The sequence below is a fragment of the Petromyzon marinus genome, chromosome 46 (genome assembly GCF_048934315.1).
Source record: "Petromyzon marinus isolate PM22_M1 ecotype Great Lakes invasive population chromosome 46, UKy_Petmar_22M1.pri1.0, whole genome shotgun sequence".
In the NCBI taxonomy this organism is placed as follows: Eukaryota; Metazoa; Chordata; class Hyperoartia; order Petromyzontiformes; family Petromyzontidae; genus Petromyzon; species Petromyzon marinus.
Window position 1 is genome coordinate 7376688 of NC_133712.1, and position 72089 is coordinate 7448776.

Consider the following 72089-nt stretch of genomic DNA (forward strand, 5'->3'; position numbering starts at 1 on the left):
AGAGGCCGATCTTGACACCGCTGGTACCAGTCATCGGAAAGTCCACTCAGCTCCACGTCCTCCTGTACCACATCACTCCATCGCTTATCTAGCCCGTGCTGCGCCTGTTTAGCCGCATCGATCCGGCCGAACAAAAGCTGTTTGGGCATGCGGTGGATGGGCATGCGGGCTAAATGACCCAGCCAACGCAGCCTTGCATGCCGGAGGAGCTCACCAATGGGACTTTGTCCAGATCTTTCGACTTCGGTTTAACAGCAGAGGTCTCACTCCGAATCAGTCGAGCGGCATTATCTTTTCATCGGTTGCGTAATGCTGTGTGGAAGCTACCTGGTCTGTCGCTCCGCACGAAGCTTCGGGTCTTCTCGGCCACAGTCATTCCCTCCCTTCTCTACGCTTGCGAAACGTGGACCCACCCCTAATAGAACATCGTCCCCAACACACGCACAGACAGATAGGCTTACTCTTTGGTTCTTTCAGTAAAGTCACGTAGGTATAAAATAGAATACACACAGGCATGTGGAAAGGATCCATACCCTTAAGTTATTTCGGTAAAGTCACGTAGGTATAAAATAAAATACACACAGGCATGTGGAGAGGAATTGGTCAAATTAAGGGGGGTGGGGGGGATTGGGGTGGGTTGGAGGTGAGGGGGGGTGAGGGGGGGGCTAGCCTGCTGATGACCCCGCCCCCTACGGAGCCCTGACAACGCGATTGGCCAGTCACCGCGGAGGGGCGTGGCTTACAGGCAGCGTTGCTTAACAGCTGATGGCGATGTTTGGAGGAGGAGGAGCAGGAGGTGGGTTGTGGTGGTTGTGGTGGTGTCTGAAGAGTTGGACCAGTCCAGTTTGCGCACCACCGCAACCGACGCTGGCTTCACGCGCGTGATCGTTTTACCGCCCCTGTTGGAGGAATCGGTAGGGGGGGTGGGGGATTGCAGGGGTTTCTCCTGTGTCTGAGTGCACGTGCATGCGTGCGTCTGCGTGTGTCACACTGCGTGGACTACTATTACTGCTGTTAGGGTGAAGAGAGACAGAGGGTGTTGTTACGTCCGTCTGCGACACGTGTAAGTGATCAGTATTGCTGCTGCTGCTTCTGTTGTGACGCGGCGTGTGGCGTGTAACATTCGCAGCGCGATTGATTAAACAGCGGAATATTAAACTGACTAACAGAAGGACGGAACAGACGGGTCGAAAGACTGACATACATGCAGACGGACAGGCAGACAGACAATCGGAAAGGAAGACGACAGCCCGAAGACACATACAGGCAGACGGGAGGAATAAATTAAAAACTAACGGAGGTACGGACCGACTTGGCGAACGTACGGGGCCGTGTACACATGACGGACCAGAAGCCCATCGCCATCTCATCCGCTTGCTCCAGTGTGGACGACGGTTCGAGCTTGGACCTTACTGTGAAGGTAGGAGACAGTGATCTTGCGAGACTTCACAGTCACGCACACGCGTCTGTGTACGCTACGTGTCTGTGTGTAGGAAGATAAAGGCAATCGGTCGTGGTGTGAGCCGCACCGCCACCTCTGACGCCTTTTCAGGCCTTCAGAGGTGTTCACTGACAGCGCTTGTCGCAATAGCGTACGAAGGCTATACGGGGGTTATTTTTCTTTGTATAATGCGTACGTATGTGTGCCGTTTTACGTGTGTATACTCTGGGTATGTGTTCCACGCCGTGTGTGTGCGACGACTACGTGTGTATGCGTACTATGTGTGTGTATGTACACTTTTGGGAGCGGTGGCGCAGTGGTGAGGGCGCCACGCTACGAACCCATAGACCCGAGTTGCGATCCATGCGCTCTCCGGCCTTCACAGATGCTCGCTAACACCACTTGCCACGAAAGTCTGGTAAGGCTAATTCTTTGTGTGTGTCTTTGTTTGTGTGTCTTTGTGTGTCTTTGTGTGTGTGTCTTTGTGTGTGTGTGTTGTAGCGTTGAGCGCACTGCGGTACAACACCTGGCAACCCAAGTTCGATTCCCGCTCACGGCCAACATCAATCACGAATATCTGAACTGTTCCTCGGCGTCCCCTTGGTCGACTCAGCCTCAAATGAGTACCTGGTGCGATGGGTAAATATCAGCACTGGGGAGACAAAGGTGGTCGGGTGTGGTGCGAGTCACCACCATCCGCTTTGTGAGCCGTGCTACTCGCTCACAGCACCTTGCCCCAACAGTCTGTTAAAACCTAAACGGTGGTGAATCTTTGAATTTCCGTGTGTTTGTGCGTCTGTTTGTGCATGTCAAATATTGTGTTTTAATGTGTGTATTAGCATTCTTCACGTACGTATGTCTGCGTTTAACCTATGTACGTGGGTGTGTACATATTATGTGTGTACGTGAGGGTAAGTGGCGAACGACGGCTGCGTATTTGTATGTTTGTGTAATAGGTGTTTGCGAACAACACTTGCCCCAAAAAAGTCTTTACGTGATGTCAGACTTTAATCCGTAGAAGGCGACTTGTTATTTACTCGATAACACTTGCGTTGCCTTAAAAGTAAAACATAAAATCGGCGACGTTTCAGACAACGGACCTTCTTCATATGACGTGAATTGAGAGATCGGTGGATGAGAATAGTTGGAGTCCGAATGTTAGAACCGTTATTTATCAATGTGTGCGTGGTGGTGCAGTGGTTAGCGCATTGCGCTAGGAACCCAGCCACCACGAGTTTGATTGCCATTCAATATTAGCACACATCTACACGTGTGTGTGTGTACGTGCGTGTCATCCGATAGCGGATAGCATCAGTGACGAATATAAGAAGCGGTCCCGAGCCCCTTATAGATTGGCTGTGCGTTAGATGACTACAGTATACCTGTACCTTGTAAACATCAGCATTTGGGGAGACAAAGGTGGCCTGACCACACCACCTCCTCGTGTGCCGACATCGGGCTTCATACGTTTTGGGGATTTTCTTTGTCCCGTCGTTATGTTTGTATGTAAATTATTTATGTGAATGTGTGTGTGCTAAATAAATATATCAGAATTTTTATCTGCCATGGAGGAATCCGATGAGCTATGAAGCTCTTTTTCAAAGATGCCCGGTAGGGGCGGGTCAACAAGTCGCAACAACAACAACAACAAACATTACAAAGGACAGCAGCGCAAGGTGGAGAGAAGGAAAGTCCTTGACAAGGTGTGTGTGTGTGTGTTGCTTTGAATCTGCGTGTATGCGTAGGCCATGTGTCTGTGTCTATTCATATCTGTATGTGTGTACTGCTATGCATATGTCTACGAGGCGAGGTATCTGGTGTGTATTTGTAGGTATTATCCGTAAACAAAAATGTTAAACACAGTTGCTGAGCACAGACGCAAAGACCCGAAACGTCTCGCGGCCAGGAACAATCAGCACTATCAAAATTGTAACGGATGAGCGTAACGCGTTTTGTTCAACCGAGAAATGTGATATGTGAAGGGAGTCCATGGGATGTTGTGCGTTTATGTTTCTATGCACATCTGTTTGCACAGTCACATAGTCACTTTAAGATGTTTTCTTGTTCGTGTTTTTGTTTCTTTGTTTGTTGTGGTTGCACCCGATTCAAGAGCCGAATGGCTCACAGGGCTATACCAACATAAATAAACTGAAACTGGGGAGTGGTAGTGTAGCAGTTAGCGCGCTGCGCTACGATCCCCGGCGACCCGATTATTTGAACCGGTTCTGGGCCTCTCCATGGTCGACTCAGCCTCAAATGAGTGCCTGGTGTGGTGTGTAAATATCGTTCACAGCACTTGCCCCTACAATCTGTTATGTCCACTCGGGATATCTTTGTATATTCATACGTATCCGAGTATATGTGTGAATGTGTATGTATATGTGTGTATTTGAATGTCTTTGCTTTTTAATGTATGTTTGTATGTCGATGTGTGTCACAGTGGTGAGCGCATCGCGCTACAAACCAGGCGACCTGGTCACAATTCCCGACTACGGCTAACATCAGTAGCGAGTGATAATCATAGACTTCCCCTAGGTCGACTCAGCCTTAAGCGAGTACCCGGCGTAGTGTTTGCACATCAGCACCAGGGAGATAAAGGCGGCCGGGCACTCGTGTGCCGATCCGGCCTTAATATATTCTCGCTAAAAGCACTTGCCCCTACAGCCTGTTGAGCCTCCACGGGTTATCTTTATCTCTGTGAGTGTACGTCTGTATTTATGTTTAAGTGTTCTCCATCCGTGTGTGCGTCTACACGTGTATGTATAAGTGTAATATGTGTGTGTGTGTGTATGTGGATCGGCGTCACGTATAAACGGATCTATTATCACTCACTCAGTGGACCAAGTAATTCGCCTCTCGTAGAGTGTAACGCCAAAGCCGATAGAAAGCCGGGCAAAATCGCTTGACTCGCCTGTTACAGGTGACAGACACTCAACCCTGACTGCTGCTTGCTGTCTCCTGTGTAGAGATTGTAACGCGATGCTGCGTGGACAGTGAACGTCTCTCAAATTCTGTTTGCGAAATATTTTTTTGGCGAATTCCGAAAAGTTCGGGGAAAAAAATGGTTTTCGGAACTGTCTTTAAGCATAAACGCTGCTATCTAAATCATTAGAATTTGCATTCCTCGATAGCTTTCATAATAATGTGTATATAATAATGCATATCTGTGGTGTGCATGATGTGTTTGTGTTATGTGCGCGTGTATTATGTGTGCCTCGTTCGGACCAGCATGGTGAAGTATGCTCCAATAACCGTCATCCAGCAGTGGGTTCACGAAAAGAGCCGTACATGTACACGTATATTGTGAGTTTTTACATCTGTTTTCTTTTGTATCCGTGTGTATATGTTCGTATGTACGTGCGTGTGTGTACTGGCCACCCACCCCTTCGTGTGTGCCGTGCCGGCCTTCAAAGGTGTTCGCCAACAGCACGTGTCGCCCGAACAGTCTGTGCCAGGCAGTACGGTGGAGATCTTTGTTGTGTGTCAGAGAATTGCGCGGTACGAACCCCGGCGACCCGAGTTTGATTCCCACTCACGGCCACCAACACCCAGTGACGATTATTGAATCGCTCCTGGGCCTCCCCTAAGTCGACTCAGATTCAAATGAGTACCTGGTGCGATGGGTAAACATTGCCACTGGGAAGACAAAGGCGGCCGGGCGTGATACTGGCCACCCACCTTATCGTGTGTTGCGCCAGCCTTCATAGGTGTTCGCTAACAGCACTTGCCCCAAAAGTGTGTCACGGCTAGACGGGGGATCTCTGTCTTTGTCAGCGCGGTGCGCTTCGAGCCCGGCGTACGACGGCTAACATCGGTGGCGAGTAATTTACCTCTGTAGCGGACCTGCGCGTGCCCTACGTTGTTTCAGCCTTAAAGGGCGCACCTACCTGTACATGATGTATATAATACACTACGTGCGCGCGGCCAAAACGTACGCATCTTTATATTTATTTTTCAACGTAAAAAAAAATATTTGTAAACGTTTATTTGTGCGTTTAATTAAACGCCGGTAAGTTTATTCGCATGCACGTGCTTTAATAACAACAACAGCAACAATAGTGTATAATACAATAGTAGTTATTCAGCAGCGGCCCTGTTCAATCCACTGCTGGATGAAGCCAGCCCTACTCCCAAAGCCACTCCGCAGGTGTAACGAGCCACCCCGGGGCCCGAGCTGATCTCTATCGCTCCATCTCCCCGGTGGACGTGCCTCGCTATCACGGACGCCTTTCAATCCTTGGCTGCCGTTCCATCGGCCCCCTCCTCGCCGTCACCGCGTCTGTCGCCCGCTGTGCGACACTCGGATGTTTCCCTAACATTCTAAGACGATTATGAAATAGTCTAGCGTAAACACAAAAGTATAACCGTGTACGAGTATCGTGTTAAACTTGCTAAACTGAAGATGCATCGTGTTTTAGCTAACGTGCATAGTCTGTCGTACGTTGGTTTATTTACGCGATGATAACCTGCATCATTCTCCGAGTGAACTTCGACAAACGCCAATGCCGAGTCGTTTGTATGCGCTGCATGTTGAACTTCTTTCGCACCGTACGTAGCCAACCGTGCTAATAAAACGTACCGGAGGAAGGACAACAATGTGTGTAGCAATATATCAATCTTGATTTGAAGCTTTCGTGATTGCAGGAATCCATACTCTTTGGTTCTTTCATTAAAGTCACGTAGGTAGAAAAATAAAATTAAACAAAAAATAATACATCACATATATTATTTTTAACATTTTATTTTAAATATAAAAAAATAATATATGTGATATATTATTTTGTGATATATTATTTTTGTTTTAATTTAATTTTTCTACCTACGTGACTTTACCGAAAGAACCAAAGAGTACAATATAGCAATGTGTATGCATTTACATTTTACAAATATTATATACAGTATATATCAATTATTACAAGTACAATTATGATCACATTCAATGAAAGTTTAATTTATATAGCGTATAAATGTGTCAAACAGCACGCGTATTTAACTTGCCGAGAGAACGAGGTATAGGCACGGTTGTGTCTTAGTTTGATGGCCCTCTCCCGCACCTCCGATTAGTACGGTTGGCTACGTACGGTGCGAAAGAAATTCAACAGTATCGCTACGTCGCTTGTTTACCCAGCAGCAGAGCCTCGTGACTGTCTTTCAGGAGGGTCCTGCCATGTTTTCGTAGTAGAGGAGGGGGGGGGGGGGGCAATTGTTGCTGCTGCTCTGTAGATTCCAATTTAGTTTTTTCTTCAAATTTAAACATGACGCCGGCCCACGATGGCTTACTCCTCCCGGGAATCTTTAACGTCCATTCACTGTGAGTGAAGCAGACGGCGCGTAGCTAATTTTTTTTTACCGAATAACACATCAGCAGTATTAAATATCTACATTAAATTTATTATATATCTATTTAAAAATGTATATATATTTGTTTTTACCAGGTAAGGCCCACTGAGCTACGCAGCACTTTTTCAGAAACGACCTGGCCATCACAAATAATCGCTCAGCGTCGTGGCTTATCACCGTGTGGAAATTTATAGTGGCTGCCAGATACTCTAAACGCGTGATGTTGATTCTAAATGTGGAGGGAAAAACCGGAGGACGCGGAGCGAACTCACGACATCCTGTATACCCGGTGAGGTAGTTAACAGCTCAGGCCGGCCACCGCAAATCGAACCGCGAACCTCTGCAACGAGTGGCGGGCACTCCGCTAACCCCTATCCGCGACGCCACCATCACCACATCACCCGGTCATGTATTTATATCCTCTGCTGACGAGATACATGTTGTCGAAACAGGTCCAGAGTTTTGCAAGTCTTGAATAAATGGTGCTGAAATTGTGTTCTCCCGAAAGGCCGTGCGACTATATATTGTGTAGAGAGACGGTTATGTGGAGACACTATTATTATTATGTACTTTGTTATATATATATTCCCCACAACGACGCCAATTATGATTTTGAGTCATACATTAATATGAAGACCCACAAGCTTTCTATAGACACACCCATAGACTTCGCATACAGTGCAATGTGAATTCGACAGACACTACATGGGACCGCATCTCAAGCCACTGCATGGACACAGTGGAGGTGTTTGTAGAGAGGGCAAGAGAGAGGCAGTCGGTCATCGGCAGAGAAGCAGAGCCTGACTTTAATAAAAGCAGGAGTCTCTATTTGTGTCTGTGGGTCTCTATGCGAGTTACTGGTCTTTATGTGAGTCTGTGGGTCTCTGTGCGAGTTACTGGTCTTTATGTGAGTCTATGGGTCTCTATGCGAGTTACTGGTCTTTATGTGAGTCTATGGGTCTCTGCAATCGGCGACGTTACGGGCAATGGCCCTTCGCAGCACATAGATGACACAGGGAGGTAATTAGTAATGTCATGTAGCGTTCACGACCCATTGAAAAATGCCTATTATATATTTACTTGAAGGCAGTGTTATTGACGAATGTGTTTAGTATTTGTCATTGTGTACATGCCCTGCATCGCACGCATGCATTATTACATTGTATCGTGTTCTTCTGTTTATAAGACGCCCCGGATTATAAGACGCACCCCCACACTCGTGCCCGGTGTCAATTCAGTCACGCACACAGACACCTACCGTATTATAAGACGCACCCTCCCAAACACTTAGGGTCGACAACGCACGGGGAAAGTGCGTCTTATAATCCGGAGAATAGGTCTATGTCCATTTAACGTTTTTTCAAATCGAGTTACATTTATGCTGAATATGAATTGTTTTAATGACAAAGATGGCCCGAGCAGCCTTAACGGACTGTTGGGGCAAGTGCTGTTAAAGCGAGTAGCAGCTGTGAAGGCCGAGAGTGTTACACGCTCAGAGACTCGAACAATAGGCAATCGCTATTACACGAATTTCACGAATGATGATGGGATTACACTGCAGTGTACGGATTATATACTACCACTTGTGAGTGTCGATATTAGATATTACAATTCCTCTTTATTTGGGTGTCAGAGTAAATGTTGTCTCCGTGTGTGTGTATCGCACCCGGCGACCCGAGTTCGATTTCCGGTTCACGGTCAACAACAACAGTAACGATTATCAGAACCAGTCATGGGTCTCCTCTAGGTCGACTCGGCCTCAAATGAGTACCTGGTACGGTGTGGAAACGTCGCCACTCGGGAGACAAAGCCGACCAGGCGTGGTGCTGGCCACCCACCCCCACGTGCCATTCCGGCCTTCATAGGTGTTGCTCGCGAACAGCACTTGCCCCAACAGTCTATTAAGGTTATACGGGGGATCGTTGTATGTATACGTGTCTGTATGTATGTGTATGTATGAGTATATAATGTATATGTTTGTGAAAGTATAAATGGGTGTATTCGGTGTTTGTGTAAAATAATGTATTGATCGGAATATTGGTATATGTTGCTATTGGTACGTGTCTGTAAACAGTATGTGTTGTGTCTGTATGTATACGTAAATAATATACGTGTTTGAATGGTTGTATGTACGTGTGTCTTGATGTGTGTATGTGTATATACTTTGTAATTGTACTGTGCACGTCTCTGTATTTGCCTGTTAACGTGTATATGTGTGTATACTTACCTGTGTGTGTTCGCTACCAGCACTTGCTCCAAAAGTCCGTTAGGTTACACAGGAGATATTTGTCTGAACCGGTGCTGGGCCTCCCCTAAGTCAATTCAGCCTGAAATGAGCAACTGGTGCGATGTGTAAACATCAGCACTGGGAAGACAAAGGCGGCCGAGCGTGTAGTTCTGACCACACCACTCTCGACTACGCCGTCTCAGCATTGGTAAGTCGTAGCTAACAGCACTTGCCTGAACAGTCCTCTGTAGACTATACTGGAGATGTTTGTCTGTGTGTATGTTGTACGTATAATTACGTATATGTGGTTTTATGTATCTCTATATGCGTCACTACGTATCTATTGTAAATCGCATATACATTAAATGTATATAAGGAACTGTTTGTATGTATATTATAGAAAATAATCGCATAGTAATTGTAATTATGTTCTGGCTTTCACAGGTGTGATCGCACTCACAGCACGAACACCGATACGACTCCCAGCGGGAATCTCTCCTGGCTGTTCACTGTCTTTATCGTCACACTCCGCGCATGGCCAATTACTTGCTTGACTGAGAGACGGGAGTCTGTGTGTGCGCGTCTTGGGGAAGTGTTCACAGCCAACATGAGAGCACACGAAGGGACTAAATATGGTCATTTAATTTCTCGATAAGGCCGCAGGGTTGTTATTGACGAATGTGCCGAGTGAGTTTGTGTGTTTGTCGTTAATTGTGCGCCACTGACAGCAGTATAATCAACGCCGTGAAGCTGAGATCAGCAAATTGTCGAACTTTACTCCACCCGTTCCCTATGATTGAAACCAATACACAAATTCATGGTCGTAATCTTCGTATATATTTAACACACACATATACAGTACACTCTATTTATGATATATCATATTTTATTATATTTGATTATATATGTTGTTATATTGAAGCATGTTTTTGGATTTCTTTTCAAACCAATTTTATTACAAGCGTTGGAGTTGGCCAAGCATTGGGCCACGTGTGACCTTTTTATTTATTGGTCAGGGGTCGCACGCGACTCATTTGAGGACTACAGAGTTATAAAAGAATGCCTCTTCTTGTTCTTCTCGTTGCCGACCCTTTGGTCTATTCCTTTCCAGAATTGATATGATTATGGATTAGACGTCAATCATTCAGTCAAGAGCGTCCGTATGTAACATATATCTGTGTAAACTATCACAGCGATGATGATGCACGGACATGACAATCCATTGCTGGAAGAATATCTCTCCATGCACGCGGTGCCGACCATGGGGATGCTTTGACCATACTTTACCACACTGATGCTAGCCGCCACTGAGGTTAGTCGTGCTCGGGTGTCCGTGGACGTTGAACCCGGAGCTCCTGGTTCGTAGCGCATTGCGCAAACTACTTGCGCCACCGTTCGCTCCATATGTGTACTTGTGTGTGTATACAGGATGTGTACATGTGTACATTTGTATGTCATGAGCGGTGGTGCAATGGTTAGCGCGACGCATGTTCGATTCCTGCTCACGATCAATAACAGTGGCAAATATTTAACCGGTCCTGGGTCTCCCCTAGGTCGACTCAACCTCAAATAAGTACCTGGTGCGTTGTGCAAACATCGCCACTAGGGAGACAAAGGCGGTCGGGCGTGGTTCTGGTCACTCACCCGCGAACAGCACTTGACCCAAATCTTTGTCATGTTGCGAGGGGGAGCGGTGGCGGCTTGCTTAGCGCGCGGACTGTGCTACGAATCCCAATGCGCTGAGTTCAATTATTGGCCACGGCTAACATCAGTGGCGAGTGATATCTGTGTCGGCCCTGAGCACCCCCCCCCCACCCGCTCAACTTCAAACGGACGTAAAACCAGAGTGGTGAAGTATGGTCAAACACCTCCTGTGACCGACGCGCCGTGGTTTTTGACAAAGAGGTGTAGAGTGCCACGTTTTATCTTCAAGTGTCTTTGTTTTCAAACAATACGCATACTCGCGTGACCCAAATACACAAGTAATACGTACACGTATAAGCACTAACCCCCCACCCTCCCCGGTAAACACGTCACAATGGGGAAAGGTTTGGCTCGACGTTGGCATGAAGATGACGATGTTGATGATTCGCGTGTGAATGAATTGAGTGTCTTGCTTCACAGAGGCGCGTGTGTGTAATTGCCGCGAGCTCTTTGCGCGTGTGTTTACACCACTCAGCCACTCGACGTATAGTGAGTGGTGTGTAATCAATATACACCGACCACAATTACAGACGGCGCGATAACTTCATAAAGGGATGGGGAACGCAATAGAGTCAGCACCTTCGTCAATATCACGTGTGTAGCCTCTAAAGGAAAAAAACAACTACACGAACATCCCGATTTACGGCTCCTCCTTTTAACGTCGTTTCGCAAATACGTCGTCACTTTATTATGAACACCACTGCCTGATTTGCGTTGCCCTCAACCCCACGCTTACGTCGCTGGCAGTATCGTCGTCCGTCGTTTCTCGTTATCCGTCGCCTCTCTCAACCTTCGCCTCCAACACCGTACCCTGTGCATCGCTTTGATTTACGTCTTCTCGATTTACGTCGTCGTCGCTACTCTCAGGAACGCACTCCCTCGACGTAAAGTGGGGAATTATTGTACTCGTATATAATAGGAGACGTTTCGGGCAATTAACCTTTTTCTCAGCACCTTGGGCGGTAGAGTGTCTATGAAGATGGGACATTGCCTGTCCACAGTATTATTGTTATTGACGAATGTGTTGAGTTTGTTGTTGATGTGAACTGTGCTTGTGCACCACTGCCAACGCAGCAGCAGCAGCATCAGTAGTCTACTGGTAAAGGATCTTCAATGCCTCTGTTAACACGTGCGCCAGTGTTAGACGAACAAAGACAAAGATCCCCCATGTACCCTTAAACAGACCGTTGGGGCAAGTGCTGTTAGCGAGCGCCTATAAAGGCCGAAACGGTACGTGAGGAGGTGGGTGGCTGGCACCACGCCCGGCCGCCTTTGTCTCCCTAAGTGGCGATGATTACACACCGTAGCAAGTACTACTTTTACGCTGAGTCGACCTAGGGGAGGCCCAAGACCGCTTCAGAATAATCGTCACTGGTGTTGGCCGTGAGTGGGAAATCGAACTCAGTGTGGCTGTGGTGGGCTTCATCCAGCAGTGGAGAGAGAGCATGGCTGTACGCATTGCGTACGGTGCGAAAGAAGTTCAACATACTCTATGGTTCTTTCAGCAATCTTTGGAAGAACGTAATTAACCAGGTAGGGTGATGAAGGCCGCTTGTGTTGTGGCCGAAACGTCGTGATTTTTGTTGTTTTATTTTTTACCTACGTGACTTTATCGAATAGAACCAAAGAGTATGGATCCTTGCAGTCACGAAAGCTTTAAATCTAGAAAGGTAGGGTGTTGACTGTTATGTTATCCGACTCTCTGTGTTGTATTGCATTATATTTCTAAGTTTGTTTTCTCATTCATTCTTACCTGATGACGGTTGCTTGTGTTCCAATCGAAACGTCGTATTCTATTATTATTTAATTTATTTTCCTTCTACGTGACTTTACTGAAAGAATCATAGAGTAATTCCTGCAGTCACGAAAGCTTCAAATCAAGTTCAACATACATACACACTTACCCCGGGAAAGCCCAACATTTGTAGAGAGAATAAATAGGCAGTTCCTTTAACATTAAACTAATTATTTTAGTGAATTCCTTTAGCGAGCGTTTTTGGCTTCTTGTGGGAGAAAGCCGGAGAAACCGAGAGGAAAACCCACAGGGTAATACGAGGGGGGTAGCACACGCCATATAAATGTGGAATTTCCAACACTGGCTCAGGGGTTGCTAACAGAGACGAGTGACGCCTCCCGTGGATTTCCAACGGGGGAGAGACGCTTATGAGGTGCCCAGCATGCATAAGGCAGTGTGGAGCTTTGAATGTCGATTATCCCCTCGTGTGCGTGGGGGGGGGGGGGTCCCTCCTGCCACTCGCGGACTAACTTCGCATGCGAGGGGTTCAGGCCCAGACATCCAAATGTAACGGGACCTTCTTGCGCAAGTAGAGCGCACAAATGTTGTCACCACATCTACGCCTCTATATAAGGAACGAAACAGGTGGACTTCTCCACAAATCTGGCTGTCGCCTGATGAAGCTAGTTGTAATTGCTGGTGAAACGTCGTACTCAGATTGTAAATGTTGTGGCTTGGCTCTCCAACACACCGGTGTGCTGTACTAGTGACGAATTGGCCACGTTCTGTTTACGTGACAACCCTTACTAATTGGCTGTGTCGGGTGGTGGCGGGTTTAACGACACATTAATATATTTACGCGATCTAACCCCAAAAATCTCTATTATGGATAAATAAAGGGAGTTATTATTCATTTCATACGTAATTTCCGTCGAGCAGCAAACGTAACAATGTTACTGTGTAACCAAAGACGAATATTGTTTTGTGTCCTTGGCATTAATATGTATGAGAGATGCGTGTAATGTGTCTAAAGTGGGGGGCGGTGGTGCAGTGGTTAGCGCACTGCGCTATGAACCCGATTCCCAGCCACGCCTAACCATCAGTATGCGAGTGAAAATGCCTGAACCGATCCCGAGCACTGCCCCCACCCCGTTTTCACCAACCTGCACTGACCAGCGTGGTGAAGTATGGTCAAACAACCTCCCAATGATCGGCACGGCGTCGGTAATCCTTCATCTATGAGTGGATTGACAAAGGGCTGTAAATCCGTGTTGTTATTTGTGAGCGGTATTAAGTAGATAGGAAATCTCAATGGACTCTCTCGCCTGGTTAAATACAGTCCATCAATCCATCTGTCAGTATCAACTCTGCACGCTGTGTAGATTACAGGCAGAGCATATTTTAATAAATCTACAGTTAGTATATTTAGATTTTTAAACATCACGGTTGCTAAGCCACAGAGCCCAAAGGTCAAAAACGCCCAGCGGTCCGTAACAAACAGCACTGTTAAAGTTGTCGTAACTACTGTAAATGACACAACATACGTTTGTTGAATTGAGAAAGGTTCACGAACTTGGGAAGAGAGACGGATATGTGTGGGGGAACTCCAAAGTGGAGCAGTGCGAGCCAGAGAGGTGACCTTCAGTGTGGTGAGTGGATGGGTGTGTGGATAAGTGAGTCCGTGGGTGAGTGGATGAGTGTGCTGTTGTGACCTGCAGAACGGTTAGTGATTGAGTGGGTGCAGTGAGTGAGTGGGTGAGTCGGGGAGCGAGTGGGTGAGTTGTGACCTGCAGTGCGGTGAGTGAGTGGGTGAGCGAGTGGGTGAGTTGTGACCTGCAGTGCGGTTAGTGAGTGACAGTGTGGATACAGTAATAAAATGAGTGAGTGAGCGAGCGAGAGAGGGAATGCGTTGCAGTGTGGCGATGGTGGTGATGGTCTTGGTGCTAGGTTCCACACGATGTGGACGAGACTACGTCTGGTAGACCCGAGTCCTCAACAAGGGAGGAGGAATCAACGAGCAAAGTTCACGGGGAAGAGTTACGATGATCATCGTATGCACGAATTGACGTGAACATTTGTCAATGTAATTTGTGATAGTAAAAAATAGAGGCGCAGGCCCTGCAATTGCTGGCTCGCGCAACCACTGCCAGACGGGGCCTCCACGACAGGGGGCTCTAAGAGATCATGTGTAGAGGGTATTTGGCCTTCTCTTCCACGCTGGCCAGGCGATTTTGGAAGATGTGGGCATACCCAGACTTTACTCCACCATGCGCGACCTGCTGCTGAGCGACTGATTTGTGGTGTATCCAGAAGTGGGAGGGGGGTTAAAAAAGCTGCTGCGTCGAGGAATCGAATTAAACCGGTGACCTGCATAGTGAAACGCCCGTGTGTTGACCATTAACACAACGCTACCATCCCGTACATGTATAGTACGTATCCGTATACTTAAAGAAAATCGTACTCTTAAACGGTATGGGACTTTGCCCGCTTCCTATCGGCTTGAGCGTCACACTCCGCGGGAGGCGAATTACTCGGTTAACTGATGACGTTTCTCGCGTGTTGCTGAGCGCCTCATGGCTCAACTTAGAGCAGCAATGCATTTGCCCCAAAGGGCCGTTGACCGAAACGTCGCCTGTAATATATATTGGATACGTGTTGCTTTCTTTTAAGGCCGCAGTGTTATTGACAGAGGGCCTAAAGTTCCCCATTGTAAATGTTGCGCGACCCAAATTGGGAAGAAATTTTTGTTTTCAGATTTTTCTGCGACGGAGAATCCTTGACTATGTTTGTGACAAAGTCCATCTTTTTATCCCTCCTAGAACATGATAAAATGTGCACCTTTTCGTGTACAAGAGACATAAGTGTGTCTATGTACATGTATGGTATCGTGTTTGTAGATCTGTTTATACGTGTGAATTCGTTTTTTGTACGTGCGTATAAGTGTGTGTGTGTATGCACGGGGGCATGTGTGTGTGCATATCTTTGTATGTGTGTGGGGACCGGTATCGCAGCGGTTACTGCGTTGCGACCAGGGTTGCTCACGGTTAACACCGGTAACGATTATCTGAACTGGTCCTGGGCCTCCCCTAGGTTGACTCAGCCTCACATGAGTACCTGGTGCGGTGTGTAAAGACATCGCAACTGGGGAGACAAAGGCGATCGGGCGTGGTGCTGGCCACTCACCTCCTCGTGTACCGTCCCGACCTTCATAGGTGCTACTCGCTAACAGCACTTTCCCCAATAGTCTGTTAAGGCTATACGGCGGATCTTTGTCTATGGTTTTTGTTTGTGTGGGGAGCGGTGGCACAGTGGTGAGTGCGCTACGCTACAAACTCGGCGACGCGGGTTCGATTTCCGTTCATGGCCAACACCAGTGAAGATTATCTGAACCGGTCCTCTTACCCTAGGTTGACTCAGCCTCAAATGAGTATCTTTTGCGGTGTGTAAACATCGCAACTAGGGAGACAAAGGCGTGGTGTTGGCCGCTCACCCCCTCGTGTGCCGGCCTTCATAGGTGCTCGCTAACAGTACTTGCCCCAACAGTCCGTTAAGGCTATAGGGGGGATCTTTGTCTTTGTATGTGTGTGAGTCAGCGGTTGCGCAGTGGTTAGCACACTTCGCTAGGAACTCAGCGACTCGAGGTCCATTCCCTCGCTCATAGCCAACATCGGCGACAAATATCTAAACTGGTGCTGGGCGTCCCCTAGGAGTACCGAGTCCCTAAACATCAATAGTGGGGAGACAAAGGCGGTCGGGCGTAGTATTGGCCACCCACTCCTTAGTGTGCCGTGCCGGCCTTCATAGGTGCTACTCGCTAACAGCACTTGCCGCAACGGTCTGTTAAGGCTATACCGGAGATCTTTGTCTATTGTGTGATGTGGACAATGTGTAGGTACGTTTATATATACTGTACTGTATATAAGTATATGTGTCTGTACTATCTATGTATGTGGTGTGCGAGTCATATGGTGAGCATGAGCTATTTTAGTTATTTGTACAGATTCCTTGAATTGGAACGACTAAATTATCACAATAAACAACATCGATCGTGATCATCAGTGCATTCATTTATATCCACTCTGCAGTAAAAGTGTCTCTTAAATTATCTGCGCATTACCAAGAGCAACAAACGCCCTACTGCTTTCGCAGGATTATATCACGCATGTTTCCCCGTGTTATGTTAAATAACACAATAGATGGCGTGCGTATTACAATCCGGTGTGTGTGTGTGTGATCCTCATTGACACCGGGCACAGGTTACTTTCCGGAGCGTCTTATCATCCAGAGAATGCGGTAATACAGCTGTCGCCTTGCCGAGTTTTAAGTACCGGATTCCGCGTAGACAATTTTGTTAATATGTGGTTCAGGTATTTGTAAAATTATCAATATTTAATACGGTGATGATGGTCATCGTCACGAGCTATGGTCTATCCACTGGTGGATGACGGCCTCCCCATGCAGTCAGCGGCCCTACAAAGCCCATCGTCCATTTGGTTGACGTGCATTCAGATGATATCGTGAGCCCCATCAAAGATATAGCCTCTAGCAGACTATCGAGGGAAGTGCTGTTAGCGAGCACCCATGCAGGTTGGCACTGCACACGAGGTGGGTTATGTGACCACCACTACACCCAGCGGCCTTTGTCTCCCCAGTGCCGATGTTTACAATTGCCAATTTATTTAAGACTGAGTCGACCGAGCACAGAGACCTGGGTCCAGTTCTAACAAATATTGCTCGCCACGGATGTTAGCCGTGAACGAGAAGAAGACGATATAAAGGTGCAGCCGGAAGTGTAAGTGCATTCAAGGTGGTTGGGGGAGGATGGGACTGATGGTGGTGGTGATGCTAGTGGTGGTGATTATGAGGCTTAAGAACGGTAATTATAAGGTCGCGTGTCAACTTTACCACAACGACAGGATCTATCAGCAGGAAGGAAGTGATGGCCACACCAACTCCTCGTGGGTCGTGCTTGCTAATAGCAATTAGGGACAACATCATGCCGGGTCACCTTTGTCTCCCTCGTGGTGATGTTTACATACCGCACTCGGTACTCATTTGAGGCTGAGTCGACCTAGGGGGGAGGATCCAATGACCTATTTCGGATAATCATCACTGGCGTTGGTTGGCCGTGAGCAGGAATCGAACTCGGATAACAGTTGGTTTCGTAGCGCAGTACGCTAATCACTGCGCCACCGCTCTCCCCACACAACCACCACCACCGCCGCCGCCTGCCCGACCACAACTATCACTCTCCTCCATCTCTCTTGCGCGGGGCGATGGGCGAGGCGATGGAGGAGGAGGTGGAGGAGGAGGAGGCGGCGGCGGCAGCCATCCTGGCTGCCTCTGATCACTCGCTCAGATTAGAACCCGCGGGGCTTGGTGAACAGGACCTCGTGGCTGTGTAAACACGAGAGAACGAAACGCGGCCAAAAATAGTGAATAAGACACCCCGCGGTGGCCAGGTCGCTCCTGGGGGGGATGGGATGTTCATAATGGCTGTGTCGGAGACTGCCTGAGATCCTGGGTTCGGACCCCATGCAGTAGGTCTGTGTTCCTGGTGATGCTCGTTGTAATCACAAGCAAAAGGTTGTACTCGAATTGTAAATGTTGTGGGTTTACTCTCCCACGTAAAAAGGGGGAGACTAGTGACTAATTGGCATGTTTTCTTTACGCGATAAACCTTACTCATTGACTATGTCGGGTGGCGGCGGGTTTAACGACACATTTATATTTACGCGATCTAACCCTCCAAAAAACGACTATGGCTCATCGTATTGACTTCGTTAGAGGCACGTTGAGATGACACTGCCGAGATCCAATGTGGGATATATTTTGTCCAGTAATACCCTTGGTTAACGTTGGGGATGCGTTCCTGAAAGGTGCAATGACGAATATCGAACGACGTCGATCGAGGCGATCAGCAGGGTACGGTGGTGGAGGCGAAGGCTGAGAGGTGACGGAAAACGAGAAAGGATGGACGACGCTCTCAGCGACGTACGTGTGGGGTTGAGGCGACGCAAATCAGGCAGCGGTCTTAATAAAGTGATGACGTGTTTGCGAAACGACGTAAAAAGGGAGAGACGTAAATCGAGGTATTACTGTAGATACGCCCACAGGGGACAGCTGCCACCGCGGGTGCCCTAGCCTCGACCACATTGCAATCATTGCCCACAACTGCCAGGACAAAAATGCCCGCTCGCAGGCCACGTGCTTGACGCACCTTGTGTGACACAGAGGCAGCTGCCACTGGGGGTGCCCTTTTGGATGTGTAGAGATAAGGTGTTAAAGCATTCTCAGACGCCCCGGCGCATCGAAGGGCGCTTTATCAAAAACAAATTGGCATCGTTTTTATTTTCATTTCCTGGGTTCCAACCCTGCGTTCGGGTGTCTGGCTCTCTCGGCAGGTTCGTAATGGCTTTGTTAGAGATGGTTTTCGCTGAAGTTCTGGGTTTCTCTAGAGTTGCTACTTTTTCTTCCCTTGTAGACCAAACCCGGACACGTTTCTCCGTCAGCCTACAGGTCTTTAGAAACGGCAGTCTAGCGTCATAAATGTTCAGCACAACACCGCTACCAAATCTCGGTACAAATCAATTCCTGAAGCCCGAACACAGAGCGCCAATTCTTGGACCGTCCGGGTCAAACCCGGGTCAAACCCAGGTCAAACCTGCACAGGTGGAAACCGTCGTGTCTCTCGCCACCCCACCTTTAAAGGTGCGGTGGGTGGATGCAGCCTCTCCTTCTCTCTCAGTGGGTTCAATGAGATGATAAAGGTGAGCTCTTGGGTTCAAGCTCTGCGATTGGGTGTCTTTGTCTCTCTCTCAGGAGGTTCACCATGACAGACTGTTCGGGCAACTGCTGTTAGCGAGCACCTATGAAGGCCACCACAGCACACGAGGGGGTGGGTGGCCAGCACCACGTCTGGTCGCCTTTGTCTCGCCAGTGGCGATGTTTTACACACCTCACCAGGTTTGAAGCTGAGTCGACCTAGGGGAGGCCCAGGACCAGTTCAGATAATCATCACTGGTGTTAGTGGCCGTGAGTAGGAATCGAACCCGGATCGTAGTGCAGCGCACTAACCGCTGCACTACTGCCTCCCGCACTAATATCACCACGACCATCACCACAAGCAGCATCATCACTAACACCAACACCATCATTACAACATCTGCAAACGCCACCATATCCAAATATTACGAATTTATTATCACTACCACTATCGGCATTAAGGCGATCACCTACACTACCACCATCACCTCCACTGCAATAATCATTTATCACCACTACCACCACCTCCATCACCTACCTTCATCACCACTGCATCTACCATTATTGCCACCACAGCTACTACAAACTACCATCAACAAACCTGCCACCACTATCACCACCACTACCATTATCGCCACAATCGTCACCACCACCATCGTCACCATGCATCATTATCAACACCACCATCATCATCATCGCAACGACCAACATCGCCACTATCAATCACCACCTCCTCCACCACCACCACCACCTCACAACTTAGCCCGAGCCCCGGGCAGCTTGTAATAGCCCCTCTTAATCCCCTCTAATTGTCATATCGTGTCCGCGGGGGGAGGGGGGGGGAGAGGGTGTTGGGGGGGGCGAGTGGCTGCGATTGGATTTTTAATCCCACAATTGCCGACGGTTCAAGTCTAGGGGCCACTGAGCGGCCACTGCGACCCCCTAACAGCTCTGTCCCCCACCCCCCAGTTGTCGAGGTAAATGTAAATGCAAGCTGTCCAGCCGCTCACACAAGTGAGCTTCAGGTGATTTAGGGGGGTAGATTTGACCGCACGGGGCAATGTGCGCTCGGCTCGCTTCGTGGCCCTGCTAGGCAGCGTGGTGACGCCATCTCTACCTCAAGGGGTATCGCGGTGTTTGTAAAAGATACTTCTTGGGAAGTGTTTCGTTGACAATTTGTCCCAAACATGTACCCGGAATGCAATGTGTCGGGAACCTTCGTTGTTGTTATAATTTCACTTTGAATACCAATGGACGCGTGCGTATGTGTTTGATTTTCGAAGGGTTTACCTTGCTACTCATTATCCACGAAATGGGTTCTTCTTCATATGCCAAATTAAGAGTGTTAATCTGGAAACAGTCTTATATTTTCTTAATATATTTTTGCTATATATGTTATATATTATCGGGGCCCCATAGTATGTATGGTGTGTACAATGCGATCACCAACTATTATTTACTCCATCTCTGTGCTTTGTAGAAGCTCAATGCTTCACCTATTGTATGTAATATTTTCTTTACGGCCACAGTGTTATTGACGAGTAGGCAGTGTGCTCCCTTATTAAATAGGATGCCAACTCACCCCGGCAGGTGCAGTCACCTCTCCACGAATGGAAAATAAAATAATGAATCAAACGTGCCTGCGGGGCACAGCAAAAAAGAGTGGAACACATCGCGAGTCGGCGTGTCTCCATGCGAGTCGATGGGTGTGTGTGTGTGAGTCTATGGGTCTCTGTGTGAGTCTGTGTTTCCGTGTGAGTCTATGGGTCTTCGTGTGAGTATGGGTCTCCGTGTGAGCTCCTGTCTCATTGCGAGAATTCTCCAAGGACACGAGTGGCATAGACTGCAGACCCTTAGCTCTCCTCTGAAGCCAGCAATCAGCAGCTGGATATACAATGTAGACATCGATCAATACATGTTTGCTACTCAATTAATATCCGTACGAAGGAGAGTGACAAATGTCATCATCTCAAGTGGAAACACACCGCGAGCCTGCGTGTCTCTATGTGCGTCAATGGGTCTCTGTGCGAGTCGATGGGTCTTTGTGTGAGTCGATAGGTCTCCGTGTGAGTCTATGGGTTTCTGTGTGAGCCTATGAACATAGCAGCGTGGCGAGTTTGGAGTGAACGGTACGCAGGGATTTATGATTCACTTGATTGGTTTTCTCGGACACGCGGAAGGATGTGAATATTTGTTTGCTAGCATAGGGTAAAGCTACGAGCAGAAACACAATTATCACAAGGTAACGGTTGCACACCCAATAGGCCGTGGGTGGCTTGTACACAAACAGTGAGTCCTCGTTTGCCGCGGTAGATGCGTACCTGAAAAGATTCGTGTTAAGCAAAAGACGCTTAAAGCTAAAAGCGCGTCAAGTGAAACCACTTTCCCCATACGTAATGTAACGATAAAGTTTGAAGAGATACGATGGACGCGTAGCAAGGTGGCGGGACAAATTACTGAGGGTATGCTGCCGCCGCATGACTATATCATGCCACGTACTGTATCACTCTGCGCAGCTCAAGAAAGTAGTTTGTTATCGACCGCTCAGAAACCGCGTTATAACGGCGCACGTTCTACATTATGACGGCGTGAATTCTGCGTTGTAACGGCGCGTTCCGCATTATGCGAAAAGTGTTTCCAAAAAGGAAAACACGCGTTATAGCGAAAACGCGTTGTGTAAACACGTGTTCAGCGAACACTTGCCGTACATATTTATGAAATATTGTTATCTTTAATGTGGAGAAAGGTATGTTTAAAGGAGGTGCTTATTTTGTTATTAACATTCTCCGGTAATTATTCTGGCTCAGCTATTTATAAAAAAAAATGATGTGGTCTTCTGAAGAAGGGTCATTGCCAGAAACGTCACCTATTATGTTTTCTTTGTGTACTCCAATGTATATATAATATGACCCAATTGTTACATTACAGTTTGCCAGCATTGGTTCAAGCAAGCTTGGCACTTCTGATGTTGTGTATACGGAAAGACAAGTGTGGAAAGGAGGCGTTGTGGGGTGTCACTCAGGTAGAGTATTGGGTCTTTGAGTGTCTTTTAAAGGTGTATGCATTGCCTTCAAGTCAATAGTGCCGAATTCACCGGATTATAAGACGCTCCAGAGAGTAACACGCACCCCTAATTTTGTAAAGTATAAAGTTACGAAACAGATTGGGGGAAAAAGTTTTATACTCAATATATTGGTTCCTAAGCCTTCCCTAGATCATAAACCCAACCCTACGACCCATCAACTGAAACCCGATTCCGGCTCACGGCCAACCGTTAGTGGCGAATATCTGAACTTTGGCCTCCCCTAGGTCGACTCAGCCTGAAATAAGTACCCGGCGCACGCTGTGCAAACATCAGCACTTGGGGAGACAAAGGCGATCGGGCGTCGTGGTTCTGACTACACCACTCGCCACGCGCTTGCGCCAGCCTTCGCGGGTGCTTGCTAACACGAACACTTGCCCCAGCAGCCTGTGCAGGCTATGCGGGTGATCTTTGCCTTTGCATGTACAGTATCAATGTTTCTGTGCGCGTGTGGCTTTGTGTATGAGCAGGCACTGTGTTGATACACGTGGTCGACTTGTAACCCGCAACCAGTTTCCTTCCACAACTGAAAAATAGATTGATTGCAAATTACGGTAAATGTACACACTCTGAGTGAATCCACTCCTGGATGAAGGACTCAAATGAGCCACTTCTCCCTACGCCAACCACGCCGGTGGGTGCGCGGATTGGCGAATCGGTCTGGGAAACTGGAGCAGTTTAGAGAGGACTCGTCACTGGTGTTAGCCGGGTTCACACATAGCGCAGTGCACTAACCACTGCGCCACCACTCCACCCCATGCGAATCACTACACTTCTGACAAATTTGAAACACGGCCCCACAAATTGGCCTAATTGTGTTTATGTTGTTAGGTTCTGACTTGTGTTTCCATGTGTTTATTTTGCAGATCACACCGTGAGATAACCTCTTTGTTTGAAAAACGATCGACACACGGGCATATAGCGTATAAATGCAGTTTACATGCAGTCTACATGCAGTATATCGGCAAGAATTGAGTTTCCCCGTTTGGAGCAACTTCATGCAACAAGGATTGATGGATTTCCAACGGCGCAAGTGTTGAACAGCAACAGGAGTAACAGCAAACTTCGTCACGAGCAACGTTAATCACGGTCAACTGTTATAACACGCAAGTTTTATCAAAAGCGACGTTTGTCACAAGCTATTTTAATCTCAAGCAACTGTTAGAACAAGCAACTGTTATTGCATGCAACTTTTATCACCAACAACTACTACTCCCAACTATCAACATCGTCAATAGCCAGTTAGTTGCATCAGCTGAAAACGGACCAGCAAGCTGTACTGTGGCATGCAACTAGTTTGAGCAATTAAGGAGCAATTTTAGTGGCAAAGGAGTTGCCATTGTCGTTGAGAGGAGCAGAGGCAACAGCCACTGCTGGCCGCTACAATCTACACAGCAGCAACAGTACAAATTAAAGCGACGTATCTCGTGATACAGATATACACATATGTACGTGCGTATACGTACGCATATGTGTGCATTCATGTAACGTGTATGTGATACGAAATAGCTTGACCCTATGTGAACATATCATTTAAAACTTAAATATTTTCAAAAAAAGATAAAGATCCCAAACAGGATGTTGGGCAAGTACTATTAGCGAGAGCCTATCGAGGCTGGAACAGAACACGAAGGGGTGGTGGTGTGGGTAGCACTGTGCCCGGCTGCCTTTGTCTCCCCAACTGCTGATATTGACACACTGCACTAGGGACTTAATTTAAGGCTAAGTCGATCTAGGCGAGGCCCAGGGCAGGTTCTGATAGCACTTGCCACTCACTGATGTTGTTTTCCGTGGCTGGGAATCGAACACAGGTCGCCGGGTTCGTAGCACAGTGTGCTAACCGCTGCACCACCGCTCCCCACACACACGCACATTACATACATAGGCATAGACAGAAACATGATTCATACATACAGACATATTTAAAGTGCGAACACATACACGCATAGACAACACACATACACATTTCAAGAGCCGCATGGCTCACAGGGCTATACCTCATAAATGAAATACATATACACGTCACAAGATAACAAAGACAAAGATCCCCTATAGAGCATTGACAGACTGTCGGGGCAAGTGCTGTCAGAGAACACGTCACACTATGTAAACACGTATACATACACTGCATATACACGGATAGATAAACCAGCATCTCCATATGTAAGCACACGCATACATACTGCATACACATACACTGATACATACTCACACAAAATAACATTACAATATGTGAACGCACGTATACATACACAGTCCGTAGCCACAAACTTAGACAAAGACACGCACGTACTGTTAGCGAGCACCTATTAAGGCCAGGACGGCACACGAAGAGGTGGGTGGGCAGCACGACGGCCCGACCGTGTTTGTCTCCCCAAGTACTCGTTTGATGCCTAGTCGATCTCACGTATGTATCTATGTATGTTGAACTTCCATCACACCGTACGTAGCGAACCGTGTTAATCGGAGGTGCAGGTGAAGAACAACAAACCGCATGCCATTCGCCACTGTGGGTTTTTGGCAGCAATACATTTCCACGTGACAAGCCACTTCGTTGGGCTATCATTTGTGGCCAGGTCGCTTCTGAAAAAGAGCTACATAGCTGGTGAAATTCAAATAGAAGTGACGGTGACTTCGCTACAACAGCGCCCGTGCCAGGCTAGGTGCACCTTGAGACGCGATGGACGCGGAGCAACCTCGCTGGCTACAGCCACACTCTTCTGGAGCCCTCGGAGGTCTCGCGGGACTCTCAGCCCTGGACACCGCCAGCCACTCAACCTCCTTGCATCTCCAAGGTCCCACCTCAATGTCCCACCATGGCTACACAGACAGCTCCACTCATCACTCACACGATGACCACCACCAGCAGCAGCAGCATCACCACCAGCAGCAGCAACAACAACAGCAGCAGCAGCACCTTCATCACCAGCAGCAGCAGCACCTGGATGCATTTTACATCTCGGATGTGCAAAGTGGCTGCTATGGGTCTCATCCAACCTACAGGACTTCCATTGGTGAGACCCCTCGTGAAACCAGAGATTTAGTGTGTCTGTGCGTCCTGTGTGGCTGTCTGTACATATATATGATGCGCACGTATGTCAAACTTATTTTGCACCGTACATAGCTTTTGTAGGAGCTGTGGTGCAGTGGTTAGCGCACTGCGCGTATAACCTGGCGAACCCGAGTTTTGATTACCGCTTACAGCTGAAAGCATCAAAATGTCGAATATCCGAACGGTCCTGGGACTCCCCTAGGTCGACTCAGCCTCAAGTGAGTATGTGGTGCAGTGTGCAAAACATCGGCATTTGGGAGACAAAGGCGACCGAGGGTGGTGATGCTCGCTAACAGCAATTAAGTCCAGCACCATGCCAGGCCGCCTTTGTTTTCCTCATGGCAATGTTTGCACACCGCACCAGGTAATCATTTGGGGATAAGTCGACCTAGAGGGGAGGGTCCAAGGACCTAGTTCAGATAATCGCTATCACTTGTGTTGGTTGGCCGTGAGCGAGAATCCCATGCACGCTTGTCCAAACGTATACAAACCCACATGCACCCACATTTTGTTTGGTTTAGACCTGTCAATTCTGTACGGCAAGATTGCAGAGGTATTGTTAAGTTTACTAGGTGACCGTGTAACACAGCGGCCAGAGTGCTGACCTGGCACCGCTGGGATCCTGGGCTTGAATCCAGGTTTCACCCGCAGCGCGTGATTAAACCGGGTTCTCAAGTGCAACAACTTGAAGATCTCAAGAGTTCCGTAGACTTCTGCGAGGGATGGCAGTGGCTGGGTTAGGTCTTCATCCAACAGTGGATTGACTATGGCTGATGATGAATGCAAATCTATGTATGTATGTTGGACTTCTTAGCCAACCTTGCTAATCAGAGGTGCGGGGGAAGGACAACCAATGGCACTTGGGTCTGTTCCGTGACTTCCTGCCAGGGCCCTTCGATACTCCACGCGGCCTCAAAGTGGCACAAGCGTTGTGGTGATGTCACCGCCACTTCGTGGTGAACGGCGGTTGTTGTTATAGACTCTTATAGAGATCTACAGATTTGCATAGGGACCCATAAGGCCCACAGAAACGGGAGTTGTGATGAGACCGGGTTTTCAAGAGTAGTAACCTAATGCTCTCAGCCCAAGCCACCCATGGCTGCACAAATAAATCCATCGCATTATATTTGGTCCTTCCTTAATTGTCCTAAATCCCAGCTCTGAAATGCATTTTTTATTGACATGCAACAAATGTTCTTCACGTGACGACAAAGAGCCCTTCCTGCCTCCGGTGCAGGTTTAATCAACGTTTATTTTGTGTAACCAGGTGAGAGCTCAGGAGACCAAGAATAATTTGTTAGAGTCCCCTGGGTTACCAATGTAAAAAAAAGTAAAGTTACAGTAATGAGGCAAGTGGCAATCGGAACAAAATGGACCACGCCACATGGGACATCACTAAATATTGCACAAAGATAAATCAGCGTTAAAACAATAAATTATCTGCAGTGTAAGCTGGCTCCAACAAAACGGGCCGACTGAAGCGACGACTTCGGAAGTCGTTCTGTGACATCATCTTCAGCATAGCGCTTCTCTGACACGTGGTGATGCACTGCTAGCTGCGAGGGCTCTGAATGAACATTGCTCTTCATCCCGTGACCGACAGGACGCGGCTATAGCTCAATTGCAATATAATTGCAAGAGGAATAAATCTAAACACACGAAACAACAACAGTTGCTTTTTTTGAGTGGCATATAAGACAAAAAAACCCACGACAGTTCTCTGCCTAACAGTGGTCAGAACAATCACCCGTTGTTTGAAAGAGAGAGGGAGAGACGGGCATTTGAACGCGCGGAGTATATATCTCGCGGTAATAGTAATTACCGCTAATCTTGGGGTGGGGGGGATCAGCCTATCTGACCAATTTGTTCCTGTCTCGCAGCGCCGTCAACGGTCGTCAGCTGCTTCAGCTGAAATAACGCCACGTTTTTGCCACCGCAACAAAAAAAAACACGCGAGGCCGCATCACGCGGTTGTCCGGCAGGACGCCGCCACCACCATGTGAAACGCAATCGCCCAACAGAGAATTCAAGTCGTCGGCGTATCGCCCCGTCCGCTCACTCTGAACAAGGGGGCGAGAGAGACAAACGCGGAGTTCTGTACATGTAATATTACATGTCTGCTTCTATGCGAAAAGTAACCGCTGATGGTGCCACGGTTTCATATAGTAATGCGTTTAAAATATATATCCATATATATTTGGCCGTAATGATGATGTGGATGATACAGGACGTCTTAGAGCAATTTACATTACACAGCTCATCTCAACACATTTGGAAGGGCACCCCAGTGGCAGCTGGTGGGCAGCTGTGTAGCACAAGGTGACTCAGCACCTTGGCTGCGAGCGGGAATTAGTCTGCCAGTAGGGGGCGATAATTGCTGCTGTGTAATGCCATTTGAGTAATTTGGAAAGTGTGGACCCTGAAGCCGGCACACAACGGTCTGCTCTTTCAAGTGATGTCAGGGGGATATCTAACGTTCACTTTGAATAAAACGAATGGCGCTTAGTGTTAGTATGGTCAGCACACACCGCAGTATTCATCAGGGCGGCCGCTACATTCGAACCGCGAACCTCCGCAGGGCCACGTCACGTCACCACCTTCCACGTTTAATCCTGTCCCATAATTGCCGGTCCTGATGTTATGCTAATTGTTTACCAGTTATCTGGTGCTGCTGCTGTTAACAAGAAACACGAATAAACTTAACACGTTTGTCAATATATTCGATGGTTCGTGCCATTTGCCCATCTTCATAGCACGTGTTTTACGTGCCATGAAGAAGAGCCATAGCCCGAAACGTCTCCTGTTTTCATAATAAAGGTTTTGGGGTTAGGTCGCGTAAATATAAATACAAATGTGTAGTAAAATCACCGTCACCCGACAGAGCCAATCAGTAAGGTTTGTCACGTGAACAAGACAGTTTATACTTCAGCACACCGGTGTGTTGGAGAGCAAAACCACAACATTTACAATTTAAGTGATCTAACCCCAAAAAACTTTATTACGAATAATATTGTTTACGAAAGCCTATGTGTTAAATTGTCTCCTATATATTTTCCGTTTAGGGCCGCAGTGTTATTGACAATTCTGTCGAGTTTGTGTTGGACAATCGTTCAGTATAACTTGGAATTGACGAAGTATATCTATGGGGCCTTTTTGCCAGTATAAAAAATTATGAAAAATAAGAATAGGCGTTTACCCATCTTGGCAATAAAACAGGAGGTGTTAAGATGTTCAGGTCATCAAGTCTGCCTTAACCACACGTTACTTGTAGCAAAAACATGCAAACAAACGGGTCCACGAGTTGGGGAACAACAAACTAAACACAAAAAGCACCTATATATAAAATTATATATACCGTATACTTGTAAATGTGTATGTGAGGAGCGATGGTGTAGTGGTCCTTTGCGCTGCGCTACAAACCTGAAGACCCGAATTAAATTCTTGCTTACGGCCAGCATCAGTGACAAATATCTTAACCGGTCCTGGGCCTCCTCTAGGTCGACTCAGTCTCAAATGAGTACTTGGTGCAGTGTGAAAAACTTCAACACTGGTGAGACAAAGGTGGCCCGGTATGGGGTTGTGTCACGCAAGATCGTCGTGCGCCATGTTGGCCTTAACAGCACTTGTCCCAACAGTCAATTAAGGCTATACGGGGATCTTTGTCTGTGTTTTGTCCATTTGTGCGTATGAAGTGCAGTACTGTGTATGTGTGGTGAGCGCGCTGTGCTGTGAACCCGGCGACCAGAGTTCGATTCCCGTTCACGGTCAACACCAGTGACGATTATCGGAACCGGTCCTCGTCCTCTGATCCAGCATTGAATGAGTACCTGGTGCGGTGTGCAAACATCACCACTGGAGAGACAAAGGTGGCCGGGCGTGGTGTTGGCCACCCACCCCCTCGTGTGTCGTGTCGGCCCCTCCAGTCTGTTCAGGCTACACGGAGGGATCTTTGTCTGGTGTCTACCCTTTGTGTTTATACGTTGAATGGGCCAAACATTCCAGTGCAGGGTTCCTCCTGCGAGGCAGCACGAGTGAAGCCTTTACTGGGTACGTAAATGGCATTATCGTTCTCATTCATCTTGCTCGTCATCAGCCCCCACCACTCATTACGATGAAACAACGCCCCCCTTTGATGAATTCTTGATGGATTTATTAATATAGCCACGCTCGCGTTTTTCACGTCGCATGATTGGCCATGTAATTACGGTCTCGCGTGGTTGGGGTAAAGTGTGGGTACACTCCCACCTCTTCCAAGATAGTCTGGCGCAGCGTGCAGCAAAATAGCACTCTCTTAGAGCGCCTCTCCAGTAGAGGCCCCTTCCGTCAGCAGTGACGTGAGCAGGCAGTTCCAGGGCTGCGCATTTCTCTGAGCGTATGAGTGATTCAACTTTTCTTTTTCACCCCCGTTGAGCCAAATGCAGCCTCACCTATCGTGGGTATTTGCTGTTAACAATTACATTATTATATTTTTTGAGTTTGTTACACTGATATACCTATGTTTGTTGAGCTTTTTTCGAACTGTACATAGCCAACCGTGCTAATCGGAAGTGCGGGAAGGACAAACTACTAAACACAAAAGACAGTTCTAAAGAAATTAGTTTTAAATTTAGATTCAAAAGTGGCATAGCTCCAGTGGATTCCAAATATCGGAGGGAAGAGCATTCCAGATGGTCGCAGAAGCGCATCTGGAAGCGCGCGATGCGGCGACCGTCTTTGTTCATGATCCCGTTGAGCCAGTTTCCCCGCTAAGGGTATCCCCAGTGGCAGCTGTCCCTGTGTGGCAACAAGCGACTCAGCACCTGGCCTGCGAGCGGGCGTTCGTCTGCCAGTAGGGGCCGATTATTGCTGCTGTGTAATCCCAATTGAGTAATTTGGAAAGTGTGGATCCGGAAGCTGGCACATAACGGTCTGCTCTTTCGAGTGACGTCAGGGGGGTCTCTACCGTTCACTTTGAGTGATACAATACTCACCGAAATATTCATCATTCCGGCTGCTGCATTCGAACCGTGAACCTCCGTAGCTAGCAGTCCTTTGGCACAGCAGTAGCGGCAAAACAAAGACAAAACGTCAACACTGCAGACAACACGTACAGGGCCCTGAAGGAATATCGCACAGCTATCACACCTAGAGGTAATTAACGGTCGTACATGAAAGGTGCAAGAATCAATTTGTGATATACGATTGCGTATTATGACTGACCAGAGTGGTGAAGTTTGGTCAAACAATCCTCAAGAGCAACGTGGTGTTGGGGTGGGGGGGGGGGGGCTGGCTTCATCCAGCAGTAGATTGGCAAAAGGCTGTACACGATTTATTTATTTACTTTTACGTATGATGGCAATATAGTTCAAAAGCTCCATGCCACTGGAGGTCCTGCTGCTGCTGTCCACGACGAGAGGGCTTCAGCCAGAGAGAGAGAGTTCGTGTCGTTTTGTTATTCCTCCGTTGAAGGAGCACAGACCACAGTGATTTACTATACGGTCCACTTAAATTAAATATATAACATGCAGCGATTTGTCTATCCGCTGCTGGATGAAGGCCTCCCCAAGCCGCCGGCATAGCGTCTCACGTAGTGAGTTAGCGTCGACCACGGGCCGCCAAGGAAGAGCTTCGCTTCTGGGGAGTCGCTTCGAACCATTGAGAGGGGGTTACGTGAAGCGGTGAGGTTGGGGGTTGGGTTGGGGGGCATCTGGGGGTGGTGACAGGTAGCTGGGTCCAGGGGTGTAACTATGGTTGGGGGTATGTGGCAGCGTTATGCGACGCGTAAGGGCCCAGTTGGCTACGAGTGGGGCCCCGAATCAATAAGATAAAACATTTTTGGAAAAATTACAAAAAAAATCATTAAAAATTACCTGCCTCTGGCTATCGTCATATCAATAGAGGAGCATAAAGTTGGGTGATCCACCGCCTTTGAGGTAATGCTAGACTGGTGGGGCTGCCATGAAAGCAAAACGTATGATACCTTAGTTGTGAATATCGTACCTTTACATCTTTGTATTAATACTGTCACTGTGAGAACTGTCTTCCTCTAAACGCAATACAAATATATATATGTGTATATACTCTTTGGTTCTATTCGGTAAAGTCACATAGGTAAAAAATAAAACAACAAAAATTACGATGTTTCGGCCACAACACAAGCGGCCTTCATCAGGTGAAGGGACCAGACTGTCTCGAGGACAGCGCTGGAGTGAAACACAGCCAAGCTCAGACCGCGACCTTTAAGCTGTGTGAGAGTAATTAAGGTGCCTTGACAAAGGAATTAGCATAAAAAATTTGCATTTGATAGGCGGATTTAGCATGATGAAAGGTAGGGAGGGGGTCGACCTGTGCAGGCTGGCGAGGGGGCACGGCAGCGTCCACATGCTGGTGGTGTGAAAAGGGGAGTTTAAGAAGCTGCGAAAGTTTGGGGTACCACTACTTGAAAAATATACTGTACCATTAAAAAATTAGTTTAATGTTTGGTTCGATTTAGAACATCTTTCCAATGGTTGCTTAATTTGAAACCATCTTCTCGGTTGAAATTGTGCCTGTGTTTGTAGATCTGAATTGCCTCGTGAACAAATCTCTGATAAAAAAAATCTCAGATCTACAAACACAGACACAATTTCAACCGAGAAGATGGTTTCAAATTAAGCAACCATTGGAAAGATGTTCTAAATCGAACCAAACATTAAACTAATTTTCAATGGTACAGTATAATTTTCAAGTAGTGGTACCCCAAACTTTCGCAGCTTCTTAAAATCCCCTTTTCACACCACCAGCATGTGGACGCTGCCGTGCCCCCTCGCCAGCCTGCACAGGTCGACCCCCTCCCTACCTTTCATCATGCTAAGTCCGCCTATTAAATGCAAATTTTTATGCTAATTCCCTTGTCAAGGCACCTTAATTACTCTCACACAGCTTAAAGGTCGCGGTCTGAGCTTGGCTGTGTTTCACTCCAGTGCTGTCCTCGAGACAGTCTGGTCCCTTCACCTGATGAAGGCCGCTTGTGTTGTGGCGAAAACGTCGTAATTTTTGTTGTTTTATTTTTTACCTACGTGACTTTACCGAATAGAACCAAAGAGTATGGATCCTTGCAGTCACGAAAGCTTCATAACTAGAATATGTGTATATAGCCTACATATTATTGTACACGGGCTAAACACATCCGTAGCTATTTCAGTAAAAGTGAGTCGGGAGAAAGGAGGGGGGCACATTGTTAACTACCTCACCTGGTATGCAGGAGGTCGTGGGTTTGATCCCATCCCTGACGCCTGCTGCTGTATATTTGGAGTTTGCGTGTCGCTTTCCCTGTGGTTGTGTGAAATTTTCTCCGGGTCCTCCGGTTTCCCCCTCCATATTTAGAATCAACTTGCATTTAGAGTATTTTGCTGCAATACATTTTCACATGATAAGCCACTTCGTTGGGCTATCATTTGTGATGCCCAGGTCGCTTCTGGAAAGGAGATATATAACTCAGTGGGCCTAACCTGGTAAAATAAAAACAAATGTAATAGTTTAAATTTTGATTTAAAGCTTCCGTGACTTCAGGGATTCATATTCTTGGTTCTTTCGGAAAAGTCACGTAGAAGGGAAACAATAACATAATAATGTTTTATATTTGTATTATTTTATTGTTTCCTTCTATGTGACTTTACCGAAAGAACCAAGAATATGTAATAGTTTAGTTTATCTTGCACACCCCCTGTTGAAATAGGTTGTGATGCCCCTGGCTAGTTGACCAGGCGAGAACCTCTGTGACTGGAGGGACGCCGAGCATTGGGTATCGGGGGCATCGGGGCATGGTTCTGGCCACCCACCACCCGCCTCGTGTGCCGTTATCGGCCTTCATAGGTGCTGCTACTCGCTAGCAGCGCTTGCCCCAACAGTCTGTTGAGGCTGTCTTTGTGGGGTTTGCCCTTCACTGTACTCGGTGGTGCGGCCTAGCGGCGGCGCCTGTTTGCCGCTTGTTGGCGGAGAGGTGCGGCGATTCGAATTCCAGCGGCCGCCCGGTGTTGTCCTAGCCAGAATGAAACATACATGGCACCGGCTGCATCACGGCGAATGTTACAGATCCCGTGATGCCATTCGCCAGAGTAGGTCATTCATGTGTTCCAGGGCGTGGGCTGAATGTGAAAAACTACACTACAAATGACTCAGCTGGACTCTATATTTGTCAGAATCAGAATCTGTGTGTATTCTGGAGGAATCCGATGAGCTATGAAGGTTTTTTTCACAAATGCCCAATCATCATCACCTTCCCCCTGACCCCCTTACTGTGAAACATAGCAGGACCCCCCTAGTGAAGATGCATGGGACTGGGTGAGACTTTCCTGGGTAAAGCAAGTGTATTGTTAGTAAGGTCGAAAAACCCCTTTGGTCAATCGACTCCCATCCTATCGAGCCATCAAACCCCTCCATTTAAAACCCGTGCCTCTGGAAACTTCCATTCGGGGCCGCTCACGGTGGCTAACGGTGGGTCACCGTGGTCGTGGCTCTCTCATCCGACCCTGACGAGAGTGCAGGACCCCACTTCTCCCCACCAACTCTCCGTGTCTCTGCTGCAGACACCAGTGGTACTACGCTTCTGGCCGCTGCTGATCTGGCTGATCGGTGATGCCTCTCCGCTCTCATTCGGAGAAACCAACACTTGTTGCCCGCTGCCGGTGGATGTTTGCATCAAAGAGTGTGGAGAGAGCTGCCAGAGTGTGGCATTACAAAATAATTGCTCAAGTGGGGGGGTTGGGGGGCAATGACATGATAATGAGGGGTTGCATGCGGTTCTGTGTTTAGACGAGTGCGCTATCGTCCCGGATGACTGGAGGCGCGGTCTTGCGGTGCCTATCTGGAAAGGCAACAGTGACCAGTGGCATTGCAACAGCTACCGTACAGCATCAGTTACTCTGCTCTCGGTAACCTAGCAAGTTCCTGGCAGGGGTGTGCACCACTGGCAAAAGGTTTGCGACTGTCTGCTGTGAACTCGGCAGCTGAGAAACGTTGGCTTCACACCCAAACGGCCAACCAGTGACCCGATCCTAAGACCTGGACCCTTTGTTGAGCACCGTTGTGAGGGTCAGCAGGATCTGCCCATGGGCCTACACTCCAGCCGATGAAGGCCTTCTTCTACCTGCTGCGTCAGCAATTCTTCAGGGATAGCGCAGAGTCTGAGAGCGTTTCCCCCACTCCTCAGTCTGCTTCGGGAGGTTCCTGCGGCTTCGTGGAATTTCCGCAGCGGAGTGTCGATCTGGGCGGGTGGCACATGTTCAAGAGCTGAGAGTGCGGTGTATTGTGGCGAGTATAGTTCCTAGCCCCCCCAAAATGAGTGTTGGGGTGAGTTTGTTTCGCCCCAACGCCTCTCAGCACTTGCATGGCCTGGACGCACGGTCAGCTCGTGTTGGTGAAGTGGAGGTTACCAACGTTAACTATAAAAAACGAAAACAAATGTTTATTTCACCAGGTAAGGCCCACTGAGCTATATAGCTATTTTTCACAAGCGACCTGGGCACAAATTATAGCTCAACGAAGTGACTTAACATGTGGAAATATATAGCAGCCAAATACTATAAACGCATGTTGAATCCATATATAGAGGGAAAACTAGATAGAGACAGGAAGAGAGACATGCAAACTCCAAATATACAGCAGGCGTCAGGGTCGAGATCGAGCCTACGACCTCCTGTATACCAGGCGAGGTAGTTAACATCTCACCACCGCGGCACGTTTCTGACAAAGCCTGTGATTTTCCACCGGAGCTGCGCGATGTCCTTACATTATTCTCTTGAGATGAAGACCCTGGATGTGCTGAAGATGGAGCGATCGTGGCATTGGAGGTCTCCTGGGGGGTAAAAACTAAAACCCAGACTCTCCTCGACTCTCTGGAGGGTGTTGCGTAGTCTGCCCGAGTGTCTGGCGAACATATCGAGGTTGTGGACAGGTTAACTTACCTTTGAAAACGCTACCCGGATCAGCGAAGGCTCGGAACCGGTGTCTCAAGGTGACTGGGACTGGCTTATGGGTAATGAAGAATTTTCTTAAACGACGGTGTTATCTTATCTGAGCAGAAGGACAAAGCTCCGTGTTTTAAAAGTTTCCCGTGCCTGCTCTCGTGCCTCTCTGGAGCTGAGATTTGGACGTTCTGGGGATCATTGAGGGCACAACTGAACTCTTTTGATCCCAGGTCTCTTTGTAGAACGTTATGGGCAGCGATTGGATTAATCATCGTTTAACTGTCAGCTATGGCAGGAAACTCAGATGAGGCTCGCTAATTGCGTTATACGGGAACACCGATTACGAAACCTTTGGGCTTGTCGCTCCTCGCTTCCCCTTGGTTGGCCCTGCCCTACAAGTTCTCTGAGCTGGAGAACCTCGTGGATGGGGACAGGGGTAGGCGGGGGCAGGGGGGAAGGCCGAGGAGGCCCTGGCCATAGGCTTGTGGCTGCATCAGGTCACCTGTCACCATAGAGGCTCGGGGATAGGAAGGGGGTTGACTTGGGCGGAGCCCCGAGGGCGTTGGCTCCGGAGAGAGGATGCCGCGATGCACCCTCTCGGCAGAATTATTCGATCCTCGTCCTGACCACGCAATGACATTGTCACACGACGGTCAACCCGAGACACCCCGAGCTGACGTTTGGTTGAATGAAGTGCAGAGCTACGTTTGAACGTGACCGGGCTCACGCCACCGACGTTGAGCCAGTGTGAGCCGGGTTTAATCACAGTCGATATGCTCTGAGACGTAGGCTCATTCCCGGGTTACTCGTGGCAATGGCAGCGGTTATGCTCTCCGACCTCCCAGTGACCCGGCCGGCCCACCTGGTCGCGACCCGGCCAGCCCACGTGGCCGCTCAGACATTCATTTAATTGCAGCGCTCCTGTCGTATTTTGTGTTGTTTTACACAGGTGCCTCTTTACTGGGCACCTGTGCAAAAAGAGCTTCAGAGCTCATCGGATTCCTCCTCCAGGATAAACAGAAATTCCGATCCTGTCCTCTCTGCAGAGCCATCCCTGAGCGAGATGTCGCACAAGATCTACGCCTCTCGTATCTCGGGGACCGCTCCGCATCTCCTTCCAAGTGCCCCGCCGCTGCCCTGGCTCGACGGTGCCAAGACCCTGGCGCAGCACGGCCACGCGCACCACCCGGCCAGTGGCACATCCTGGCCGCTGGGACCACCGTTCGGCAAACCGCCACCACCGCCGCCACCTCCACCACCGCCGCCTCTTCAACCGGCCGCCATCGGAGCCGGAGTGGCGTACAGCAGCAGCCCTTCCTCGCTGACGCCCGGATACTCACCGAGTTACTCACCCGCTCACCACCACCACCCGGCTCACCACCTCCATCACCACCCTGCTCACCACCACCACCACCACGCTCGAGCGCACTTCTTCAACTTCGGAGGCGCGACGAGTCCGCCGATTAAAGACGGTGAGTTTCCTTACCCCCGCCACCACCAACTATGCTAACTCCTCACCTCACTGCACCCCCTTTCTGACTCTGCTGTGCTCATCTCGCTGTGAGCTTTGACCCCCTGCTCCCAGTGACGTCACTTTCTGCAGACCATTGCCATCTTCAAGGTGGGCTTGGTTCAGTTGAGGTTGGCAATTTTGGTGGAAATCGTTTTGGGAATTTCCAGTGAAGCATCGCGCGTTACGTTCTCATGAGGCGTGATCGCCTGAAGTCTTTGTTGAGGGGGTAAAGGAGTGCAATTAATTAAATTGTCCCAGGTAGGCTGACTGACGCACCTCTCCACGCTTGTCTCCACACTTTTTAAATGCCGTTCCACATCCTTTATCACTGTCCATGCTTCTGACCAAAACGACACAGCCGGTTATGTGCGCCGATTAAAAAATTAACTTTCAGGCGCATTGGGACATAACATTTCATTTCCCTCAGATAGACTCACGTCGTGCCTTTATCCAGCAGTGGATAGACCCCGACCGAAGATGTGTGGTGGTGATGATGATGAAGTGATACTTGTCCTTCACTTAGCAAATCTAATTGGTAAATGTTGAAAAAAAAAACGATGAGCGACCCCATTTACCGACACGTACAACAACTATAGCCTGGTTCCTGTAAAACACGCACATTGCTACAGTGAAGGAAAAAAGTATTTGATCCCCTGCTGATTTTTTACTTTTGCCCACTGACAAAGAAATTATCAGTCTACCATTTTAATGGTATGTTTATTTGAACAGTGAGAGACAGAATAACAACAACAAAATCCAGAAAAATGCATGTCAAAAATGTTATAAATTGATTTGCATTTTAATGAGGGAAATAAGTATTTGACCCCCTCTCAATCAGAAAGATTTCTGGCTCCCAGGTATCTTTTATACAGGTAACGAGCTGAGATTAGGAGCACACTCTTAAAGGGAGTGCTCCTAATCTCAGCTTCTTACCTGAATAAAAGACACCTGTCCACAGAAGCAATCAATCAATCAGATTCCAAACTCTCCACCATGGCCAAGACCAAAGAGCTCTCCAAGGATGTCAGGGACAAGATTGTAGACCTACATAAGGCTGGAATGGGCTACAAGACCATTGGCCAAGCAGCTTGGTGAGAAGATTACAACAGTTGGTGCGATTATTCGCAAATGGAAGAAACACAAAAGAAATGTCAATCTCCCTCGGCCTTGGGCTCCATGCAAGATCTCACCTCGTAGAGTTGCAATGATCATGAGAACGGTGAGGAATCAGCCCAGAACTACACGGGAGGATCTTGTCAATGATCTCAAGGCAGCTGGAACCATAGTCACCAAGAAAACAATTGGCAACACACTAGGCCGTGAATGACTGAAATCCTGCAGCGCCCGCAAGGTCCCCCTGCTTAAGAAAGCACATATACATTCCCGTCTGAAGTTTGCCAATGAACATCTGAATGATTCAGAGGACAACTGGGTGAAAGTGTTGTGGTCAGATGAGACCAAAATGGAGCTCTTTGGCATCAACTCAACTCGCCGTGTTTGGAGGAGGAGGAATGCTGCCTATGAACCCAAGAACACCATCCCCACCGTAAAACATGGAGGTGGAAGCATTATGCTTTGGGGGTGTTTTTCTGCTAAGGGGACAGGACAACTTCACCGCATCAAAGGGACGATGGACGGGGCCATGTACCATCAAATCTTGGGTGAGAACCTCCTTCCCTCAGCCAGGGCATTGAAAATGGGTTGTGGATGGGTATTCCAGCATGACAATGACCCAAAACACACGGCCAAGGCAACAAAGGAGTGGCTCAAGAAGAAGCACATTAAGGTCCTGGAGTGGCCTAGCCAGTCTCCAGACCTTAATCCCATAGAAAATCTGTGGAGGGAGCTGAAGGTTCGAGTTGCCAAACGTCAGCCTCGAAATTTTAATGACTTGGAGAAGATCTGCAAAGAGGAGTGGGACAAAATCCCTCCTGAAATGTGTGCAAACCTGGTGGCCATCTACAAGAAACGTCTGACCTCTGTGATTGCCAACAAGGGTTTTACCACCAAGTACTAAGTCATGTTTTGTAGAGGGGTCAAATACTTATTTTCCTCATTAAAATGCAAGTCAATTTATAACATTTTTGACATGCGTTTTTCTTGATTTTGTTGTTATTCTGTCTCTCACTGTTCAAATAAACCTACCATTAAAATTATAGACTGATCATTTCTTTGTCCGTGGGAAAACGTACAAAATCAGCAGGGGATCAAATACTTTTTCTCTCACTGTATACCACACATTGTTATACCACGACTGCCACCAATAACCCCAGAAGTGCCGGGCATGCATTAAGTCGTGGATTCGATCCCACCCCTGATGCTTGCATATTCTTCCCATGTGATATCGCGACAGTCCGTACCGCGAACCTATTATCTCTCCCTCCGCTTGCCGCAGGACTCGAGAAGGACTTGGAGGCCATGTCCGTGGTGGCAGACGGTGCTAAGGGAACGGACATCTTAGGCGGCGGTGGTGGCATTGGAATTGGCGGCGTCGTTGGAGGTGGCGGTGGTGGGATTGGTGTTGGCATCGGTGGCACCGTCACCACAACCCACGTGCCCATCCCCACGTACCCGGCGTACATCCCGGCCGGTACCGATTACGGCGCCGGCTTCTACCCGCATGCTCATCATCACCACCACCACGCCTACCACCAGCCCCACCACCACCACCACCACCATGCAGCGGCGGCAGCAGCGGCGGCGGCGGCGGCCGGGATTCTGGGCAGAGGCACGAGTGCTCATGGCTTCACCACCAAATCCAAGAGCAAGGGACGCTCCGGCTCAGGTGGGGGAAGACGCGAGCGGGCCACGGGCCCGCCAGTGTGACAAGGGGCGGCGATGGGGCCAACTGGCCAGGCTTCCCCCCCCGTACATGGTGGTGCTGGTGGTGGTGGACCTTATCTTCCCCTACGGATGAACTATCAGAATCAGAATATTTATACTGAAGGAATCCGATAAGCCATAAAGCTCTTTTTTCACAGATGTCCAGTAGGGGTGGGTCAGAACGTTCCAACAACAATACAAAACTTGAAAGTAGTGCAAAGTACAGGAAAGGTAAACAAATCACCCAAACACAAATACATAAACTAAACCACCGCCATCCTACCAAGTCGACTGAGATATTCACTTATTTTTCAGAAGCGACCTGGCCTGAAATCATAACTCAACAAAGTGGCTTATCACACGTGGTATTGAGATGTGTTTTGGATTCAAAGTATTTAAGTTAGATTTCGGACCGATTATTGGATTTCGGTATCATCCGAAAGATCCTGGATTCGACTTTCAGATTTTACCGATTGTTTTATAAAAGCCTCCCCATGTCATGTCAGACGTGGGGCTCGTTTGACCATACTTCATCAACATATAGACACACACATACATACCACGCTTGTCAGTGGAAGTTGTATGCCAACCATGCTAATCGGAGGTGCGGTTGAAGTTGACTTGTTCAAATGACACTCGCCCCTGATGGTAGCCATGCTCGGGCATGGCAAGTCACACTGATGGTAGCCATGCTCGGGCATGGCAAGTCACACTGATGGTAGCCATGCTCGGACATGGCGAGTGACACTGATAATTGTGCAAATTATTCGAAATACATAAATCAATTGCAGCTCAATGCGGCCAGTCGTGAATGATTGGGGATGAAAATCCGGCCTACGATTGGATAAGAGATCTGTGGAAAGGCAGCCCCTTCCAAACAAATGTCTCTGACTGTCACTTACAGGCGAGATTTTAACACCCCCATAGTTGCTATGACGTGGCACGCGCATGGGGAATGACACAGGTTTGTGCTGATACCCAAATTTGTGTTGATAACCGGGTTCGTGTTGACAACTGGGTTCGTGTTGATACCCAGGTTCGTGTTGATACTCAGGTTTGTGGGGTGGCAGAGTTCCGACCGTTGGCACAAACCCGGACGTATTTCCCAGTAAGCAACGATGCCCCTTACCCCAAAACCGTGCAGCATCTTGGCGCAACACCGGCAACTGGGTCTCATCACGAATCAATCCCTGCCACTCGAACAACGCAGACGCCAATTCACGGAACTGTCCAGGTCAAACTCGGACAGGTAGTAACCCGACGTGGCGAGGGTTTTGGAGTGTGTTGGAGTGTTTGGGGGGTAGTGTCAGTTACGTCATGCCGTTTCAAACGACTACGGTGTCGACACATTGTGATATATTTTTGTCGACGCTGTATGTGACGCACATACTTGCTGAGCACCAGTTGGATATGAGTTTGTGTCAAGTGTCTGGAGATTAGGGGGGTCTCTGTAGGTGGGGGGGGGGACTCTGTGGCATGGCTCGGTGGGATTCTGTAGGGAGGGCACTGTTGGTGGCAGTGCAGGGGGGTTCTGTGGGGGGACTACTGTGGGGGGGGGGGGGGTGTTCTGTGGGCGGGGCTCTGTGGGGTGGCTCAGTGGCGGGGGGGGGGGTCTGTGGAAGGGGAGGGGGGTCTCTCTGTGGTGGAGTTTTACAGGTCTCTAATTGCATTATGAATGTACCCACCCCTTACTGGACATCATAGCTCATCAGATTCCTCCTGCAGGATAAAGGTTCTCATTCTGACTAGCCGAGACAGTGTTTTGATGGATTTTTCTGTGTATATAGAAACGTGCATTGAGATTACACTGTTTTAATATAAATTTGGCTGCTATAAAATTCCACATTACAAGCCACGTTATTGTAGCCAGGTCACTTAAAAAAAAAAGTTAATACTTAAGTGGGCTTTACCTGTTAAGAAAAAAAAGTTTTGTTTTAGTTGTATATATATTTTTAAAATGATTTGTTTACCTTTCCTATACTTTTTACTCCTGCCGTGCTTTTGTATTGTGTTAGTCGCTGTAACGTTCTCACCCCTTGCTCCTACTGGGCGTCTGTGAAAAGTGCTTTATGGCTCATCGGATTCCTCACGCAGTACAATAAATATTCCGATTTCTGATAAAAAAAAAACACCACAGCGACGCTGCCGTGCGCTCCTCCTCGTTCCCTCTCCCCGCCCCCCCCCCCTTCTTGCAGCGCTGAGCGAGCCTCATGAGTCCGTTCCGGGGGGTTCGTGTGCCCTGGCAGACGGGCGCGAGTGCGTGAACTGTGGCGCCACCTCGACTCCGCTGTGGCGTCGAGACGGCACGGGCCACTACCTGTGCAACGCGTGTGGCCTCTACCACAAGATGAATGGGCAGAACCGGCCGCTCATCAAGCCCAAGCGGCGCCTGGTGAGGACTTTGCAGCGACAGGCTAGGTGCACGTCGAGGCTGTCACGTGGCCGCGTGCGGGAAGGCTCGCAGCTTAGCAAGGACAGGTCCCCGGTGTTGTGGGTTGACTGACCAAGATGACTTTGGCAGATGCATGACCCGTGACTATTTTAGTCGCCCTGGTGCTTAGCTCGTTGTTTAACACGTAGGATAAACGACACGTTTTATTTAGTAATCCAACCCAAACACCTTTATTAAGAATACTGTATCTCGTTGTTGTTGTGAGTATCAGTTACACACCAACGTGGTCATGAGCAGGAATCAAACCTGGCGACCCGGGTTCGTAACGCAGTGTGCTAACTGCTCCCCACAACAAGACAAATATCGCCCTTGTAGCCTCAACTGATTTTTGGGGCAAGTGCTGTTAGTGAGCTCCTATTAAGGCCGGCACGGCACACGAGGGGGTGCGTGGCCAGCACCACTATATAGACGCACAGACTAAGATCTCCTTATAGCCTACAGAGACTGTTTAGGGCTGTTAGCGACGACTTGTGAATGCCGAGGTGGCACAGTAGGGAGTGGTGTGGTTAGAACCACACGCTCGGCCACCTTTGTCTCCCCTGTGGCGATGCTTAGACACCGCACCAGGTACTCATTTGAGGTACTCATTTGAGTCGACCTAGGGAAGGCCCAGGACCAGTTCAGATTATCGTCACTGGTGTTAACCATATGCGGAAATCGAACTTGAGTGCCAGGTTCGTAGTGCAGCGTGCTACCCGCTACTCCCTTGCTCCCCACTCACACAAGCACATCTATACACACCGCCCACTAACCCCTTTACCACCCACACGGTGCGGCGTGCAGTCGGCGTCGCGGCGTGCCGGCACGGCGTGCGCCAATTGCCAGACGACGACCACCACGCTGTGGCGGAGGAACCCCAATGGGGAGCCGGTGTGCAACGCGTGCGGCCTTTACTACAAGCTACACAATGTGAGCGCGCACGGGCACACATGGACATTTACGCACAGGCATGCATGCACGGGCACGCACCGCAAGTTGATGGGTTTACATGGCACAATAAGCACCCTCCCCAGTCGCATTAAGCAGCATCACCCTCTACTGGGACACTCTTGCGCACTCTGTGTTCACCAACGGTACGTACGATTTTATTGTTTTAAAATTCCGATTACCACCCCCACCGACCCTGCTACCGCCCCCCTCTCCTCCCACAGGTGAACCGACCGATGTCGATGAAGAAGGAAGGAATCCAGACTCGCAACCGCAAGATGTCGAGCAAATCCAAGAAGGGGCGCAAGCTGTCAGACGACCCCGACTTCGACCAATCACGCGCGGCCGCTCTCCTTGACGCCAAACAGGGGCCGCCGATGTTCGGCGGCGGTGGCGGCGGCGGTGGCGGCGGCGGTGGCTTCTCATCGATGGGCCACCACCACCCACACCACCATCCGCACCACCACCCGCACCACCACCACCCGCACCACCTGAGTCACGTGACCCACTTTGGCGCAGCAGCGATGGGGGCGTCGGGTCACGTGATGGGGGCGGCCGCCGGCGGCGGAGTTCATGCGGGAGGGGGCGGCCTGGCATTTGCCCCGTCGACGCATCACTCCAGCATGATCACCGCCATGGGTTAGGTTATCGTTAGTCCAGTGTGGTCACTGCTACGGGTTAGTGCGATCACCACCATAAGCTCGTTTATTGGACAGATCACAATCAGTCCACCATCATCGCCACCGTGGGCTGGATCAGCAGCGAGGAAGCTTATCCTGTGTGGAGGACAGATGCATGCCGCTACTTCATTTCACACTGTCTGCAGTGGGCCCCATGAGACCAAGCGCTCCAGAGCGCTTGGTCTCATCCGCCACTGCAAGTGTCTTAGCCGGATGAATTGTGTGTTAGAGCGGGGGAGGGGGGAGGATTTTGTTTTGTTGGCATTACGTTTATGAGCAATGGGGATTGTCAAATTAACGATGGCATTGTTGGTGAACAATGACTATTGGTGAACAGCGGCACTGTGGTGATGGACCAACTGCCTTCAGGTTCACTTGACCAGCAATCTCTTCATTTGGCCATCCGGACTCATGAACCCCGCGCTTAACAAATTTAAGAAAAGACGCTATGACCTTGTGACAAAAATGCCACATCCCGATGATGGGCAGCGGTACCTCCAAATGAAGGACACCCACTCTTGACTTCCCATAGAGTGCTGCTCGTTCCATCTGCGATGCTGATAATGATGACGACGAAGATGACGATGCTGATGATGATGACCATGATGGCAATGCTGATTATGATGGCGGATATGATTATGACGACGACAACAATACTACCATGAAGATTACGATGGACCCAGTCGAACCCGCAACCCTCCCAGCTCAGCAGCGCACCGCGTCGCCCGCCCACCCTGGCTCATGTATTATGTTGGCGCTTGCCCCTGGAGAATGGGCGTTGAACGGCAGCATTGGAGCGGTGAGGAATGGCCCACAGGGGGCTGTGACTTGTGGTTGCCAAAACGTCAAACCGTGGTGCCCGCGCGATGACACCGGCGCTGCCCGTGCGTCGATCGTTCGACCGGCAGCGGTTCAGATTGTCCACCGTGAGGCGACTCCGCTGGCTTACTCACCAACCTCGACGCGAATGCAGAAACGCTGACGATCAACCCCCACCGCTGTACGCAAGAAGAAGTGTCCATTCAGGTCTATAGGTCTCTGTGTGGCTCTGTGAGTCTTTGTGCGAGTCTATGGGTTTCTGTGCGAGTCTGGGTCTCCGTGCAAGTCTATAGGTGTCAATGCAACTCCATGGTGTCCTGTGCGAGTCTATAGGTCTCTGCGAGTCTAAAGGTCTCTTTGTAATGATGTGAATCTCTGTGCAAATCTATGGGTCTCTGTGTGACTCCATGGATTTATGTGTGAGTCTACAGGCCTCCGTGCGACTCTATAGGTCTCTGTGGGAGCCTTTATCTTACACAATGGCCCACGTAAGTAGCACCACTGCCCACTTTGATTATTCTCGAGCAGTAGCAGAGGCAATTTCAGTCACAAGCTTTTGGAAGATGTGGGGCCACGGTGCTGTAGCCTAGCCACCCACTGGTGGCTAAGACAGCTGAGCAGGCTGCTGCCACCACGTGTATGTACTGTATGTAATGTACCAAGCACCAGTTGTGTGTGTGTAAATATACACGGCCCTTGTACATATCCTATTGCTTCGTGTATATTGCAGTGTCGTTATGTACACACTGCCCAACCCCCCCGCCAACACGCTCACTGTCGTGTACATATATAATGTGTGTAATGTATATTGTGAATGCAAATGCTTTTACGAGTCGCTCGCTTGCTCGCTCGTTCCAAACGGGAGTGTTTTCATTTCATTCCGCTCGAACGACGTAAAATGTAGGAGCAATCCTGGAAGAGAACTCGGTAACCACCACCCACCATCTCGATCCATTAACTTGGTAACCACCACCCACCATCGTGATCCATTAACTTGGTAACCACCACCCACCATCTCGATCCATTAACTTGGTAACCACCACCCACCATCGTGATCCATTAACTTGATAACCACCACCCACCATCTCGATCCATTAACTTGGTAACCACCACCCACCATCGTGATCCATTAACTTGGTAACCACCACCCACCATCTTGATCCATTAACTTGGTAACCACCACCCACCATCGTGATCCATTAACTTGGTAACCACCACCCACCATCTCGATCCATTAACTTGGTAACCACCACCCACCATCTCGATCCATTAACTTGGTAACCACCACCCACCATCGTGATCCATTAACTTGATAACCACCACCCACCATCGTGATCCATTAACTTGGTAACCACCACCCACCATCGTGATCCATTAACTTGGTAACCACCACCCACCATCTCGATCCATTAACTTGGTAACCACCACCCACCATCGTGATCCATTAACTTGGTAACCACCACCCACCATCTCGATCCATTAACTCGATAACCACCACCCACCATCGTGATCCCTTAACGGAGGGGAGATGTCCAAAATCCTTGCCTGTCATTCGCAATCTTTTTTTGGGGGGGGGGGGGGGTTGTACAATTGCAGAAGTAAAATGTGTGTTGTGCACCCCACCTCCACCTGACATGGTCAATTCGTGATGTATGGACAATTCGCTGGTGGTTACAGCTGGCGTCCCTCTCTGCGCATCCGATCAGCGAAACGTTGTCGCGTGGGGAGCAAATGCGCCAATCGATTTGCTTTTATCGGCAGAAGCGGGTTGCATTGAAAAGCGAGCACAACATTGGACGACGTTTTGGTCGTTTCGCTGACGACTACATGCAACAGCTGCAGCATCATCATCAGGCGTTAACAAAAGCGTAAAAATAACTTCCTGATCTGAGTCCTTACATTATGCTATTGTTTTGTTTTTCATTATACAGTCTATTCTCCTAGAACGCGGTAGTAGTTGCGTTATTGGAAAAAAAACACGTTACAATGAATAATATAGCATAAAAAACAGTCCGCAATAACACGTGAGATGTATACACAGACTGAACAAAGACTGAGGCGCGTGGGTAGCATCTAGAAGCATCCAGCAGCATCCCACCTTGTGTGATCATACGCGCAACGTAGTTCCGTTCACTCGATCGCGTTATATCCAATTCGCATCACGTTATAAAAATGTGTTCCCGAATACAAAAGACCCAGGGTCCGCCCGCGATCACACTGGAAAGACCAAGTGGTGCACCTGGCCGAGGAGAGACTGGCGATCCGGGAGCCACAGTTGATGCCGCTGGCAGAGGACAAGGCAGGATGGAAGGTCTTGGTGGAGTCGCCGCCCCTGCAACCCTGTTCAGTTCAGAAAAGCGGGCCGATATTGATTGAATTCATTGATCGCGTTGTTTCCAATTTGTGTTGTGAAAACAAGAGGCGGCGTTTCAGGAGAGCGGACTGTATTCAGTCGCGATTGAAAGCTTGTGTGGCGAAACAGACACGGTCCGCTCCACGTGTATTGTAGGCAGGTGATCATTCCCTCGCTCTCCCTCCACTCGCTCGCTCTGCCTCTGCTCAACCAGAGCTGACTTTCTCGACAATGAGCTATTCTGGGTTATTTTGGTCGAGGGCACCGCCGATGTTTATTTGGGTATGTGTGCATGCGTGTGCGCATCCGCCGCACCTGTCGGTGCCGGTTCGTGGCTCCACGTTGAGGAGGCTACGAATTCCGCCTCGGGGTTTTTCCAGTCTCGGGAAATAACGCACCGCAGGTGGTCTCGCTGAGAAAATGGAATGCACTGGCCAGTACTAGAGACCCATATACCCACACAGAGACCCATGGACTCACACAGAGACCCATAGACTACCACAGAGACCCATAGACTCATAGAGACCCATAGACTCGTACAGAGACCAATAGACTCACACAGAGGCCCATAGACTTGCACATAGACCCATAGACTCACAGAGACCGATAGACTCACACAGAGACCCATAGACTCGCACAAAGACCCATAGACTCACACAGAGACATATGGGCCCACACAGAGACCCATAAACTCGCATAGAGACCCATAGACTCACACGGATATCTATATGTCCACGCAGAGTAACTGGAATGCACTGGCAGTGGCCCCCATAGAGAATAAGCATTGGTGCATTTTTATCACCAATACACGTTGCCTCTGTGTTCTAATTATCAATTTGTCCCACACGGAGACCCATAGACATGCATAGAAAGCCCGCCACTGGTGCATCATTATCATCACACGCTGCCTCTGTTTTAATTTTCAGTTAGTGCACCTGCACGCGCGAGCACCCGTGGCTACAAAAAATCCGGGGTGGAATTTGTAAGCTGCCTGAACCTGGAGCCACACTCAAGCAGCACTGATGCACGGCTTTAACGTTTTGCTAGGTCCGCTTTTTATGCGTTCGCGTGAACGAGTGGACTAAGTTGAGATCAGTTCTGGACTCAAACGTGTTGGGGGGATTGGGCAGGAAGGTTTGACAGGGAGAGCGGAATTGTGTTAGCCATTGTGACTCTTTGTCCGATGTTTTAAAACAACACCAAAGAAATTCCCACAAAATTCACGAAAGCAAATTCACACAGTCCGCATTTTCAAACGCTAAACAGTATTAAAGAGGAAACAGAAATGGGGCTCACGCATAGTTCAACCCGCTCCCAGTGCCGCTCGCATCACGACAGATACAACTTAAAAACAAATAACTTAACTTATTCCGCTAAATGTCAGTGGCAGAGACAAAGTAATGGAGTGGCATCAAAAGGGGGGGAACTCGCCCGAGAAGATATTTTTCCCACCGCGGAGACGGGAGGAGGTAAAATCGACTCGTGCCACGTGCCGGATGGGTCGCTGCATCGTGCCACAGCTTGGGGGAGCTTTCATCCAGCAGTGGATAGATCATGGCTCACGATGATGATGAAGCCCTGTTGACGTTTTATATCAACTTGTTGATATTGATCGTTACCCTCGTTAATGCGCGCATCGAGTCGCGGGTGGGAGGAACGTTAACGTTTGGCCATTCGCAATTTGCCGTCATTGTAACCGGTTCCCGCGACCTCTGCAGCCACTAGAGGCCGCTGCAGTCACCACGACTCACCGATTGGTTCGTCGATTAAAATATCGCGTGCGCCACAATTTATAAATCACTACGCATGCAAATGGCATGCTAATTTATATGAAAGTTAAGTATTCGGGCTAAATATAGAAAATTAAAGCGCACAAATCGAGACGGCAACATGGAGAATCAATAACAGAACGAGACGAGAGAAAAAAACATCACATCAGCCATGGTTAATCGACTGCTGGATGAGTACCTCCACCAAGCTGAAGCCACCTATCACGATCCTGTACACACGAGCTGAATAAATCGCTCCATATCCCTCGGTGGACACGGCCTCTTGGTAGACAAACCATCGATCTGTATCGCTGGGGAGGTGAACGCTGATGCGTGTCCAGAGAGGAGAGCGACGTAACTGAATGAAGTTTTTCATGAATAAAGCACTGTAAACAATTAAAGATTCTAACAAAATAAGGAACGAAAAACAGCACGTGTTTGTTCTCATATTTAAAAACGTAAAAATAGCGTTCCGTTCCAAGATAATCACAACATTCCTTTATCAGTGTTCTGTCCCAAGGTTATAATAACATTCCGTTCCACGACAATGACATTCCGTTGCGACATGTTCACGTTCCGTTCCAAGACGCACAATGGGACCGACGTCACAGGGCGCGTGACGTGCGCCGACGCGAGATGACGTCACACTTAATGACATCACGATCGCCTCGATGTTGTGAGGCGACCTTTCGGGCCTTATGTTGCTGCGTCAGGTTTTTGGGTCAACGCTTTGAATCAATTTTTTCCGCATTTCTCAAAAGTTCACATTGGATCATCATTACGAGAGTTTTCGTGACCTCTGTCCCAACCCCCCCCCCATGCCTTCACGCTTCGAACCTTGGTTGGAAATCGTTAACAACAACAACAAGCAGTTTGTTCTGAGCTGTGCTTTACTAAAATAACGAATTAACGTTGCAGAGATATACAATTGTATTATTATATGTTGCAAATGAAGGGATGTTTGATGATTATGTTAATAATAAAGTTTTTGAAATAAAATTTAAATCAGTTTTGATTGTCTGTAGACCCTATCAGAGACCGGTCAGTCTGTCCTTGTCTTTAGGCCTTACGTATACGACGAAATAACACAGCGTGCGCTCCACAGACAGCCCCCCCACGAGCCTACTTGCTGTACTGGGGCGCCGCGGTGGCGAGGAGGTACTGGGTTCGATCTCGGACCTTCACGATGTCTGCTGTTATATCTGGAGTTCGCGTGTTTCCTCTCTCTCTCTCTCTGGTGGTCTCGTGCATTTTTCTCCACGTTTAAATGAATTAGCCGTTGCTAAAAAAAAAAAAACCACGTGTGATGATGATGATGAAGATATCAGCCGCTGCGACGAGCTATCAAGTGCGGCCAGTTCGCCTCTGAAAACGATCTAATAGCTCGGTGAGCTTTACCTATAACAAAAAGTGTTTTGTTGTTTAAACTTAATTCTACAAGCTTCCACCTAATTGCCCTGTAGGCAGATGTTTCAAAAACTGGATCCGTCTCTGCTTGTTCCATCAACCCCACCCTTGCTAATGACTGACTTGCAGGGATGCGTAATGGCCACCACGCCCATCTAATCTGCTGCTCCTTCAGGCTCACAATTACACGATAACATTTCCACTGCTGTGTGGGATTTGAGAATCTTTCCAACTTGTTTTTTTTTTCTTTGAACTGCCGCGCCAGAAGATGGAATCAAAAATGTAATAAGAAGTACGCAGCTATTTGTGCTTTATGCAAAAAAAAACCCATCAGTAGTTACTGAATAATTGCACTGTGGTCATCTTGCCTTCGGCAGACCATCAAGATGAATGTGACCGACTGATAGCAGCAGTGATACAGAGATATGTAGACCTATTTCATCCTCAACGGGAATCATCAGTAGCACAGTAAAGTCACCAATGCTCTCCACTGCTGCCAAGTCTGCCTCTGGGAACCGAAAATGTGGAGTCCTCACATCCGCACTAAGAGGCCCACATTAGCTTGCCGATTGCTAACAATAATCACATTTATATATTGCAAGAAACCCCCATCGTAACGAAATCATAGTGCAGGCCGGGAAAAAAAGAGACCACGAGTTTTAATGAATGCGTAACAAACGCTCAGCCTTTGTGCATATGCACAAAACCATCAAAAGTTTCTCAAGAGCTGCATTTCGGTCCATCAAAGTCAAAATGTTACCTACGACGGCAATAGCAGCGATACGAAGATAAGACAACTGGGGGCCGGTTTCGTCATTATTAACACTCATCAGCACAGTGAAAGCCACCAATGCTCACTGTTGCCAAGTCTCCCCAGAGGCATTAGGGGCCGGCGCTAGAGGAATCATTCGCCCATTCTCGCGGCGCGGGACCGAGACTAAGTAGAGGAGTAGCCTTTGGAGGGGGGAAACAGGCGCAGTAAAGATGGAGTAGTGAAGTGAGCTCGCCTGCGGAGACTAGACCGACTGCTGCAGTCCGAGGCCGTGACACTTGGCGACTAGACTGGGGAGGCCCTCATCCAGCAGTGGATAGGGGCGGCACGGTGGCGAGACGTTAACTACCTCGCCTCGTATGCAGGCGTGGTCGTGGGTTCGATCCTGACACCTGCTATATATTTGGAATGTGCCTGTCTCTCTCCCCGTGGTCGCGTGGATATTTATTCAGATTCTCCGGTTTTTCCATCCACATTTAAAAACTGTACGTTATATATTAGCTGCTAAATGTCCACTTCGTTGAGCTAACGTTTGTGGCCAGGTCGTTTACGAAAAAGAGCTATATAGCTCAGTGAGCATTGCCTGATAAAAAAAAAAACATATAGGATCGATCATGACTCATGATGATGATGATGTTGATTACTATGATGCTGCTAGTCGTGATTATGATTTCGATGATGCTATGCTGCTACTACTGCTGATGGCATACATCATGCTGCTGCTACTACTGCAGCCACTGCTGCTGATTATAGAGATACTGCTGCTCCTACTGCTAATGATATTGATTATATTTCGATTTAAAGCTAACGTGAATGCAAGGATTCATCTTCTTTGGTTCTTTCGGTAAAGTCACGTAGAATGAGAATAAAATAATAAATTGATAAAATAAAATAACACAATAATATTCTCACGACGTTTCGGCCACAACACAAGCGGCCTTCATCAGGTGAAGGGACGAGACTGTCTGGAGGACAGCGCTGTCCTCCAGATACGTCGTGAGAATATTATTGTGTTATTTTATTTTATCAATTTATTATTTTATTCTCATTCTACGTGACTTTACCGAAAGAACCAAAGAAGATATTGATTATGCTGCTGCTGATGATGATATTGATTATGCTGCTGGTACTAATGTAGCTACTGCTACTGATGATATTAATTATGCTGCTACTACTGCTACCTATATGATATTGATTATGCTGCTGCTACTGCTGCTGATGACATTAATTATGTTGCTACTGCTGATAATATTAATTATTCTGCTGTTACTGCTGCTGACTGTATTAATGATGCTACTGCTGCTGCTGATATCGATTATGCTGCTGCTGATTATGATGATGATTCAGATTATGGGGGAACTCCAGGGCCGAGTAAAACTATGGAGAGGCAGAGAGACAGTCCTCCATCTCTCGCGCCGATCGTTGCCACACTCACAGGGGTCGGGTTTGTGAAACCTCGGGGAGGTGGGGAGGGAGGGAGGTGGGGAGGGAGAGTGAGTGAGAGCTGGGTTGGGAAATCAGGGGGCCCACACCGCCCAGTGACCGCACTTTGATCTGATTCCTCACTCTGGCAGCAACAACAACAACACCACACCGGCGACTTTCGCACGAGCCGGCGGTAACACCGTTGCAGAAGTTCGCGGTTTCAAATCAAGCGGCAGCACTGGTTAATCCTGTAGGTGGCGCTACGGTTGCGAGATGTTAACTACCTTGCCTGGTATTCAGTAGGTCGTGGGTTCGATTCTACCCTGACGCCTGCTGTATTTTTCGAGTTTGCATGTCTCTCTCCCCGTGGTCGTGTGGATTTGTATCCGGGTCCTCCGGTTTTTTCCCTCCACATTTAGCAGCACGCGTGTAGTGTCTTGTAAAATCACTCAGTCGGACACGTTGTTATAGATCACCTGCTTACACTTTATTACGCTCTTCTTGCACCAGTTGTCGGCACCCCTGTCTCTGTCTATACGGTCACTTTTGTTGACCCTTATCTACTTTACACTTCGCTAACCTGCCTGTGGTAGCTCTTCCTCTCAGCAGCTCCACACTCACAACTCCGCACACAGCAGCGCTCACACAGAGCTTGCACACAGCAGCGCTCACACAGAGCTTGCACACAGCAGCGCTCACACAGAGCTTGCACACAGCAGCGCTCACACAGAGCTTGCGCACAGCAGCGCTCACACAGAGCTTGCACACAGCAGCGCGCACACAGAGGTCTCGCTCACACAGGGCTTGCACACAGCAGCGCTCACACAGAGCTTGCACACAGCAGCGCTCACACAGAGCTTGCACACAGCAGCGCTCACACAGAGCTTGCACACAGCAGTGCTCACACAGAGGCTTGCACACAGCAGCGCTCACACAGAGGCTTGCACACAGCAGCGCTCACACAGAGCTTGCACACAGCAGCGCTCACACAGAGCTTGCACACAGCTGTGCTCACACAGAGCTTGCACACAGCTGTGCTCACACAGAGGCTTGCACACAGCAGCGCTCACACAGAGCTCGCACACAGCAGTGCTCACACAAAGCTTACACACAGCAGTGCTCACACAGAGGCTTGCACACAGCAGCGCTCACACAGAGCTTGCACACAGCTGTGCTCACACAGAGCTTGCACACAGCTGTGCTCACACAGAGGCTTGCACATAGCTGTGCTCACACAGAGCTTGCACACAGCAGTGCTCACACAGAGGCTTGCACACAGCTGTGCTCACACAGAGCTTGCACACAGCAGTGCTCACACAGAGCTTGCGCACAGCAGCGCTCACACAGAGGCTTGCACACAGCAGTGCTCACACACAGCTTGCACACAGCAGCGCTCACACAGAGGCTTGCACACAGCAGCGCTCACACAGAGCTCACACACAGAGGCTTGCACACAGCTTCGCTCACTCTGCGCTGCTGCTCTCGCCTACGTTCCCTCAGACCCACTCACTCGTCCGATCCAGGAGGGGGGATCAACTTTCACCCGCCCGGCGACTCGTGAGGGTTGAGGTCCGTCCCTGGCTTGAGCGCAGCAGCGAGATGTCTTCACCTTGGTCCCAGCAACCTGAACTCCCGCGCCACTCTCACACGCCTCCTTATAGCCTCCTCCCCTGTCAGGCCATCAATCACCCCTTATTGCACGTCTCCCTGGCAACACCTCCGGTGTCAGCGTGCAACCCCAGGCCGACCCCATCTGCACCCGATTCTCCCCTTAATGAGGTGAAGGTTTGCTCGTGCAACCTCACGTTGCACACCTGCCTGCCCTCGGTTGCCCTCGGCCAACAGTGTGCACCGCGTATTTTACCACACGACATCGTCCCCCTCCCCACGAATAAAAACGCCGCCGTCTCGGCTAGCAATATACATAACCCCTAACACAACGCTGTCATGACCAGTGACTGACCCCTAACAACAACACAACGTAAGCGGTGACCCTGAACAATAACAGTAACAAGAACAAGGGAATGGGGAATTAACGAAAAACGATGCTTCGCGAACGAGTGTGCGCAGCAGGGCCGTCCCCGCGGGTAGAGACGGGTCCGCTCGAGTGTGATGAGTGGCCCGCCGAAGGAGTCTGCAATGCTCCATCCATGGCCGTTAGATCCTCCGGTCCTGCAGGCGGTACAGAAAAATCCTCCTCGCGTCCTGTTACTTTAGGCGTGTTTTTAATCGCGACGGATGCACAAACCAGCGCCACCCGCCTAATCGGATATGCACACACTGTGGTCGCTGAACCTCAATGACTTCGACGGGTCCATGCCAGGGACGGTACAGTTTCGGGGAATTGCCCACAGGCACCTGGGGGCAATGTAGCCAAGCCTCGTCCCCCACTTGCCACGGTATTCCTGGCCATCCCTGACCCCTTAGCCGCTCGTTACAAGCCTGTCTGTGGGCCAACCACAGCTGCTCCAGTGTTTTCAACATGGGGTCAGGCACTGCCGATCCTTTCCGCGGGGAGCTCAGTCCCAACTGAACTTGCACAGGGGGTTCAGGCTCCCTCCTATACATCAAATAAAACGGTGAGAAACCCGTCGAGGCATGGGAAGCAAGTCTGTAAGCTGCAAGGACCCCCGGGATGTGCAGATCCCAGTCCGACTGTTCCTCAGTCACTTGCTGGCCTAGCATAGCAGTGAGGGTTCTATGCAACCGCTCAACCATCCTGTCAGTGAGGTGTGTATTTTCCGCATGCCCAATGACTCACACACCTACTGGAGCAATTTGGAGGAGAAATTCCTGCCCTGATCCATGAGCAGTTAGTTGCTCCGGGGCCCCCTTATCCAGGACATTGCCATTCACAAAGGCGTCAGCTATAGACGCCTTTGTGAACCAAGGGCCAGGCCATAGGCCAACGAGTCAGATATTCGATCCCCACGAGGAGGTACTTGTGCCCTCTCCGGGAGACCGGAAAGGGACCCAAAATGTCCAGGGCCACCAATTCATTCACCCGTGATACAACAATGGACTGTAACGGAATATGCGGTCGCGGGGCAGGAGATTTCCGAGGCGCACAATCGACACAACCAGTAAAAGTCTCTTTTCAACGTCACCAACGTTTTATGCACACCCAGATGCATTAACTTTTCGTATACGACCTTCGTAAGTTTACCCCTAAGGACCCTGGGTACGATCAAGGAATATCGCTCGGACTCCCCCTCCCACCGCATGAGGAGTCTTTCACGCAGCACGATGGTTGGGCGACCCGCAGGCCCCGGTCCCCGAGAAGCACGCCGGCGCAACGTCAACAGCGAGGCATCATCAACCTGCAGCTTAGCCCACGTCTCAAGGTCAAGATCTATAATAGAAACACATGGCGACTGAGCGCTCGCATCCCGCGTTTTCCCTGCTGCTGCGAGCGCTATGGGCGCCTCCCCTTGCGAGGGCTTACATCTCGACGTGCCTGAAGCACACGTGCAGGCGGCATGGGGCAGCAACCAGGACAAGACGTCCACATTGACGTGCCGGTTGCCTTTCCTGTTCACCACTGTGAACGAGAATCCCTGGAAGATCTCGAGCCATCAGGACAACTGCCCAGATGGCTGGTCAATGCGCAGGGAGTACTGGAGGGCCGCATGGTCCGTGCGGACTACAAAGTCCCGTCCGTACAAATAGGGACGATAGAACTGAACGAAATTAACCATGGCCAGTAATCCCTGCACGTGATGCAATAGCGCTGTTCAGCAGGAGACAAGACTTGACTGCCATAAGCAACCACTCTCTCCGTTTTCTCAATAAGCTGGGAAAGAACCGCCCCGATGCCCGTATTGCTGGTGTCAGTGTCCAAAACAAAGGGTTTAGCGAAATCGGGGTACGCGAGTGGGGGGGGGGGGGGGCATCGGTGAGGGCATCACAGAGGGCGAGGAAGGAATCCTCTTCAGCCTTATCCCACTGAAATATCTGGCCCTTGGCCGTGAGGGCATGCAGCGGTTTAGCAATGGTGGCAAAACCTTTAACGAACCGCCGGTAGTAAGACGTGAATCCAACGAAACTGTGGACGTCTGATACCGATTTAGGCGCCTGCCACGTGCGCACACACGAAGTCTTTTCTGGATCCGTGGCGACACCGACCACACTAACTATATGGCCCAAGTACTTTACCGATGTCTGAAGCAAATGGCATTTCTGTGGCTTTAATTTCAATTTGGCCGCACGCACTCTCGAAGACCGAGTGCAATCGCTGCAAATGTTCATCAAAGGTTTTGCTAAAGACGATGACGTCATCCAAATATATAAGGCAATAATCTCATTGCAACCCTGCTAGGACCAACTCCATAACCGCTGAAAGGTGGCCGGCACTGAATTCAATCCCATCGGAAGGCAGTTGAAGTGATACAGGCCTTGGGGCATACAAAAAGTAGATTTTGGTTTCGACTCGTTGTCGAGGGGCAATTGCCAAAATCCGGACAATAAATCGAGTGTCAAAAAGAATTGCGCGCCCGACAATGCATCGAGCGATTCGCCCATGCGAGGCAGGGGGTATGCATCCGCCACCGAAATCGTATTTAATTTTCGAAAATCTACGAAAAATCTCAAATTTCCATCACGCTTCTTTACTAGGACAATGGGAGCTCCCCACGGGCTGTTCGATGGAGCAATAATATCTGCTGCCAGCATCTCATCAACAGCCAGGTGCACCTGTTCCTTCTCAGCGGGACTGAGTCTATGCAAATTAATCCGAATTGGGGGTGCATCACCCGTATTCATCTGATGATGGAGGAGAGAAGTGCGCCCAATATCAAATTTGCCAGTGCTAAAAACATCCGAAAAATCGTTCAAAAGCTGGCGTAGCTGAGCTCGCTGAACTACCATAAGTGCAGGGTTCTCAGGGCACAGTGAATCCAACCACGCGGAATCCGGCTCATCAGCTTTACCGATGTTTCCCGCAACCAATTGAGCCTGCTCTGCATCATCAAGACAACGGGCCGCTGAAGCGTGTGCCAGGACCATACCCGCCTGAATCACAACCGGTGCGTATCCCGCATTTAACACTTGCAGAAACGGTGTCTGTACAGTGGACACAACTGGCATAGCCCCCACTAACAAAGGGAATCGTGACAGAACGTTAGAAGGGGTTAGCAGTATTCCCTCCTCCGGCCCCGGTGAAGGCAACTCTCTGTACAACCGCAGCGGCACGAGCATTTGCGAACCCACAGGTACTTTAATGGTTTGGCTAGCCATCGCGTGAACGACGGCGTTCTGCGACGACTGTCGACCAGGGGAATGTAGGAACTGCAACCACTGCCCCGACAGTAATTCAATCCCTAGTCGATTAGGATTTTCAAGGCCATTCTGCTCAGAAAATTGGTCATCAACAAACAGGGCACGGCCAACGTTCGTGACACCAAATTGTAACCCTCCAAAAGGATCTCCCCAATTTGAACAGTGGCCGACATTTGCCCCAGAATACCCAGGCTCCCCCCGTTAGCCGCAACACAAGTGTTTTCTACGGGGACAAGTGGATCAGATGACGGAGGCAACGTGCGGAACACGGCCTCGGAAACCATAGTTGCAACGGCCCCCGTGTCAACCAACAACCGAACCTGAATCCCCTGAATCAGCCCCTCAATTGTTAAAGAACCCGCCGCAGCACCCACAACGCGATGAGCTAACGCGTCCCACTGATCGGCGCCCCGTGGCCAACACATGACCGAATGCACACCCCGTGTGCAACTCGCGACGGGATGAGATGTTATAGACTGATGCCGCACGCGACCTATGCTAGATGGATGATGGGACAAGGATGGCCGTGTGTCTGATGCAACCGAACTCACCTGTACGTTGCGGGAAGAGGAGTCGTTGAAGCCAGATGATGGATGTGGCGGGAACCCTCTGGGCCCGCGGCGGCAGTTGATGGCGATGTGTCCCGTACAGCCGCATTTGTAGCAGGTACGGTAGGGGTGCCTGACCGGCTGGCGCACCTGGGGCGCCATTCCCGCACTTACGGGCGCCAAGCGGCACCCCTCTCCTCCAAACCGCGGTCGAAGGAGGCACCCCCAAGCGTGTCCGCGTCCGGCCCCGACGCGCTGGCCGCCACTGCCGGCCAGTTGTTGACGTCGAGGTGTGTCCGGATGCCACAGGCCACTTGCAGGGAGGTGAGGTTGCCGTCTGCCGTCACCGCAAGGGTGACCCCCAACTCCTGAGCCAAGGAGAGAAGTCGCTCCACGAAGAGAGAGTCCAGCGCTTGACTGTCCATTTTCAGAAAAGCCGCGTGCCCCAGAGCGAGGAGAGCACTGCGGAACGTCAACGGCATCCCGTTCTCACCCCTTCATTGCAAGCGGAATCTTCTACGCACAATAGACGGGGGGTCGTAGGTAGCGGCCATCTTTGTCTAGGCGCACGTGAGGGTCGCTCTATCCGCCTCAGGGATGGAAAAGAAGGTGGCAAGCGAGTCGTCGTCGAGGGCCATGGGAAGAGCTCGGAGTACTTCGCCGGGCATTCATCCCACCGAGATGTAGGCAGCCTCAAACAGACGATGAAAGGCCATCCAATCGCCCTCTGCAGCTACAAACTGGCGCACTGGCGGCAGTCGTCGAAGCCTGGAGGCATCCTCCAGCTTGGGAGTCAGCGATTGCTGCTGCGGCGTGGGCCGATCGTGCCAAATGGCGGATGCGCGGAGTCCAGCTGCAGCCTCCGAAATGGCGGACGGGTCCAACGCTCCCGACGCCTCAGACCCGACAGTGGCCGGAAGCGCGCCCTGGAGACCAGTGGTTGACACGACCGTCATCCACTCGAACAGATGAGCGGCAGCCGACAACAGCCTCCCCAGATGACCAGCGATGTCCAGCCAGCTCTGCGGGGGAGGCGGCAGGGTTGAACTCCCCACGGGCTCCTGCACCGACTGCAGCACGTCATCGGAGCGGCCGCTTGAAGCCCCAGCAACCGGAGCCATTGGAGGGACGACGTCCTGCTCCACCTTATCGTCCGACGATGCAGCAGGTGGGTTTCTTTGTTTCGACACTGACTTGGACATGACGGCGAAGGTTTGTCGGCACTTCTAACACCAAATGTAGTGTCTTGTAAAATCACTCAGTCGGACACATTGTTACAGGTCACCTGTTTACACTTTATCACTTTAGTCTTGCACCAATTGTAGGCACTCCTGTCTCTGTCTATACGGTCACTTTTGTTAACTAATTTCCCTTATTTACTTTACACCACGCTAACCTGCCTGCGGCAGCTCTTCCTCTCAACAGCTCCGCACTCACAGCTCCGCACTCGAGGCTCCACACTCAGCTTCGCTCACACAGAGGCTTGCACACAGCTTCGCTCACACAGAGGCTTCGCTCACACAGAGGCTTGCACACAGCTTCGCTCACACAGAGGCTTGCACACAGCTTCGCTCACACAGAGGCTTGCACACAGCTACTCTCCCTCTGCGCCGCTGCCCTCGCCTACGTTCCCTCAGACCCACTCACTCGTCCGATCCGGGCGGGGGGATCAACCATCACCCGCCCGGCGACTCGTGAAGGTTGAGATCCGTCCCTGGCTTGAGCGGCAGCGGCGAGATGTCTTCACCTTGGTCCCAGCAACCCAAACTCCCGCGCCGCACTAACGCGCCTTCTTATATCCTCCTCCAAATTATCCAGCTCCTCCCTTGTGTCTCATTAGGGCCAGACAGGCTGGCGCCTGTCAGGCCATCAATTACCCCTCATCGCACGTCTCCCTGGCAACACCTCCGGTGTCAGCGTGCAACCCCAGGCCGACCCCATCTGCACCCGATTCTCCCCTTAATGAGGTGGAGGTTTGCACGTGCAACCTCACGTTGCACACGCGCTCCTGCCTGCCCTCGGTTGCCCTCGGCCAATAGTGCGCATCGCGTATTTTACCACACTACACGTGTATCAGAGTATTTGGCTACGCTACATTTCCACGTGATGATAAGCCGCTTCGTTGAGCTCTCATTTGTGGAAAGGTCGCTTCTAAAAAAGATCTACATAGCTAAGCCTTACCTTAAGTTTTTATAGTTTTTAATATATATTTTAATAGTTTATGCACCCATAATTATTGTAGGTGCATAAACGGAAATACCAATAATACAACTTATTACTCCTCGACGGCATCAGAGACCCAATTTGCTCAATTGTTAAAATTACTCTTGAATGTACTTGAATTGCGATGATACACAGCAGCGGCATTCATCCACCACCCACCCCCTACTGCCAGCCAAATTGCCGCTTGCAGGCCAGGTGCTGAATCGAATTGTGCCGCACAGGGTCACCTGCCACCAGAGATGAGGTGCGAGATGTATAACGCCCTGAGATGGTCCAGCGTAATGGGGGAGAGCACTCCATCAAGAAAAATTAGCATTATTCCGGACAAGCCCACTCCCTCCGTTTATTAAGACAGAGACCCATAGACTCACACAGAGACCCATAGGCTGACACAGATACCCATAGGTTCACATAGAGACCCATGAACTCACATTGAGACCCATAAGCTCACACAGAGAGCCATGGACTCCTACAGAGATCTGTAGACTCACACAGAGACCCAGAGGCTCACACAAAGACCCAGCGACTCGCACAGAGACCTGTAGACTGACACAGAGACCCATAAACTGACACAGAGAGTCTACGGGTCTCTATGGATCTGCTACTATATCCCCACCTTTAGGAACTCCCTCCCCGAGCAACCCCCCCCCCCCCCCGCTCTGCTTTTGCTTTCTCTCCTCAAAGTCTTCACTCCCCTCCCTCCCTCTCCCCCCTGCATCGCCCCCTCCCGCCTCTCCCCTCCTTCCCTTGCTCGCTCTCCTCCCGCCAACAGTGCCCAGATTAAGCAATTTCAGGGCTGCTCCTTTACATTTTCCTACGATAATAATGCCGAATATTTACCCAGAAAAAAATGCAATGTGTCTATATGACAACAATAATAACATATTCTTGGGTCTTTCGGTAAAGTCACGTAGATATGTTCATCAGGATGACGAACGCTTGTGTTGCGATCGAAACGTCATAGTTTTTTATTGTTTTGTTATTTTTGATTTTCTTTGAAACTATCTACGTGACTTTACCGAAAGACCCAAGAATATGAATTCCTGCAGTCACGAAAGCTTTAAGTCAACAATAATAACAATGATAATGTTTATTTATGTAGCACGAGCGAGCGAACACTGCGCCACCACGTTATGGTTATGTATTTAAACAATATCAACTTGTAACTATTGTACCGGCATCCCTATTGCTGTAAAATACTCTATCCACGCACTTTATTTTATAGGCACCAAGAGACATGTTCACGGGTTAATTTCCAGGAATGCAATCAAGCACCTGCTTGTCACTCTTCTTTCACTGCTACCATGGCCATCATACTCTTGCCACGAACTTCACTCATTCATTCCCCCTCGCTCTGCCAGGCCGCTTGCTTCATCTCAGCCACAGCGTGTTCAACCGCCTCACCGCAGGTCACGACAACACACTCACCCACTCTATCACTATTTTATTATTTTACCAGGTAAGGCCCCACTGAGCTATAAAGCTCTATTTCAGAAGTGACCTGGCCACAAATGATAGCTCAACAAAATGGCTTATCACGTGGAAATGCATAACAGCTAAGCACTCTAAATGCATGATTCTAAATGTGGACGGGAATAAAACCGGAGGACCCAGAGAAAATTCCATGTAACCACGGGGAGAGAGAAAAGCAAACTCCAAATATACAGCAGGCGTCAGAGTCGGGATCGAATCCACGACTTCCTGCATACCAGGCGAGGTAGTTAACATCTCGCCACCGTGGCGCCCACTCACTCACTCACCACACTGCTAGTCACCTCACCTCTCTCTCTGCTCCTTCCCTCGCACCGCTCCACCTTGGTATTCCCCCTCCCATCATCGTCATCGTCTCTTTTCCCCAAGTTCTCATCGTAAAACAAGTCAACAATTGTTCTATTCAAGAAATGCGTTATGCTCTTACGCATCATGACCCTCAACAGTGCCGTTTGTTGCTGGCCGCTTAACGTATTGGGCCTGCGCTCAGAAACCGTGATATACATTTAAATATGTATGTAGGTATCTCTCTGCGCCTCTCTCTCTCTCAATGTCTGATCATCGCTATCAGCCCTTTCAATCTCACACCGGAAAGACAGCAAATGCCATGTGGCAGCATTAGCAATCGATTTGCCCGTCCGCTCGGTTTGCGGAAATTCACGACAGAAGCAGCAGCAGGGACGACTTGTGAAAGGCTGGGCTGGGGGATTGGGGGGCAAGGGGGAGGGGGTTGGTGGGGTTAGGAGTGGAAAAGGTGGGGGGAGATGGAGGAAACGCAAGGGGGTTGTGTGAACTAGGTGAGTGTGAGTGGAGGAGGAAAAACCGACTTATTATGAAACGAATTCATACTAAACGATTTTTTTTATTTGAACTATGTAGCTCTTGCTGCCATAAGTTATAGCTCAACGAAGAGGCTCATCATCACGTGGACATTTATAACAGTCAAATGCTTTAGACGCGTGATGTTCATTCTGAACGTGGAAGGTAAAACCGGAGGACCTGGATAAAAACCCACAAGACCACGGGGACAGAGAAAACTCCAAAGACAGGCGTCAGGGTTGGGATAGAAGAGACGATCTTCTGCATACCAGGTGAGAGAGTTAACATCTCCTAGCCATCACTACATGGTGGAGGCGTAGCAGGGAACATCAGAATCAGAATCAGAAAGGGTTTTATTCGCCATGAAAGTTCGCACAGACAAGGAATTTATTTTGGTAGGAAGGTGCATACATTCAACATATAGGAATCTTAAATCTTAAATAAGTGGTATACAAGTCTAACTATACTAAAGGTACAAAGTCTAACTAACACTAAGCGGCTAAAGTATGTAATTTTTAAAATAAATATTGAATATAAAGTAGCTATAAGATACAATCTAAAAATCCAAATAGGGTAACATAGTGTAAATATGGCAAGGTGTCATTTTGTAAATAAAATGTTAAAGTCAGTGTAAGCCCTTGGCCTTGTTTAAGAGGCCGGCAGCGGATGGGAAGAAACTGTTTTTGTGGTGTGAGGTTTTGGTCCTGATGGACCGCAGCCTTCTGCCGGAGGGGAGTAGCTGGAACAGAGAGTGTCCAGAGTGGGAGGAATCGGCCACAATCTTCCTCACTCGCCTCATGGTGCTCGAGGTGTGCAGGTCCTCGAGGGTTGGTAGATTGCAGGCAATCACCTTCTCAGCAGTGTGGATGATACGCTGTAGTCTGATCTTGTCCTTGGCAGTGGTAGTAGCGTACCAGACGGTTATGGAGGAGGTGAGGATTGATTAAATGATTGCTGTATAGAAGTGCACCATCATTGTCTTTGGCAGGTTGAATTTCTTCAGCTGCCGTAGGTAGTACATCCTTTGTTGAGCTCTCTTGGTGAGGGAGCTGATGTTCAGTTCCCACTTGAGGTCCCGGGAGATAATAGTGCCCAGGAAGCGGAAGGACTCTACAGTTTTGACTGGGGAGTCACACAGGGTGATGGGGGTGAGTGAGGCTGTATTCTTCCTGAAGTCCACAACCATCTCAACTGTCTTTAGAGCATTTAGCTCTAAATTGTTCTGGCTACACCAGGTCACCAGGTTGTCAGCTTCCCACCTATAGTCAGACTCGTCCCCACCAGAGATCATCCCAGTGAGGGTGGTGTCGTCCGCAAACTTCAAGAGTTCTGACGGACAGATGATTGGAGGTGCAGCTGTTGGTGTACAGGGAGAAGAGCAGTGGGGAAAGGACGCAGCCCTGAGGAGTTCCGGTGGTGATGGACCTGGAGTCAGAGACTTGTGTTCCCAGCTTAACGCACTGCTTCCTGTCAGACAGGAAGTCTGTGATCCACCTGCAGGTGGAGTCGGGCACGTTCAGCTGGAAGAACTTGTCCTGAAGCAGGGCAGGGATGATGGTTTTGAAGGCAGAGCTGAAGTCCACAAACAGGATCCTGGCGTAGGATGCTGGGGAGTCCAGATGCTGTAGGGTGAAGTGGAGGGCCACGTTAACTGCGTCATCCACAGACCTGTTGGCTCTGTAGGCAAACTGAAGGGGGTCCAGGAGAGGGTCTGTGATGGCTTTGAGGTGTGCCAGGACCAGGCGTTCAAAATATTTCATTACCACAGAGGTAAGGGCGACCGGTCTATAATCATTTAGTCCTGTTGGCCTTAACTTTTTGGGCACAGGGATGATGGTGGAGGACTTGAGACAGGCTGGTACATGGCATGTCTCCAGGGAGGTGTTAAAGATGTTGGTGAACACTGGAGACAGCTGGTCAGCGCAGTGCCTGAGGGTGGCTGGAGAGACAGAGTCCGGCCCAGCTGCTTTGCGTGGGTTCTGCCTCTTGGAAAGTCTATTAACGTCTCCCTCCTGAAAGGAGAGAGTCGTCTCTGTAGTAGGGGTGGGGGATGGGGCCTCTTGGGTGGAAGGGGCAGTTCAGGATAGTCCAATTGTTTTCAAATCTGTAGTAGAACTCGTTCAGGTCATTGGCCAGGCAGGAGTCGTTAGTGGTGTGGGGGGCTCTGGGCTTGTAGTTGGTGATCTGCCTGAGCCCTCTCCAGACAGAAGCAGAGTCGTTAGCAGAGAACTGGTGTTTTAGTCTCTCTGAGTACAGTCGTTTAACCTCTCTCACTGCCTTGCTAAACCTGTTCTTCGACTCCTTGAATCTGCCTCTATCCCCACTCCTAAACGCTTCCTCCTTCTCCAACCTCAACCTTCTGAGCTTTGCTGAGAACCAGGGCTTGTTGTTGTTGAAGTTCACCCTGGTACGTGTTGGAATACAGCAGTCCTCACAGAAGCTGATGTACGACGTCACAGCCTCTGTGAGTTCATCCAGACTATTGGTAGCAGTCATGAACATATCCCAGTCATACTCTTTGGTTCTATTCGGTAAAGTCACATAGGTAAAAAATAAAACAAAAATCACGACGTTTCGGCCACAACACAAGTGGCCTTCATCAGGTGAAGGGACCGTACTGTCCAGAGGACAGCGTTGGAGTGAAGACAGCCAAGCCCAGGTCGCGTCCTTTAAGCTGTGTAAGAAGAAACAAACGCCTTGACAAAGGAATTAGCATAAAATGCTGTAGAGGACCGGCACGGGGAGGGGGGGGAGAGTTTACAAATGTTGGTGTGAAGGGAAATAAGCTGGGAAACAAAAAACGCCTTGACAAAGGAATTGGCATAAAATGCTGTAGAGGACCGGCACGGTGGGGGGGAGGGAGTGAAAGTTTGGGATACACTACTTGAATAAATATACTGTACCATTGAAAATTAGTTTAATGTTTGGTATGATTTAGAACATCTTTCCAATGGTTGCTTAATTTGAAACCATCTTCTCAGACACAATTTCCCTTCACACCAACATTATGTAAACTCCCCCCCCCCCCCACCGTGCCGGTCCAGTACATCATTGTTATGCTAATTCCTTTGTCAATGCGTTTTTTGTTTCCTCTCACACAGCTTAAAGGACGCGACCTTGGCTTGGCTGTCTTCACTACAATGCTGTCCTCTGGACAGTACGGTCCCTTCACCTGATGAAGGCCACTTGTGTTGTGGCCGAAACGTCGTGATTTTTGTTTTAGTTTTTACCTACGTGACTTTACCGAATAGAACCAAAGAGTATGGATCCTTGCAGTCACGAAAGCTTCAAATCTAGAATATCCCAGTCAGTACAGTCCAAGCACTCCCGCAAATCCACCACAGCCTCACTGGTCCACTGTTTAGATGTCCTCACAGCAGCTTTACAGAGCTTTAGTTTCTGCCTGTATGCAGGAATCAGGTGGACCATGGCATGGTCAGAGTGTCCCAGTGCTGCTCGGGGGACGGAGTGGTAGGCTCTACTGACTGTAGTGTAGCAGTGATCCAGAGCGTTCCCTTCTCTGGTAGGGCATTTAAGGAATTGTATCTATTTGGGGAGTTCGTGGCTGAGATTACCTTTGCTAAAGTAGCCAAGTACGATAACCAGCGAATCTGGATTTGCTCGCTCCACACTCAGAATCTGGTCGGCGAGCATGCGTTGGGCCTCTTTAACCTGAGGGGCCGGCGGCAAGTAAACTCCGACCAAAATGAGCGACGCGAACTCGCGAGGCGAGTAGAAAGGTTTACAGTTTATACAAAAATGATTCAATGAGCGCAGGACAATGTTGCAGAATCACTGTGACATCTACACACCAGCCACTGTTAATGTAAAAACAAATAGCACCGCTTTTTGTCTTGCCAGAGAGTGCTATGTCACGATCCGATCTTACAAGATGGAATCCTGCCAGTTGTAGCGCAGTGTCCGGAATCAAATCACACAGCCATGTCTTCGTGACGCGCAAAACAGAAGATGAAAGAAAGTGTCTGTTTTTCACCATCAGTAGCTGAAGTTCATTTTGTTGCACAGTGAACGTACGTTGGAGAGGAAAAAGCTCGGAAGCACTGTTCGGATCCTGCGTCTGCGTAGCCGTATGAGAGCCCCCGACCGTTTACCCCTTGGGCGGCATTTCGATGCTTGAGCAAAGCCTAGCGCGGCTTTGACTAGAATGCCCACTAATTCTGCCGCTGGAAGCAGAAAAGTGGGAAATAAATCCACAGGAGTTGTTTCCCTGATGTTTAAAAGTTCGTCTCTTGTTAGGGAACTCCGAAAATCTTGGCAAAACACTGAATTAACAGACAAAAAAGACAAACAGGGCGCACCGACCGGCTGAGGCTACCATCATCGGCGCCATCTTCTCACCAGCACGGGTGTGCTGAACAGCAGGCCTCTCTCACCAGCACAGATGTGCTGAACAGCAGGCCCCTCTCACCAGCACAGGTGTGCTGAACAGCAGGCCTCTCTCACCAGCACTGGTGTGATGAACAGTAGGCCCTTCTCAACAGCACAGGTGTGCTGAACAGCAGGCCCCTCTCACCAACACGTTTGTGCTGAACAGCAGGCCCCTCTCACCAGCACGAGTGTGCTGAACAGCAGGCCCCTCTCACCAGCACGGGTGTGCTGAACAGCAGGCCCCTCTCACCAGCACGGGTGTGCTGAACAGCAGGCCCCTCTCACCAGCACGGGTGTGCTGAATAGCAGGCCTCTCTCACCAGCACAGGTGATCAAGCAAAACAAGACAAAACCGGACAAAACAGGGCGCACAAACCGGCCGAGGCTGCAATCATCGGCGCCAACTGCACCCCCACATCTCACATCTCCCATACATCTCCCACACATCTCCCACACCCTCACATCTCCGACACCCACACATCCCCCACACCCACACATCTCCCTCACATCTGCATCCTCACATCTCTCTCCACTCTTTCCTCTACCCTATACCCCCCCCCCCATTCACCCATATCCCACCCCCTTGCACCCCCACATCTCACATGAGTGAGAGATTACCTTTGCTAAAGTAGCCAAGTACGATAACCAGCGAATCTGGATTTGCTCGCTCCACACTCAGAATCTGGTCGGCGAGCATGCGTTGGGCCTCTTCACATGAGTGAGATGTGGGGGTGCAAGGGGGTGGGATATGGGTGAATGGGGGGGGGGGGGTATAGGGTAGAGGAAAGAGTGGAGAGAGATGTGAGGATGCAGATGTGAGGGAGATGTGTGGGTGTGGGGGATGTGTGGGTGTCGGAGATGTGAGGGTGTGGGAGATGTGTGGGAGATGTATGGGAGATGTGAGGCTGTGGGAGATGTGAGGGTGCAAGATGTGTGGGATATGTGTGAGTGTGGGAGATGTGGGGGTGTGGGAGATGTGAGGGTGTGGGAGATGTGAGGGTGTGGGGAAGCGATGTGTTGGGGGGGGGCAGTAGGAGGATGACCATGTATGGGTGGGAGGGGGGCACATCGGGGAGGGAGGGAATTATCCGTCACTTCGGTAGCAAGGGGCCAGTGTTTAGTTTTATCGTTGGGTTGCAATCTTTTTTTGGCATCACCAGTAACCGTATTGACAAAACCGGTAAAAACAACCAGGGTACCGGTTTGCAGCACATTAAGTCATGTCCAGTAAATGTTAATTGAACCTTCTCGTCTGAAAACCAAGAAGGGCACTGCCACTGTGGTTGTGTAACAGGAAGCAGAGGCAGAAGCAGCAGCGCACCCTGGAGGAGCCATCCAGAGGTCGGCCGGTTCCATTCCATCTCCCTGGCGCGGCGGTTGAGTGCACAACGGTCCATCGGCAGGTCGCGTCTGGTGGGGTTAAGTGTGGGTACACCCACCATTTCGCCACCGTGGCGGCCCATACCAACGTGGCTAGATGGTAACTCCCTCGCCTGGTATGCAGGATGTCGTGGGTTCGATCCCGACCCTGACGTCTGCTGCTGTATATTTAGAGTTTGCGTGTTTTTCTCTCTCCCCGTGGTCGTGTGGATTTTTCTCCGGGTCCTCCGGGTTTTCTGTCCACATTTAGAATCGACATCACGCGTTTAGAGTATTTGGCTGCTATAAATTTCCACATGATGATAAGCCACTTCGTTGAGCAATCATTTGTGGCCAGGTCGCTTCTGAAAAATAGCTATATAGCTCAGTGAGCCTTACCTGATGAAATAGAAATATAGTTTAAAATAGGCAGCTTTTACAACACGTCCGGTCAGCATGGACGAGAAGCTGAAATGCCGAGCAGAGCTCCCCCCTAATGAAGGCGCCATTCTGCCCAGCAGTGGCTTGAGCAGGAACATTGCAGGGGCTGCGCCTTCACCTCTTTTAACCAGGAGACGCGAGAGTAAATGTAACCACGCGGTGACTGAGGCCGCCGTGCCGTTTGTACGTTCGCCTGTGTCAATCAGCGCCCACGTTACGAGAACCCCCACCAAAAACGGTGAGCGGTTTTTGCCGGTTATCGTTGAACCCTACTTAATTTCAGCCAGCCACATCCATCACGCCCTCTTCTGTCCTCATGTTGCCCCACATTCCTATAAACGTGTTCACAAGATTGTCGGAATATAGGATACAATTAAATAGTATTGTTATGGAAATGGGGCCCTACCACGTACTCTCGTGGTAGTGCCTTAGGCCAAGAATTTCGACTGTAAGCCGGGTGGGGGGCACGATCATCAGCCAGGGAGATGTGACCACAGGGTCCAAAGGTTCAACACTTTAAGCGGCCAGTAACAAACAGCACTCTTGAAGTTGTAGTGGATGAGAGTGCAATGCGCCTCTTGCATTGTTGAAGGTTATTAAGAACTTGGGGGTAAAGAGACGGGGATGGGAGAGGGGATTCCAAAGTGGAGCAATATGAGGGAAGTAACAGAGAGAGAGAGAAGTGGCGTGACCTGTAACGCGGTGAGTGGGTGGGTGAGCGAGCAGTGTGCGAGAGAGTGCGTGAATGGGCGAGTGAGTTGTTGTGACCTGCAGTGTGGTGAGTAAGTGACTTAGTGAGTATGTGGATGGGCGAGTGTGTGAGTGAGTGGGTTGGTGGGTGAGTGAGTGGGTGAATGATTTGCTGTGACCTGCAGTGTGGTGAGTGGGTGAGTGAACACAGTGTGGTGGAGGTTGAACACGGTGTGGTGGTGGGTGAACACAGTATGGTGGTAGTGGATGAACATAGTGTGGTGGTAGTAGGTGAACACAGTGTGTAGGACGAGACGACACACTCTGTGTCTGGTAGACATCGAGTCCTCGGCATGGGTGGAGAAATCAATGAGCGAAGTTCACTAGAAACAGTCACCAAAGTAGCAGCAATAGACGAGTGAGTGGATGTGTGAATGAATGAGTGCCAGGATGGATGATTGTGCGTGAGTGAGTGGGTGAGTGAGTGGCAGGATGGGTCTTTGAGTGAGTAGCAGGGTTGGTGAGTGGATGAGTGAGTAGTGGGGTGGGTGAGTGCATGAGTGAGAGGGTGAGTGGCAGGGTGGGTCGGAGAGTGAGTAGCAGGGTGGGTGAGTGAGTGCGTGAGTGAGAGGGTGAATGGCAGGGTGGGTCGGAGAGTGAGTGGCAGGGTGGGTGAGTGAGTAACAGGGTGGGTGAGTGAGTGCGTGAGGAGGTGAGTTTGTGGTAGGGTGAGTGAGTGAGTGGCAGGGTGGGTCGGTGAGTGGCAGGGTGGGTGTGTGAGTGAGTGTGCGAGTGAGTGACCGGCTCCAGTTTAACAGCAGAGGTTTCACTCCGAATCAGTCGAGCGGCAATATATTTTCATCGGTTGCGTATTGCTGTGTGGAAGCTACCTGGTCTGTCGCTCCGCACTAAGCTTCAGGTCTTCTCGGCCACGGTCATTCCCTCCCTTCTCTACGCTTACGAAACGTGGACCCCCCTAATGGAACATCTTCGCCGGTTAGAAACATTTCGGCTAGCCTGCCTATGATCCATCCTGGGTTTAACCAGGCTGGATTATGTGAGGAGCTCACAAATCCTTGAAAGATCTGGGCACGGTCCCATCGGTGAGCTCCTCCGGCAGACAAGGCTGCGTTTGCTGGGTAATGTAGCCCGCATGCCCAGCCACCGCATGCCTAAACAGCTTTTGTTCGGCCGGATCGAGGGGGCTAAACGGGCGCGGCACGGGCTACAGAAGAGATGGAGTGACGTGGTACAGGAGGACGTGGAGCTGAGTGGACTTGCCGATGACTGGTACCAGCGGTGTCAAGATCGGCCTCTGTGGAGGAGGCTCGTGAAGGACGCTACTGGGCAGTTGGAGGCAGTCGCCCTCCAACAACAACGGAGGGCGGAGGAGCGACGCTCACAACAACGAGCGGGGCGCCGGGTGGCTAAAGCACAGCAGGTTGGCACAGTAGGGGGCACAGGTGGTGCATCAGCCAGTCATCTCAGTCAGTCGACCCGTGGCACCTGGGTCTGCCCCGTGACCTCCTGCCAGCTGGCGTTCGACACTCCACGTGGCCTCAATGTGCACATGGCCTGGCACAAGCGTCGTGGTGACGTCACCGCTACTTAGTGGCGAATGGCGGTTGTTGTTGAGTGAGTGTGCGAGCGAGTGAGTGTGTGATTGGACGAGTGAGCAAGTGGGTGAGTGAGTGAGCAAGTGATGATGTTGGGACCTGCATTTTGGTGGTTGACCATACTATGGACGAGACACATTTCAATGAACGAGGGATGGGTGGTGGTATTTATCGGGGGGGTGTCTGGGGGGGGGGGGTGAGGAATGTGGGCCATGGGATGGAAGATGAGAAGAGATGGTCACAAACCGGGAGAGCACAGAGATTGTGGAGAGAGATTCCCAAAGCGTAGGGGAGCAGGAGGAGGAGATGCGGCCGATTCAATTTTGAGCAACCGATAGAATCAACGGAGGCCCTTGCGAAGCGGCAACATTTCACACAAAGGCACGCGTTGGCGCTTATCCCCCCGCGCGCGCGTGTTCGTGTTCGTGTCATTGTGTTGCGTCCTCAAGAGATCGTGGAGAGAAGAAGGCCGTGCAAGACGCGTACCGGCATCGGTGTTGTCAACACAAAACTCATTGTGTCCATTTGGCCGTGGGTTTTGGTTTGGGGGGGTATTCGTTTTACCATACTTCACCACACTGAGTCGTGGGTCTCTTTCAGTTTTCAGGAAGGTACCTGCTGCTGCTGCTGCTGCATTGTGGGGTGCTTGTTTGAAGATGTTTTTCAGCCAATTAACAACGAGTTGTGTTTTATTATGCGCGTGGGGGGATGAGACAGGGATGTCATGCCTCGGTGGCAAGATGTTAACTCCCTCGCCTCGTATGCAGGACGTTGCGGTTTGGATCCCTGACACCTGTATATGTGGAGTGTGTCTGTCTCTCTCCTCGTGGTCCCATGGATGTTTCTCCGGGTCCACCGGTTTCTTTATTCCACATTTAGAAACATACATTTAGAGCATTTGGCTGCTTTACATTTTCCACACGACAATCCACTTCGTTGCGCTTTAATTTGTGACCAGGCCGTTTCTGAAAAAGAGCTACATCGCTCAGTGGGACCTTACCTGGTAAAATAATGAAGGTATGTT

General features: G+C 49.6%; 1 protein-coding gene across 10 annotated transcripts; it reads left to right on the forward strand.

Annotated features, from left to right (window-relative positions):
- The first annotated feature begins 783 nt into the window (after positions 1 to 783).
- Positions 784 to 49618, forward strand: LOC116952239 (uncharacterized). Of its 10 annotated transcripts, none has more exons than XM_076074139.1 (9): positions 784 to 914; positions 1943 to 2080; positions 22141 to 22234; positions 23161 to 25308; positions 36319 to 36744; positions 39181 to 39570; positions 41804 to 42000; positions 42844 to 42969; positions 43212 to 49618. In XM_076074139.1, the coding sequence occupies exons 4-9, from the start codon at positions 24975 to 24977 to the stop codon at positions 43629 to 43631; spliced, it is 1893 nt and encodes a 630-aa protein (XP_075930254.1). In that variant the 5' UTR covers positions 784 to 914; positions 1943 to 2080; positions 22141 to 22234; positions 23161 to 24974; the 3' UTR covers positions 43632 to 49618. The 10 variants fall into 10 exon arrangements, with proteins under 10 accessions (XP_075930254.1, XP_032827313.2, XP_075930249.1 ...); XM_076074134.1 differs by lacking the exon at positions 784 to 914 and adding an exon at positions 921 to 1420; XM_076074141.1 differs by lacking the exon at positions 784 to 914 and adding an exon at positions 921 to 1420 and having other exon boundaries at positions 41855 to 42000.
- Positions 49619 to 72089: the final 22471 nt, after the last annotated feature.

Bases quoted from the DNA above. Each gene is read 5' to 3' on its own strand.
- LOC116952239 (XM_076074139.1), top strand. From the start codon at position 24,975: ATGGACGCGGAGCAACCTCGCTGGCTACAGCCACACTCTTCTGGAGCC. The intron at 42,001-42,843 runs GTGAGGACTTTG...TGCGGCGTGCAG, and splicing joins TCAAGCCCAAGCGGCGCCTG to TCGGCGTCGCGGCGTGCCGG. The intron at 42,970-43,211 runs GTGAGCGCGCAC...CTCCTCCCACAG, and splicing joins TTTACTACAAGCTACACAAT to GTGAACCGACCGATGTCGAT.